General features: G+C 42.1%; 1 protein-coding gene across 3 annotated transcripts; it reads right to left on the bottom strand.

Moving 5' to 3' along the window:
• Positions 1 to 3,318: 3,318 nt before the first annotated feature.
• On the bottom strand, positions 3,319 to 54,646 carry AlaRS (alanine--tRNA ligase, cytoplasmic). 3 transcript variants are annotated; one of them, XM_067765729.1, is made up of 3 exons: positions 54,502 to 54,646; positions 53,370 to 54,383; positions 3,319 to 5,378 (listed from the first exon to the last, which is right to left on the bottom strand). In XM_067765729.1, the coding sequence occupies exons 2-3, from the start codon at positions 54,362 to 54,364 to the stop codon at positions 3,470 to 3,472; spliced, it is 2,904 nt and encodes a 967-aa protein (XP_067621830.1). In that variant the 5' UTR covers positions 54,365 to 54,383; positions 54,502 to 54,646; the 3' UTR covers positions 3,319 to 3,469. The 3 variants fall into 3 exon arrangements, with proteins under 3 accessions (XP_067621830.1, XP_067621832.1, XP_067621831.1); XM_067765731.1 differs by having other exon boundaries at positions 54,529 to 54,629; XM_067765730.1 differs by having other exon boundaries at positions 54,475 to 54,614.
• Positions 54,647 to 58,981: the final 4,335 nt, after the last annotated feature.

Raw genomic sequence — 58,981 nt, 5'->3', positions numbered from 1 at the left:
CTGACTATCATATGACTATCATCTGATTGTCAGCAATGTCAACCTAACGATTAGCGCCTCATACAAACTTTCTATCACAAACTTAAGGGGACTTGCGCAAATGTGATGTAAACAACTGTGTACGTGTGAGTTTTTGTCTCCTTCTTATACACCAAAATGGCCTACTGATTAAGTATATAGCCATACTGCTCACTCTCATTCCTTTTCCTGAATCAGTGCTGACACTCTAACTATCAAAAAGTGTCATAAATGATAGTTTACTGTAGATATCAGGTTTGACTGTTATACTATCATAAATGACCATTGTTATATTCCGCCAAAAATGAAACAATTCTTTTTGCTTTTAATTTACTTTATTTCATTACGTTTTTAATTTTGTACATGATAAAAGCATACGTGTTTCTTATTTGTTTAAAATAAATAGTTTTATAAGAATTCGAGTTCAAAATGTTCAATTTAAATTCAGAAAATAACAAAGCAACAGAAGTGTGCTTTCCTCATGCGGCAATACATTTAAAAATTAATCACCACTAACCACTATTATTTTTCGCGTATCAATTTTTTGAGTGCGCCCCATACATTCCGACAGCTTTTGGTGTTTTTTAATATTATTTTCGATTTTTTTTTTCTTTTAGCATGGAGCTTTGAAATGCTCTCTTTTTCATTTTTTAAACTTATTTTTTATATGGTTTTCGTCGGTTGAAAATGGCGGAATTTTAAAAATAACAAAAGAACCGTGATAATCATTTGATTGTCATATGACAGTCAGTAGTGACAACATGATTAAATCGGATAAACTTTTCTCGCATACATAAAATTCCGTTGAGAATTATGTATCTGTCTCACATGCATAATGGTATCTGCTGTATGTTCTTTAGTTCTGTACTAGGTGTCCGAAGCTTTCCCAGTTTGAGTACTTTTTCATGATTATAGGCTGTTGTTGGGAACATGCGGACATGCGTGAGCGAACAAAGGAACATACATAAATTTGAGTATCAGTGTTTACGTCATCGCAGGATCAGCATTGTCAATTACAAGTGTGAGTGTATTAGTAAAACTATCAGCGTTTCTTGTAGGGTAGTCGACACACTTGTATAGGTACACTATGGCGTGGCTGTGTATGTGCGTGCTGCTACATATCCTACTTGTAGCCCTGTACTATGGTACTCCATATACATATCCTACTTGTAGCCCTGTACTATGGTATATGGAGTACCATAGTACAGGGCTACAAGTAGGATATGTAGCAGCACGCACATACACAGCCACGCTCACTTGATAAAATGCTTGTTCTTGTTCGTTTTTTTGTGGATGCTATTTGGCACTGTTGTACTTCTTAGGTCCAAGAAAAGTGTAGTAGCTGCTAACGAAAACTGCGTAAAATTTTTATTGTAAAATTACAAAGAAATGTCCTTTTTACTTTCAAACGAGCACTTAATTACATCCCTCTTCAAAATCCATATGTTTTGGACAATTTTAATTAAAAAATTGTGGTACTTTATTACCGGGGACGATTGCAAAAATTCGACCAAACCCGTCAGGGGAGCTATTAATAGACGCGTTTTTGCCTCGCTTCCAATAATTCGAATACTTTTTCGACTTTGGACTATTGATAACTCGTCGTTTCAATTCTCTTTCCACATTTTTGTACGGGTTACTGCCGTCGACCTCGTTTTCAAACTGTTTTTCGCGGAGAACTTTTAAACGGGTAGACAAACTTAGCACCCGTGTTTGTATTCTTAATACTGGAATAACTGCGCGTTCTCAGATACCCCAATTCAAACATTTGTATAATTTTCTGTAGGACCCATATAGGTGGACCTCATTTTCATACTAAATTCGTCCAAAAAAATTTACCATCACAGCAACCCATATCTGATATTCCGCTCCTTTTTTTGTTTTGTCGCTTTCCACGACAGCAACCCCGGTAATTTTGACACTTCGTTCAGTGTGAAACGAATGTTCGCCGCAGGTTCCACTGAGTTCCACAATAGTTTGACACTGGCCGAAGTGTCAAACGGCAGTGTGTTAGAAAGAGAAAGGAATTGTTGCCCTCTCATACATATCATACTTGTAAACCTGTACTGAGATTTTATTGTCCTTCCAAACTGAGGGGAGAATACTTGTAATCATAGATGAATGGATTTGCAACTCTTTGTTTCGAGAGAGCGCTGTCAAAATGCACATTTTTTATAACATTTATCAATGATGCCACTCCAAACAAAAATGAATAGATCTGAAAATGGTGATTTTTGACATACATTTCGGCGATTATAGTTTCAATCATTTAATAAAATGATAGTCGTAAAATATTTATTTCCTTAAAGTTATTTTACAATAATACGACCAGTTAGAGTTAAATATAAACAAATCTAAGTAAAATTTACATATCCATTAAATTAATTAGTCAAATATTGTAACGCATTTAACTCGCAGTGAAAACAATATATTCTTTTGAAATTTCAGAAAATCGGACGTATGATATAATAGTTAACATTATTTAATGGATAGGGCTTATCCTACATGTCTGGCGTTCCAGGTTCTGTGATCAAAATGGACTGGTTGCATCGGGATTTCATATTTACAAAACCTATTTTTAGTGATAACTTTTGAATGGGAAATAATATTTACCCTCCGCCTTCGAACTAATAATAAAACACTAAAACAAGTATTTTTATCCTTTTTCCCATAATTTTTGAACGCTATTCTACAGTTGTAGGTCAAACTAAAGTTTACCAAAATTTTTGGCACGTTTTTCGTTTTGGCTGGCACATTTTTTGTTCTGGCACCCGCTTCAGCTGGCGCGAGGGATTTATCTGTGATTGTTGCCAGCAACAACTATAAGATAAATCCCTCGTGAGAGCGAAAATATGAGAGCGTAAGCAAAAGATTCGTATCAATCTAATCTATGCTTGTAATTTTTGTATTCCGAATACCACCACCAAGATGGATTGCACCTGAATGTGATACCTCCGGAGTGTACGGGAATCATATCCGCTATAGCAACGTTACTTCAGCAGCAAAACTCTCCAAAATAACGCTAGCGGCAGCGCAATACAAAGTAGGAGCCGTATTACAATGGGTGATTAAAAACCATTTTCACTCAAGCGATAACTATGCAACTGTTAGACTATAAAAATTATCATAACATATGGTTCTTACAATTACTATTTGTCGCTAGTTCACATGTCATTGATCCGATCCACTATTTCAAAGGTAATCGGATTTAAAAAATGCGTTTCGATCACGGATCGTAAAATGTAATATGGGCCCAGCTTACCTTTGTTAGAAAACTCAGTGATTGATTTTTAAAAGATCTTCAGAGTACATATATACTTTTAATTTTTATATTTTATATATGTATACAAAAATTAAAAAACAAAGTTGTAATGTTAATATAAATAGGGAGAAGATAATATAAATTTTTAATTTAAAATAAAAATAAATTTCAGCTCATTTATTTATATGATTAAGCGTGAAGCTTTGCTTTTGCAAATTCTGTTGCTAACCTTATAATATCGTCGACTTTTTCATAGTTTGGCCCAGAAGCTTGCGCAGACTCTGCCTTGCCTCCACCTTTTCCACCAATAACTTCAGATAACTGTTGTACCCATTCGTTGGCTTTAAGGCCCTTATCCACTGCGCTCTTTGGAACAGAAGCTAAACAGAATATCTTTTCAGAATCTGCATCAACTGACAGAAATAAGGCAGGAGCATCAGGGCATAAAGAACGCACCTGTTTCAGAGCACAATCAAGTGCTTTAGTGTTATTAAAAGCTTCAAGTTGTTTAACTAACAAATCGGCGTTCGGATTTTCTTGACATATCTCTCTGGCTTTTTCTACTACATTGACAGATACAGCAGCTTTCAAAGAACGTTCCTTATCGTCGAGCACTTTCTTCAATTGTTTAAGCAAATTTCGCATTTCATCTTTTTTTACATATGGAATGATGGTTTGGGATACCTCTTCCGTTAATTCAACTATTTGCTTTACATGAATTTTTGAGTTCTTGCCCTCTTTATCATTTTCAATTGTAGATTTCAGTATTTCTATTTGTTTCTGAAGCTCGTCAGCCTTCGCTAATGCCTTTACCGCTTCAGGACCTGTAAGAGCCACAATCCGTCTAATGCCTTTGGCGATGGCTTCTTCACTAGTAATTACAAATTCCATCACATGGCCCGATTGTTGTAAATGAGTACCGCCACAAAATTCTACAGATGTTTTTTCACCAGCGCCACTGTCGGGATTACTTTCCAAGTCCTCTACTGGAACACCAAAGGAAATAACGCGTACCGGATCAGGATATACTTCATCGAAAACAGACCTAAGTCCGCATATTTTTTTCGCATTACTCAATTTTGTTTCTTTTGCATATATTGGGACATTTTTATAAACAACATCTCGTGTCAATTGCTCTGCCTTAGCTACCTGCTCAATTGTCATTGCAGACTTAGCGCTGAAGTCAAAACGTAGTTTATCTGGAACAACCAATGATCCTCTTTGATCAGTCTCTTTACCAAGAACCTGAAGTAAGCTATGATTTAATGCATGAGTAGCGGAATGATTTTTCATGGTTAACCAACGACGTTCAACGTCGATGTTAAGCTCGATTTCATCGCCTACAGTAAATTCTCCATCTGCAACGCCAATATGTAAAATATAGCCTCCGCGATTATAAACGCTTTCGATGAAAAACTTGTCGCCGACACTATTGCACTTATTTAAAAAACCCTTATCAAAAATTTGCCCACCACTTTCAGCATAAAAATTGGTTTGATCCAAAATTATGCCTGCCTTTGTGCCAGGTTCGATTTTATTTACAAACTCGTTTCCAAAACGTATTGCAAGAATTTTTGCATTGCCTGAGCTGAAAATGTAAGCAGCATCAAATTTTGCAGATTCAGCCTGATATTTGTACTTGAGTGAATCATTTGTGACTGGAATAGACCTGAATTGTAATTCTGAAATGGAATGTACATCTAAGTCAATTTCATTCGTTTTGCTGTTACTCTTTCCCTGTGACATTATATAAGCAGCCTGTTTAGCTTGTTCATATTCATCCATATTTATTTTTAAGTTCTTTTCTTCAGCCATAAGCTGAGTCAAGTCAACTGGGAAGCCATACGTATCATAAAGTTTCCAAGCTAAGTCTCCAGAAATAACAGTTTGGTTGCCTAGTTTTGCAATTGTACGATTGAAAAGATCCCGTCCGCGCGATAGAGTTTTCAAAAATTGCGTCTCCTCCTCGTTTATTATTTCAATTATCTGCTGAGGATTCTTGTTGACCTCGGGAAATGCATCTCCCAGCAAACTTACAACAGTGAGAACGAGTGATCCAAAGAAACCTGGTTTTGCGTTTAGTTTTTCAGTTGCATATCTGAATTAAAAAAAACGTCAAATATTAAATTTAAACAAAATTTAATGTAGATAAAATGTACTGTTATAAATAAAAAAAAAATGTAAGGCGCGATAACCTCCGATGGCGTGGGAACCTCCGAGGTTTTAGGCCGAGATTCTATTCCAATTTCCTTAGTGCTCCTTTCAACTTCTCCTACAAATTGGTGGGACAGGACCTACTTGTTTTATGCCGACTCTGAACGGCATCTGCAAAGCAAATTAGTTTTCACAGAGAACTTTTCATGGCATAAGTGCACTCGGAGTGCTTGCCAAACACTGCCGAGGGACGACCCCACTTACCAAAATTTTCTTCTAATTGAAAAAATCTGTTTCTAAAATGTTGATGTTGTTTTGCCCGGGGCGTGAACCCAGGACCTTCGGTGTGGTAGGCGGAGCACGCTACCATCACACCACAGCGAGTCAGGGGGTTAGAATATACCCGCGGTAGGTATGCCTGTCGTAAGAGGCGAATAAAATACCAGATTCACGGGGTTGTGTAGCGCAACCTTTTCAGGTTGCCAGCGCAATATATAGCTTCTCCAAACCCAATTACGAACCTCACCTATCCGTGGCGAATCTTGTTTCATTAACAGCCGAGGCTCTGGCGACTTGGCGGTGGGGAGGGAGGGATGGCCTGAAGGTTTGATGTGGCCATATAAATCGTTCCAGAGATGGTCGGGATAGTTGTTGTTGTTGTTGTAGCAATGCTTCGCCCCACCTAATAGCTGCGACCGATCACAAACTGCCATCAATATCCTCTAACGGGAGTCCAAGGAAACTTGCTGTTTCAACAGGGGTTGACCATAATGAAAGGGGTGTTAGAGGCGTTGGTTCCGCATTACAATTAAAGAGATGGTTGGTGTCATGTGGGGACACATTGCAAGCGGGGCATACATTTTGTATGTCGGGGTTGATTCTGGATATGTAAGAGTTTAACCTGTTACAGTATCCAGAACAAAGTTGAGCCAGAGTGACTCGCGTTTCCCTGGGGAGTATACCTGCTTGTGTTTTTTTGCTTCATACGGCTGAGTTCTCAGGTGCCGTCTTTCCTCAAAATTCTTACGGAGATGACTCCTTAAGTCCCTAGGCAGTGTTGGCTCATCAATCAGATGTCTGTTGCGATGCTCAGCTTTCTGGGTATTCAACAGGAACTGTTTGGTTGGCATCTCATTTCTCTCCCTGATGGGGAGTATTCTCGCCTCATTATGTAGATGGTGTTCTGGGGACATAAGAACGCAGCCCGTGGCGGTTGTGAGAGCAATATTTTGGCAGGCCTGTAGCTTATTCCAGTGGGTAATTTTTAGGCTTGGCGACCATATAGGGGACGCGTAGCATGCAATCGGCTGGCCAATTGCTTTGTATGTGGTAATGAGCGTTTCTTTGTCTTTTCCCCAAGTACTGCCAGCAAGGGATTTGAGGATTTTATTACGGCTCTGGATTTTCGGTACAATTGCGGATGCGTGCTCACCAAAATGAAGACACTGATCAAATGTCACACCCAAGATTTTGGAGTGTAGGACAGTCGGTAGCGTATTGCCATTGACGTGGATGTTCAAAATGGTAGCGCGGTGGTGGTGCTGATGGCAGGCTAGCTGGAAATTTGCTTTGAAGTAGGGGGGCAAAATGGCTTCAAGCGTCTTGGCTACTGGCGATAGGAGAGATATCGGGCGATATGACTCTCCTATGTTAGCTGGTTTCCCAGGCTTTAGTAGCGGGACCACCTTGGCCATTTTCCATTTTTCGGGTATGACAAAGGTAGAAAGAGACAGGTTGAAGAGATGTGCTAAATATTCGAAACCCTCTTTCCCTAGGCTTTTAAGCATCGGCATGGCTATGCCATCTGGGCCCACTGCTTTGGATGGTTTCGCATGACCGATGGCATCCTCAACCTTTTTGGCGGTGATGGTAATTGGCGACGCGCTGAATTTATGTTTATGTGCGTGCCTGTTGGCCCTCCGTCTATCTTTGTCGACCGTAGAATGCATTATATATTGTCGGCAGAAAGCGCTCGCGCATTTTCTCGCATCCGACAGCACTTTATCGCCAAAGGCGGTGGAAACTTTTTCATTGTGCCTAGACGGATTCGATAGGGACTTTACGGTGGACCAAAGTTTGCCTACACCTGCAGAGAGGTTACAACCGCTTAGGTGCTCCTCCCATTTCGTCCGCTTCTGTTCATCCACGAGCAATCTTATGCGTTGGTTTATATCCCGTTATTTGGGGGTCGCCGGGATCGAGCTGTCTTATAAGGTCACGTTCTCTCGCTAAACTTGCGGCCTCCGCCGGGAAGTGGGCCGAATTTCGGGAATTCTACTGGCGGGAATGAAACGAGCCGAGGCGGATTCAATGACCTTGTGGAAAGCATGATCCCCTTGGCGGGCATCAGTCGGGATAGGGAGGGCAGCAAACCGGTTGTCTGTAAAGGATTTGTATTCGTCCCACTTTCCTTTTTTAAAGTTAATGAAAGTGCGTTTTTCTGTGACGATGAAGTCGGCGGAACGCTCGAACGAAATAAGTATAGGTAGGTGGTCGGATGCCAATGTTACCATCGGCTGCAAGTTGACGCAGTTTACGAGTTCTGCGCTCACGATTGAAATATCCGGCGAACTGTGAAAGCTTCCTACCATACGTGTGGGGGCGTCTCAGTTTATTGTGCAGAACGTCGTTTCTTCTATTTGATCCGCCAACATCTCACCCCTACTGTCCACCCGCAAGTTTGAATGCCATAGATCGTGATGGGCATTGAAATCGCCTACGATAATGCGTTTGTTGCCAGTGAGTAAGGCGCTGATATTGGGGCGGTATCCACTGGGGCAACAGGTGGCAGGAGGAATGTAGATGTTGATGATTTCTAGGTTTGCATCGCCTGACCGGACAGATAAGCCTTGACGTTCTATCACTGTCCCTGCGGTCGATGTCGGGATCAAATATATGATATTGCACAAAGTGGTGTATGATAAACGCGAGGCCGCCTCCATTTCCGCTCTCGCGATCTTTTCTATGGACATTATACCCAGAGCAGGTGCGCAATGCAGATCTTGCTGTGAGTTTAGTCTCTTGAATCGCAGCAATGCGGATGTTGTGCCGCTTCATGAAATCGACTACCTCCGTGATCTTCCCAGTTAATCCATTACAGTTTAACTGCAGAATTCTGAAGTGCATAGAGAGACGACGTCACTCTGGGAATAAGTGACGGGTGACTACGCCTGGGTTGTGGAAGGCCAGGACGCGACTGCTGTTGTGGCCCTGGGACTGGACGTCCTTGGGTAAGCAATGGGGTACCCGGTGTATTTGGGTATGCTGCCTGGCAACATGGCGCAATGAAACCCGTCGGGGGGTTGCCGTCGCGGAGACCAGAACATCTAGGAAAGTGGCACCGTCCTTAGCAGGAGCTGCATTGGGCGGATGTCGCTAACATATATATTCTGTGCTGGCAGACGGTGCAAAGGGAGGTAGGGACTAGGAGTCTATTTCCCTGACCTACACAATTCATACCGGAAAATAGGGGAGGGGGGGGGGGGGGGGGGGGGAGAAGACGGGGCAGGGGTTGATGCTCGGTATGAGTGGGAGCAGCCGTGTGAGTTGGTGGCGCCGCGGGGCGCGAGCAGCAGCGGGTACTTGTTGTGGCTTGCTGAGCAGCGGGGCTGCTGGAAGGTAGCCAGGGGGGGCGCTAAGGCGCAGACTACGGGACGTCCTAGGGCGTGAACAGCAAGGAGCCACAAAAGATTTATAGAAGTTACGGGGACGTCTGGTTTTGGGATCTAGCCCAGAACAACCTGTCCGATGCAACCATCCCTTACACGAGACACACTGCCAAGATAATTTTCCGGCAGATGCAGCAAAACCATTTCTCATGACCGGGGTCAGGAGACGGACCCGGACTGGGTTCGATACCTTCCCGGAACAAGAGAATATGGAACAGTCCCGCTGCAAGGAGCGGCTGGGAGGATGACAATTTGTGGGAGGGACGCAACAATCTAAATGGGCTTACACCTAAATGGCAGTCCTTGGTCGGGAAAAATCCCGAGTCACTCCGGTACATAGAACCGACGGCCTTGGGAAGCGCTAGATGTATAGTCCTAGTTATAGGTTCATTCATAGTATAATTCGTTTTATGACTTATTTCGATAAATAATATATTATGCCGAAGATCACGCAGTGGAATATATGGAGGGGACAAATTAGATAAATCAGAGCAATTCGTGCTAAAGCTTATTACATTATAGGCAAGCATGAGTGAGATAAAAGTTCTTCTGTCATGTAGATCCTGAAGACCAAGCCCAGGCCCAAAGATCGATGAGCTATGCAATAAAATAAACGGCTACCTCCATGATCTCTCCAGTTTTTTCGCCTCGCAAAACCTGGCATTATCACCGACTAAATCTTCCGCGACCTTATTTACAATATGGACGTCCCAAATGTCGACCATTTTGAACATCCACGTCGATGGCACTACGCTACCGACTGTCCTACACTCCAAAATCTTGGGTGTGACTTTTGATCAGGATCTACATTTTGGTGAGCACGCAGCCGCAATTGTTCCGAGAATTCAAAGCCGTAACAAAATCCTCAAATCCCTCGCTGGAAGTACCTGGGAAAAAGATAAAGAAACGCTCATTTATTTACCATTAATTTATTTATTAAGTCTATGAACACATGTTCTTACAGACTACCAATGAAAAACTATACAGCATATTATTAACAAAATTCTTACAGACTACTAACAATTTTCATACAATTAAAAAACTGACTACAATTAAGAAATACAAAAAGTTAACGTAAAAACGTTCTTCGACAAAGAGAAATCAAGTTCGACAAAATATGAGATCTTATTAAATTCATTCATAGCACGGGTAACTGGGGCATTTCTCGCATAATTAGTTCTACTATTAATGCCATAAAAAGGGTAAAAGCTTCTAAGTTCTCTTCTTGGAACATTAAAATTAATTTTCTCAAGAAGAGCAGCACAATCTGTATCCCCATGGATGATGCAATATAAAAAGGTCAAAGAAATAATAGACCTTCTCGCTTCTAAAGTTTTAAGATTTAAAAGAAGTAAACGTGCATTATATGAGGGAAGAGGGCTAGTAAATCTAAGTGACCGCAGACAGTATTTAAGAAAAACTTTTTGAACTCTCTCAATCCTATTAATTGCAAACTGTTGGAACGGTCGCCAAATGATAGTGGCATACTCGAGATGAGATCGTACAAATGAATTGTAGAGCAATTTGAGTGTATACGGGTCAGAGAACTCTGCACTATTACGCCGAATAAAACCAAGCATTGCATACGATTTGGCCATGATAAAGTTTACATGGCTGTTGAAAGAAAATTTGGTATCATAAACCACACCAAGGTCCTTGATTTTATCAACAGTCTGCAGTGGTTTGTTATCAATGGTATATGAACTATTAAACTTAAAGTGCAATTTAGAGTAGGTTACGTGAAAGCATTTATTAATATTTAAAGAAAGGTGCGATCTAACGCACCAGGAATAGAGATTATTAATTTCACACTGAAGTTCGAACATATCACGCGAAGACTTTATAATGCAGAAAACTTTAAGATCATCAGCGTACAAGAGAAACCTAGCATACGAAAAGCAAGTGCTGATGTCGTTGATGAACAGGACAAAGAGCAAGGGTCCAAGAATACTGCCCTGCGGAAGGCGGGAAGTTGCAAGGTATGGGTCGGATGATACACCATCAATGCAGACAATACACCATCTGTTAATTAAATAAGATTTTAGCCACTGCAGAAAATTTGAGTGAAAACCAAGACAGGAAAATTTATGAATAAGGATCTCATGTGATACCTTATCGAAGGCTTTAGAGAAGTCAGTATAAATACAATCCACCTGGTATCCAGATGCAAAAGCAGATATACAATACTCACTAAACTCCACTAGATTGGTGACCGTCGAACGTCCCGCAACAAAACCATGCTGTTTGGCACAAATTAGGCTCTTCACTGAAAAGTATAATTTGTCTTTTACAACATATTCAAATAACTTCGAAAAAGTAGTGAGCTTTGATATAGGTCTGTAGTTACAGACATCATTCTTATTTCCAGATTTGTAGATAGGAGTTATCGATGCAAGTTTCCAAGCATCAATAAACTCCCCGCACTGAAGTGACATATTAAACAGGATCTCAAGAGGCAAAACTAAGGACGGACAACCTTTAAACAGGGCACTTGAGAGACCATCAGAATCTGTCTTGACCGACTGCTTTAAATTAGTAATACCACTTGAGATATCGTCACATGAAATCGACATTGAACCGAAATCCAGAGCAGAATTTAAATCAGATGCAAAGTCGAAAGAAGGGGCATCATCATAGGATGCAAAATTGGCACTAAAATAGTCCGCAAACAGGTTCACTACCGCATTAGGATTTGTAGCTACATTATCTTGGTAAAAGGAACCGAGGAGCAGGTCCTTTTAGATTTAATAAAACTCCAAAATGTTTTTGGATTGGACTTAATATTTGTCTCAAAGCTAAGAATATAGTTTTTGTAAAGAAACTTATCCAAGCAGTTAAACTCCTTTAGGTACTGCTGATACTTCTCGTAAAAGAACAGATTCTTGGTCTGACTAAACTTTTTGTAGTATTTGTTTCGCAAATTCTTCAATTTTTTTAAACCCTTAGTATACCAAGGTAATTTATACGGTGTTTTCTTAAAGACTGGAACATGCCTTAAACATAGGTCAAAAAGCGTTGATCTAAATATCTCATAGCAAATGCTACCATCTGAGGAGGAAAAAAGATCAACCCAGTTAATTTCCGAGAAAACATGGTTAAGTATAGACATGTCGCACCGTGCAAAATTAAAAGCGGTATCATCATTTACAGAGGGTACACAAAACACATAAAACTCAAGTTTAAGAACAATAGTAGTGTGATGCATATCCGACGGAGCAAATGGTGCATGGCATTCGGAAATGTTAAAATTAATATTATCACTGAGGAATATAAGATCTAATATTCTGTCAAGCCTGTTAGTGAAGTTATTGATTTGCAGCAAGTTTAAGCTTAGCATGTTATCTATAAAATAAGTCTCATAGGACTTCAATATATTATTTGGCATGAGGCCCGAACCACAGAAACCCTGAGACCAAGTGACATCACTTAGATTAAAGTCACCTAAAATACATATATGATTATCACCAAGCTTATTAAGAACTACAGATGAAATATTGTCAGCATGAGCTTTATAAAGATCTTCAGAACTATTCGGCGGAATATAAGATGCCATCAAGAATAGAGAGCCGGAGTACGTAGAGCCACTAACTTTAACACAGAGTTGGTCAAGTAACGAATCGTTATTATCCAGCTGAATTAGGGAAGCATTATACTTGCGTTGAGCTGCAATAAGTACACCTCCACCTCGAGAACGCCCAGTTTTTTCGGCATCCCTATCTTTACGGAAAACGACAAACAAATTGGGATCGAAGAATTCGCCATCAAAAAAATCTGGAGTCAGCCAAGTTTCAACAATGACAAAAATATCATACTCTAACTACGAGCTCAGCGACTTAACATCATGCGCTTTTGTTCTGATGCCAGAAGCATTTTGAAAATAGATATTTAGTTGCTTGTTGACAGGATTAGTATTGCCACTGGCAACTAAGGGCAATTCGATTGCCTTACCTCTTTGGGAAAAAAACGAAATGACCGAACGTTCACCCCAGCAGGCCACAAATCTGGTGATAAAACGGCATCATATAGTGTTTCTGTAACACCAAGCTTAAAGTTGACTTTTGTTAATGAGTCAAGCGGAGTGTCATTTTTTATAAGCCTTTTGCAGGCAAAGTTAGATTTATCAGCCTTCAGATGTCTTACCAGATAACTAATGATATCGTTAGAGGAAACTGATGGCTGAAATGATAAGTGCAGCCAACTCATACTAACTACACCCAATTCTGTACTTATATTTGATCCAACAAAATTTGGCTTACGGCGGTTAAAATTTTCGTTGCGTTTACTTTGTACAGAAGGAGTTGTAGTTACAGACTTTACAGTAGTAGAAGATGCAGATACTATAGTTGATGCCAAACTCGAAGACGAATTTGAAATTGAAGTCGAACACGAAGCAGCAGTATTTAACTGCTTGTGACGCTTAGTTACAGCATTACGCATTTTATTATTATTTCCATCACTTTCACAAGTATCATTGGAAAATGCAGGATCAGATCTGAGTACCGAAGAAAATAAGCTAATGTTATTAGCAGAGGCATTAACAGTATTTGACTGTAAGTTCGGATTAGAAGATGGAGCATTTATGTTGTCAGCACCTTCTGTTGCTAACGTATTAATGCTTACAACAAAGAGTATATATTGTCAAGAGGCGTCACTCGATACTTTTGTTGTTGCCAAAGCAAATTACTCGATGTTTTCTCAAGGTAGTCGTTGTTTTTTTTTATCAGATGTATTTATAAAAACGCCTTCTATACATTTTCGTGGGGTATTTGTGTTTATTTTACTGATTGTATTAAATTAATTAATTAATTCTCTTTCCAAAAATCGTAATTATGCAAAGTCACTTTACCGCATAACTATATAGGATTCAATTAAAAAAAATTAAACAAAACTTCCTTGAGAATCACATTCGACATGACAGGGTTGCTTTGGCAACAACAAAGTATAGAGTGACGCCTCTTAACAAATATATACTCTTTGCTTACAATATCAACAGTAGAAGCATTCATGTTGACAACAGTACCAGCAACATTAGATGTTACTTCATTCATGTTAGCAGCAGCGTTTATATTTTCAACAGCACCAGCCCTGTAGTCAGGAATGCCGTCAACAGTATGAGCACACTCCGCAACAGTTTTTTTAGAAACAGAGCCAAAAGCAGAATTCGAGAAAGCGTAGGTATTCAACGGCAATTCTGCATTAAATTTAGCAATATCAGCTTTTAAGTGCCTGAGCTCATTAGAAACGACTGTGTTATTGTCAGACAGTGACTGGTACATAGAACGAAGCTCAATTTGCAAGTCACTAACTTGAGTACGTAGGTGGGTACCTTCAGCTACCGATGATTCAAGCAAACACAAGAGCTTTGCATTATTAGACTTTAGCGAAGTAATTTCTCTCATTAAGCATTTAAGTGTTGATTCGACACTGAACATATTATTAGTATTATTGCTTTTGATTACAGCATCACCATCCGATTCGTTCGAAAAAGTATTGTTTAGAGAGAGAGGCGGTGAGCGAATAGAACTGCGACGCTCACACGCACAAGCATTACAATAAAAAGCACTATTGGATTCGTTTAAAAATTCGAGATCGGTTTGCAACACACCCACACAAGGCAGATGAAAAAAATTGCAGCACTTAGCACATTGAACCTTTGGTTGAGTGCGATCAACCCTAAGACCACAACTACACGGCATTTTAGGAGTATATATGTAAATACTTAGAAAATTAAAACAAAAAAGCGCAAGCAAGCAATTAAAAAACACGTCCGTATTGCTGCGAGTATGGAACTGGAATGACTACATACAAAGCAATTAGCCAGCCGATTACGTGCTACGCGTCACCCATATGGTCGCCAAGCCTAAAAATTACCCACTGGAAGAAGCTACAGGCCTGCCAAAATAGTGCTCTCAGAATTGGCACGGGCTGTCTTCTTATGTCTCCAGAACACCATCTGCATAGGCGAGAATACTCCCCATCAGGGAGAGAAATGAGATGCTGACCAAACAGTTCCTGTTGAATACCCAGAAACCTGAATATCCCAACAGAAATCTGATTGATGAACCAGCACCGCCTAGAGGCTTAAGGAGTCATCTCCGTAAGCATTTTGAGGAAATACGGCACCTGAGAACCCAACCGTATGAAGCGAAAAAACACAAGCAGGTCCTTGGCGAACTCCATAAACAGGCGTCGGACCTTTATGCCGGGAATTGCCCGGTGAATCCAGTACTCAAAGAAAAGTATCCAAAACTCGCGGAAGAACGCATACTCCCCAGGGAAACGCGTGTCACTCTTGCTCAACTTCGTTCTGGATACTGTAACAGGTTAAACTCTTACCTATCCAGAATCAACCCCGACATACAAAATGTATGCCCCGCTTGCAATGTGTCGCCACATGACACCAACCATCTCTTTAATTGTAATGTGGAACCAACGCCTCTAACACCCCTTTCCTTATGGTCCACCCCTGTTGAAACAGCAAGTTTCCTTGGACTCCCGTTAGAGGATATTGATGACAATTTTTGATTGGTCGCGGCTGTTAGGTAGGGCGAAGCATTGCTACAACAACAACAACAGCCAAGCAATTTGTGCCTGCTCGTATATGATGGAATGAATTAAAAATAAATAAAATGCGCGCAAAAAAAAAATTGCTAGTAATTTCTTTGTTCGCGCATTTTATTTATTTATTTAATTATTTCAGTCTAAAAGTCAAGAAATTACTAGTAATTCAGTGATGACACCAACCATCTCTTCAATTATAATGTGGAACCAACGCCTCTAAAACCCCTCTCATTATGGTGCACCCCTGTTGAAACAGCAAGTTTCCTTGGACTCCCGTTAGAGGATATTGATGACAATTAGTGATCGGTCACACCTATTGGATGGGGCGAAGCACTGCTACAACAACAACAACAACAATAACTAGTAATTCAGATTGATATTGTAACGAATTTACTGAAATTCCGCTTAATCCAAATTCCCTGCTAACGTTCGAATCGCTAAACTGTTGAATATTTTATTTATTTATTAGAAGAAAAGAAGCGCAACATGCCTTCTTTACTGGAAAAGGAGCACTAGTAATAACACCTTCAGCTCGCTTGTTTTTTAAGTTACAGTTTTTGCTTAGATTAACTAAAGGCTTATAGATAATTAATTCTAGATTAATTTCTTAAGATCTGTTAACCTAAGGAATTCATTTATTTTGCCTATAGATACAGCGTTATGATTTCTTAATAAACTAGAAGGGTTTGTATTTCCAAATAGGCTTGCTCTGGTTATTGCGAAATGGTGACATCTGTCGAGGAGATGAATCACAGAGTTGGTTTCTGCATTACAGTAGGGGCACTGTGACACGCTCGATCCTTTAAGAACCGCCTCGTGTGTAATAATCGTGTCCTATTCGTAGTCGGATAAACGCTTTCAAATTGTTGCAGGTGACTTTAATCGGGAATATAGGACTCTTTCCACTGGGTTTTATATTCGAGTAGTGGTGGATATAATTCTTCCAATCTTCGAGTTTTGCTTTAAGTATGTGTATTTGAGCCAGTTTGGAGATATCCTTTTTAGAGATAAAGTTTTGAACTATAAGTGGTTCTTGGGCTGCTAACTTAGCTCTTTCATCAGCAGCTTCATTTCCAGCTATTGAAACATGGCTTGGGACCCACATGATTTTTATTCGACTGTTGCTTTTTTTAAAGTGTTTTGCGTATTTCTACTGTCAGGCTATCTGTACTGGACATATTTGTGATGGATTGTATGGTCGATAAGCTATCTGAACATACTATGTATTTTTCTTTGGTGCCGAGAGCAAATTGAGTTGCGCGTAGTACCGCGCTAGCTTCTGCAGTGTATACAGAACAGAATGGTAGTAGGTGGCCGACCGTGATTGTATTGTTTTGGAATCTACCACCGCGAAAGCTGTTGTGGAATGAATTTTTGTACCGTCCGTGTATGCGAATTTCCAATCTTGCTGTTCAAATTTTGTTGTGATATCTTTAAACATTTGTCTATAAACTGTTGCCGGTGTGGTACTCTTGTTGCTTCTGCTCATGTCGGTTATAACAAACGATTGCAGTCCAGGGTGGAGGAGTGTTACAGTTCTTTTTTACTGGCTTAATAGGAATGCCTGCTTCCTTCGCTGTGTTGATGCACCTTGTAATGGCTGAAATACGGCGTAATACTTTGCTATTTCTTGCAACTGAATTCACTGCCTCACATAGAATCGCGTTTTTGCAGTGTAGGAGCTTATGGGTCAACTTCAAGCTGTTTTGATTAGTTCTTTCTTCCACAGTCGGAAGCCCTGCTTCTGTCAGTATGCACCGTGTTGGAGATGTCGGGAATGCTCTCGCAAGCTTCTTCTAGCTGCAGCGTGGTATGGTGGTGATAAGCGTTTCATGATGCTGCGCGCACAGTGCCCGTATATCGTTAAGCCGTAGTCGATTTTTGACAAAATCAAGGCTTTTGTTATGCGTATTAAAGTTGTTTGATGCAGCAGACAATGTTTCGATGATAAATATTATTTATTACATTTAATCGTTTATCTAAGCTTGTTCTTAAATGTTCGACATGGAGTTTATATGTAAGCTTTTTGTCAAATACAATACCCAGAACTTAAGACTACTGCTATTGACAAAGTCGACATTATTAACATTTAGACTTATTGATGGACATAGCTTTTTATTACAAATGTGGAAAGTTGTACATTTGTGGTATGATAGCTTAGCTCCCGAGATGTTTGACCAGCTGGTTATTTTTGAAATTATTTGAGAAAAATCGCATTTGGAAAACAACAACAAATCGTCTGCATACATAATCCTATGGACTCTTTTGTATTGAGACAGGATTTTATTAATTTCATCGAAAGCTACTATAAATAATACTACCGACAACGGTGAACCCTGAGGTATACCATTAAATAGTTTATAATTTTTAGAATACTTATTACATGTTTTGACACTAAAAGAGGATTGGATAGAAAATCTTTTACGTAGTTATATATGTTATTTCCTATCTTCCATTCGGTTAGTTGCCGAAGAACGATATGAGCACCGATTCTATCGTAAGCCTTCTCAAAATCAAGGCTTTTGATGGAAACATGGTTTTTTGAAGCTAGAGCTGTTGTGGCAAAGTGTTCAAATATCAGGAGTGCGTCTATTGTCCCTTGACCTTCTCTAAAGGCAACCTGGGGTGGATCGATGAGACCGTTTGACGAGGCAAACCACATGATGCGCTTTGCTATGATTTTTTCCATAATTTTACTTGAACAAGGAATTAGGGATATTGGTCTATAGCCGGAAGCACGTGATGTGCATTGTTTCGACTTTGGAAGCGGAAGGACGGTGGAGTTTTTCCAAGTGTGTGGTAATGAACCTTGTTCTAAAATATTGTTGTAGAGCGCAATTAATCTTTGTTTTACTTTCTGCGGTAGATTTTTAAGCATCGGGTACGAAATGCGATCTCTGCCTGGAGTTTTTCCAGACATGTTTTTTACCGTCAAATCGTATTCGAATTCTGTTATGGGCAAGTCAATTAGTTTCGCTTGCGTTGAAGGAGTATCGTTATGGTAACCGCTTTCTAAAGTCATATTTTTATGTGAAACAAAAGCTTCATCAAAATTAGAGTCTTTAGAGTAGTTAGACCAAAACTCGCCCAGATGGTTTGCTATTTCTGTCGCGGAGCATATTGTTCCTTCATCTGTGACTAAAGCTTTGATTGAGTTAGGGGTATATGTGCCCGTCAGCATTTTAATATTTGCCCAAATTTTCTTTGGATCTGAGGAAGGTGTTATCCCCTCCGTTAGCTTTTCTAAACTCTCTCTTTTAGCTACATTTACCTCCCTTTTAAAAATTGCGTTCGCTTTCTTGTATTCAACAAGATTTTCAGGAAATTTATGTTTCTTATATATATGGCAAAACTTCTGTTTCTTTTCTCTTAACGCTTGAAGGATTGATGACCAATATGGTACTACAGTCTTGCGTTTTCTCTGGTGGGTCTGGGGTACCGATAAATGTGCTGCTGTAAGTACTATTTTTTTCAATGCATTGGCTTCTTTGTTTACATTAGAGGACAACGGGTATTTGCTCATGGTTTCATTGGCCGAGAGTTGAAAGTTCTCCCAATTTGCCTTTTCTATAATGAATTTTGGTTTTGGTGTCCCCGGGTTTGACCGAACTAACAGAATTTTGGTGAGCAAGGGGAAATGATCACTTCCATGCAGTTGAGAGAGAGTATAACAAGATACTTTTGGGGCCAAACTATCGGAGCATAGGCACACATCAATATGTGTGAAAGTCTGGTGTGTTGTGAAATGCGTTGGTGCCATGTCATTTAGCACCATCAAGTTATTTGAGAGCAAGTAATCCTCGATTATTTTTCCCCTTTGATTGGTGGATTCTGAGCCCCACACGGGACTCCATACGTTGAGGTATCCTACTAATAAAAGATCTGTGTTAACCCCAGATGACAAGTCGAAGAGGTCTTTTACGCTAAACGATTGCTGGGGGGAATATACGTAGATATGATGGTACATTTAATATTCATGTTAACCTCTATTAGTCGCTAATCGAGATTGGACGTCTAATCGTTTGTGGGTTATGTCATTTCTAACCATAACGGATATCCCTTGCTTTCTAGCCAGATTTTCTGGCAAGTTGTAAAAGTATGTTGTGTACGAATTAGAAATTGGCGCTGTTCTATTGAATGGTAGGTGTGTTTCTTGAAGCGATATAATGGAAGGTGAGTGCTTGTTGAATATTCCTTTTATGTTTCATTGAAGAACATTAAAGGCCATAATTTTCAGCAAAACTGACGTTCAGGATGTCTCCTGAATCTGCGTTGGAAAATTGTATGTTAGAATTTGGCAATAAGTAATAATTGCTGTTTTGAATCAATTGCTGACTCAGTCGAGTTATAGGCGAATCGATTGTTGTTTGTTTATTTGCGGTAGTAATTGTGGTTTCTTGGTTTGTTGGTAACATTTCTGAGGTTATCATTGCTACACTTGCGGCTTCGTCGAAATCACAAGTGTTTTTATCTGCTTCTTTGTCAAAAGAAGTTTTATTTTTTTATTTTCACGTAATTCATTAGTTACTTTGTTTTTAGTAATGTGTTGTTTTGATGTAGTGGTATCATTGTTGCTGGGGTTGGTTACTCCAGCGAAAGAGAATGGAGCTGAAGCTCTAGGAAATTGTGCCTGGTAGGCATCTTTTGCTTCTTTCATGGTGCATCTACGCTGAGTTTTAATTTTTAAAATTTCTTTCTGTTAAAGGAATTTTGCACATTTGTTAAAATTCGATGGGTGTTTTTCTTTGCAGTTGGCGCACTGAACACGCGCGCAATTGTCATCGTGGGGTGGGAAGCTGCATGTTTGGCAGAGAGCAGGTTTATGGCAGTGCTTTTTGGTGTGACCTAGCTCTTGACATTGTTTGCAACGCATAGGATTCGGGAAATATTCCCTTACTTGCGCTTTGTGCCATGAAATGTCGATTTTTTCTGATAGCTTGTATAGGTCGAAAGTGAGCAGTATTGCTCCAGTATGTACAGCTTTGTTGTTTTCCATTTTTGTAAACTTGAAGACATTTACCACACCTTCGGAGGCTAGCTCCTTTGTGATTTCTTCATCGGAAAGGATAGTAAGGTAGGTTGCAAAAATCGTGCCTTTGACGAAATTAAGGTTTTCATGAAATTTGCATTTAATTTCACAAATTCCTGGTAGTAGTTTAGCAGAATGAATTTATCAGCGGATTGTTTGTCTTTCACTAGCACCAATAGGCTGCCGTCCATAAGTTCTGTGATCTTTTCAATGTTTTTGCTTATGAGCTCTAGAGATCTTTTCACAGCAAAGCACGAGTAAACAGATAGAGGTTTTTTTACATCAGTAGCAGAGACTACAACGTACTTGGGATTAGGAAGGCTGGTAGGGGGTGTTAGGTCAGGGAAACTATCAATTGGTTTGGATATTCTTTTTTTTTAGCTTTGGGGCTGTTTTCTAAAATAGAAAACCTATTTCCCCCATGGCTTGTTGCCCCGGGGGCATAGTTAAAGATAACCAAGATTACACTATATTTAAAGGACGTGGGCACTCTAAAACACAAAATTTGCTAAAGGAATTTTAGTTAGCGGTATTTGTTGTTTACAAGAAACTGCACTAAGTGCGAAGGTAATGTCAAAGAGAGAACGCAACTGAAATACAACCGTACGCGGCGAATGCTAGTCGATGACTGAACTGTTGAATAAATAACTCCAATATTGAATAATGCAAAAATGGCCTTTATTAAAGTACTTCACAATAACACTTATACTTTGCCAATAGCTTGCTTATACTGTTTTGACACAGACACTTAATGATCTCATTTCACCTTCTAATGAAATCGTAAATTTTTTGCTTTCACACAGAAGTAACTGCTCGATTAGTATGAAGGATGAAATGGCGGAACGATACAAGGTGGCAGCATGGTGACATACCTACAAACAAAAAAAATTCCATGTACTTGTAAATTCGATGGACAAATGTCAAAATCGTACTGCGCCGGTAGTTGATGTATCAAATCAAATAAAAAAGGTTATAATCAGCTGTTCGGTGCGGCCACCTTGTATCGTTCCGCCATGCAGACAATGACATTTACTTTGACAAATGACATTTTTAAGCACTGAACACACCAAAAACTAAGAAGGGGAACGCTGCCAACAGAGTTGCATTGTGCTTTTGACTTCATTAGGCATTCGATTAGCTACTAATGAAATAATTATAGATTCGAATTATGTAGGGAAGATTGAGCTCAATAAGCGTCTTAATGTAGTAAACTGCCTTTATTATTCAATAAGCCGTCTGTGTGAAAATAGTATTAAACCAAACTGATTGTCGTGCCTCCTGTTGCTGCTTTTATAGTGTTTTGTTTCCTCGTTGACATATTTCCAGGCGGTTCTATTCTAGAATTTACTAGTTAGTTAGCAGCTATAAAATTACCAACTATAACTACGTTTGTAGCTTATCATATGCGCGTGTATGTGTGAGTGTTACTTGCGCATCTCGATAAGATATATGCATGTGTTTGTGCGTTTTATCTCCGCTGCGTGTACGTACATATGTGTAGACATAATGATTGATTCGTTTATGTAGATACAAGTGACTGCCTGCTTTATTATTGGTTAGGCTTCATTTACTTAGCATCAGATTAGTGATGTGAGTGTCACTTAAAAAAAAAAATATATGTAAGGCGCGATAACCTCCGAAGAGATCTAAGGCCGAGCTTCTCTTCCAATTTGCGTCGTGCTCCTCTTGATTTTTCCCTACAAATTGGCCGGCGGGACCTACATGTTTTATGCCGACTCCGAACGGCATCTGCAAGGCAGATGAGTTTTCACTGAGAGCTTTTCATGGCAGAAATACAATCGGAGCGCTTGCCAGACACTGCCGAGGGGCGACCCCGCTTAGAAAAATTTTCTTCTAATTGAAAAACCTTATTTCTAAAATTTTGATGTTGCTTTGCCCGGGAGTTGAACCCAGGGCATACGGTGTGATAGGCGGAGCACGCTACCATCACACCACGGTGGCCGCCACAGAGTGTCACTTAGTGTCACTAATATTCATCACACTGCCCTCCACCTAAGTCTGATCGTCCCGATCAGACAAATTTCTCGATCTAAACGCTGCCAGCCTTTCCAAATGAACCACTTTCAGTTTGGTTTTTGGTTTGCCGATGGTTTGTATGAGGTACACTACATCGTTGATCCGTTTTGCAACTTTGTAACAGCACCAAATCTCCTTCCTGAAAACCTTCCGAATTAATTGCTTTATCGTATCTGGCTTTCATCTTGTCACTCATAATCTTTGTTCGTTGCCTTATCAGAGCGTGTATTTCTCTCAGCTCTTCATCCAAATCACCAGTGGATTTCTTGACATTTCTCTCAGCATCGGCATCTATCCCAAACTTCAAGTCAGCTGGCAGTCTAAGGTCATTGCCAAAAATTACTTTTGCAGGGGTTTGGTCCGTTGTCTCATACACTGCCAATCGGTAAGCCATCAAGAATAATGGTATGTGGGTATCCCACTCTTTATGGAACTTGTCCACTACTTTCCTTAAGTGCTCCTCCAATGTTCTATTGAATCGTTCCACCATACCATCGGACTGAGGATGCAATGCAGTTGTCCGTGTTTTTCGAATGCCCAATGATTTACACATTTCCTGGAACACAGCTGATTCGAAATTCCTGCCTTGGTCAGAATGTAACTACATTGGTACAACATACCTTGCAATCTAATTGTTTATTAACACTTCTGCTACTGTTTCCGCTTCTTGATTTGGGATTGGGTATACGTGTGGCCATTTGCTGAAATAATCCATAACTACCAGTACATATTTGTTTCCGCAACTGCTAGTAGGAAATTGACCTGCGACATCCATAGCGGTCCTTTCAAATGACGCACCTGAGTTATATTGGTTCATCTGGCCATGACTTCGGGTTTTGGGCCCTTTCGCTCTACTGCAAACCTCGCAGGTCACAATCCACTCAGTGACAGACTGACGGCAACCAACCCAATAGAATATCTGTTTAATCTTCTCGAGCGTCTTCGTGATTCCAAGATGACCTCCGCTTGGACCATTGTGCAGCTCGCTGAGACGTCAGGAATCCTCTTTCTGGGAACAACTATCAGTTACGTCTTGCATTAACCATCCTCACTCTCCCATACTCGATGCAAGCAACCGGATATCAATTCTAAACTGTTCCACTGTGCCCAATATGACTTCGCAATGGGACTCTCTGCTGACATCTCCTCTCTATTTGGTCTTTCGTTTCGTTCGAGCCCTTGCATAACATGTGACAGATCTGTATCTTCTAGCTGACACTTCCTTAGTTGTTCCTTATCCCATTCATCCGCACACGTTATATTCATTAGCCGGACATCTATAATGTCTTCTTTAGCCTCGGCCTTTGAACAGTGCTTGCATTCCAAACTACATGCTCTTCGTGACATTGCATCGGCATTCCCGTGGTTACTACCTTTCCGATGCTCAATGGAAAAGTCATAGCATTGTAGCCGCTCGATGCACCGTGCCAATTGTCCTTCTGGATTACGGAACTGCAGAAGCCATTTCAACGCTGCGTGTTCTGTCCTGACGCGGAATCGCTGGCCGTAGAGGTATTTGTGAAAATGTTTAATGCACTCTACCAATGCCATCAGCTCTCTCCGTGTAACGCAGTAGTTCCTTTCTGGTTTTCCAATTGAACGGCTGTAATATGCAACTACCTTCTCCTGTCCATCGACCAGTTGTGACAAAACGCCTCCTATAGCATATCCGCTCGTATCTGTATCTAGAATAAACGTTGCCCCTGGAATCGGATATGCCAACATTGGGGCAGTGCACAAACGCTCTTTCAATGTTTGGAAAGCTACTTCTTGCTCCTTCTTCCATTCAATAGCTTTATTTTTTATTGTTAGCTCGTGGAGGCTATGGGCTACGCTGGCAAAATTTTGTACAAATCGCCGGTAATGTGTGCACAGCCCAAGGAAACTTCTCAATTCATGCAGATTCTGTGGTCTTGGCCAATCCTTCACCGCCTCCGTCGTTACTTTATGACCCAAGTAACTAACTTGCTTCTTGAACAGAGAACAATTTTGGGGACTAAGTTTCAGACCAGCACCAGCTATTCTCTGGAAAACCTCCTCCAAGTTCTTCAGATGTTCTTCGAAGTTCTTCCCCAATACGATGATGTCGTCTAGGTACACTAACTAAGCATGTTTTCCAATGTAGTCCTTTCAGTACCTGATCCATGAGTCTTTCAAAAGTAGGTGGTGCATTACATAATCCAAAAGGCATCACTGTAAATTGCCAAAGACCATCACCGACACTGAAGGCTCTTTTCTCTTTGTCTTCCTCCTTCACTTCCACTTGCCAGTAGCCGATTTTCAAGTCCAGTGTGGAAAACCATTTCGTACCAGATAGAGAGTCCAGAGTATAGTCGATTCTTGGCAATGGGTAGCTATCCTTTTTCGTAACGTCATTCAACTTCCGGTAATCCACGCAAAACCTCATTTTTTCATCCTTCTTCTTTACAAGTACTACCGGTGAGTTCCATGGACTAGCTAATGGTTCGATGACGCCGCTGTCGCTCATTTCTTGTATGATTTGACTCACAACTTCCCGCTTCGCCAGTGGAACACTAAGTGGAGCTTGGCGGATCGGCCTCGCATCTCCAGTGTCAATTCGGTGTTTCACAACGTTGGTGCGGCCTGGTTTGGAACCATCCTGGTCAAATATGTTCGCATACTTTAGGAGCAGTTATTTTGCCTTACTCTGATAGTCTTCTTCTAGCCCCTCCGTCCATGCCATGATGTTTCAGACCAGCACCAGCTATTCTCTGGAAAACCTCCTCCAAGTTCTTCAGATGTTCTTCGAAGTTCTTCCCCAATACGATGATGTCGTCTAGGTACACTAACTAAGCATGTTTTCCAATGTAGTCCTTTCAGTACCTGATCCATGAGTCTTTCAAAAGTAGCTGGTGCATTACATAATCCAAAAGGCATCACTGTAAATTGCCAAAGACCATCACCGACACTGAAGGCTCTTTTCTCTTTGTCTTCCTCATTCACTTCCACTTGCCAGTAGCCGCTTTTCAAGTCCAGTGTGGAAAACCATTTCGTACCAGATAGCGAGTCCAGAGTATAGTCGATTCTTGGCAATGGGTAGCTATCCTTTTTCGTAACGTCATTCAACTTCCGGTAATCCACGCAAAACCTTATTTTTCCATCCTTCTTCTTTACAAGTACTACCGGTGAGTTCCATGGACTAGCTAATGGTTCGATGACGCCGCTGTCGCTCATTTCTTGTATGATTTGACTCACAACTTCCCGCTTCGCCAGTGGAACACTAAGTGGAGCTTGACGGATCGGCCTCGCATCTCCAGTGTCAATTCGGTGTTTCACAACGTTGGTGCGGCCTGGTTTGGAACCATCCTCGTCAAATATGTTCGCATACTTTAGGAGCAGTTGTTTTGCCTTTCTCTGATAGTCTTCTTCCAGCCCCTCCGTCCATGCCATGATGTCATTTGAAATATCAATATTGCTAGTTGAAACGTCTTCCTGGAGCTGTTCACAATTGATTACTACTTCAGCCTCTTGGCATCTTCCCAAAATAGCTCCTCTGGTCAGTTTGAGTGGTGACTTGAACTAATTGAGTACTCTTAGCGGGATACGTCCATCTTGTTTTGTTATAGCCAGGGTTTTCCCTACAAGTACATTCAGTGTTGATTTGTTTGCTGCTTCGACAACCCACAATCTCCATCAACCTTTGCCCAGATGACTGCTTCTGATTTTGGTGGTATTTGCTGACTCTCTTCCACCAGCACTCGCTTACTGCTGTAGTCTCTCTCGTAGCCGAAATTAAGTGGCACATCCATGTTCTTATATCGCATCGTCTTGCTTTGCATGTGGATCTTGATGCCTTGGTCGATTAAGAAGTCTACTTCAATTATGATTTCATCAACAATCTCTGCCACTATAAAATTGTGTACTACCGTGACGTGCCCAATTGCAACTTCACATGATACTTACCCTAGAACCGTAGTGCCTTCTCCAGTGGCTGTGCGCAATCTTGCTCCATGCAATGGTGTTATTTTTTTGTTGACTAAATCCGCTCGAATGATGGAATGAGATGCACTCGTATCTACAGTCAGTAACAGTTCCTTTCCATCCACATGTCCTCCGACAGTAAGATTGTTTGATCTTCTTCCAATTTGCGAGATAGAGATTATGGAGCATTCAATTGCGGGAGCCAGCTGTCGCCTCTTGCGGCTGACTCGCTTTAGTTTAACGATTGGGTGGACTTGGAGATTTGCTCATCTCCTTCAGCTCTGCGTTTACAGCCACCCACATTGTTGGAACTATTAGAGTTGGTACTGCAAAAACGTGCAATGTGCCCTGGCTTACCACACTTAAAGCATTTGACTGCATCATTATTCTTCTGTTGCGTTCCCTTTAAAGCTTCCAAAATTGCGTCTACCCCCTCTGGTCTTTCTACTTCCACACGATGAGCTTTGTATGCTGGTTTACTCAATAGTGACGCCGTTTCCTGAATCAATGCATGTTATACCGTTTTGCAAATGTTGGCTTTGGGTTTGCGTATGTAGCTCGCTTTGTTTCGACGTCCCGTATGCCGTTTATAAAGCTTCGAATCTTTACCCTTTCAGTGTATTCCACGGGTGCGTCCGCATTTGCCAAATGAGCCGAAGCAAACTCCTGCAATGGCTCATTTGCTTTTTGGTAACGGTTTTGCAACTCAATTTGGTATATCTGTTTTCTATGCTCGCTTCCATAACGTCTCTCGACAGCGGCCATCAATGCTTCATAGTTGTTCGGCTCTCCTTCGGGAATAGTCTGTAGGATTGCGGCTGCTGGCCCTTCAATGCTACGAATAGAGCTGCAACTTTATCTTCAGCATTCCAGTTGTTCACTGCTGCGGTCTTCTCAAACTATAGCTTGAAGACATGGAAAGGAACAGAACCGTCAAAGGATGGTGTTTTTACCTTTGGATTACTCGGTGAAACTGCTGGGCGATTTAGTTGCAACTCCTGTATACGATCTTTCAAATCATTCATCTCGGCCTCCATTTTATCTTGTCGTTCACTAAAAGCCTCCAGCTGCGATGATACTTTTGTTTCCTGTGCCTCTAGCTTCGTTGAGATACGCTCTTCCTATGCTTCGAGTTATAATGTTATGCGTGTCTCTTGCTCTTTTAATTGATCTGCAATTTGTGACGCCATGTGTGTTTTCTGTTCATCCAATTGTGTTTCAATCTTCGCTGTTATACGTTTCTCCTGCGATTCCAGCTGAGATGATATTTGCGACGACATTTCGGATATACGTGTCTCCTGTGCTTCTATCTTGGATGTTATACGGTTCTCCTGGGATTCCAGATGGGATACCATATACGTCTTCTGTTCTTCCAGTTGTGATGCCATATATGTCTTCTGTTTATATTTATTTATTTATTTATTTATTTGAACATATTTGTACAAGTAAGACTATGTCTTTTAGATAGTACATCAATCCGATCTTACAACTACAAATTACATATAAAGAGGAGTTTTCTTGAAGAATAAAAGGTAAAGTAGATAATAACATTTAAAAAAGAAAATCTATTAATTTTTATAAGTACATTGTGTGAAAGGAGCATCCTTGGCCCATTAGTTGAATAATCAATGATAGAATTATATAATTTAAAGTAAGTTGATAGAATTATATAATTAAGATAAGTTATGGATTAAGGAAGGATATTACTGCTAGTTTGAAACATCTGGCTTTTCTGATTGCTTTCGTCTTGGAGGGTAGTGAGTTCCAAAGACGGATTGTACTGACAAAGAACATTCTGGAGGATGTCACGTACTTAAAGTTAGGGATCAATAGATTCAGAGTCCGAGTAGACTGACACAAAGTTAGTTTATTAAATAAGTAAGGCGGATATTGAAAATGTAGTAGTTTGTGTAAGAAACATAAATTTCTAATTTTTAGGAAAGTACAAACGTCGCTTCCGAGAATTTGGGCAGCGTACGAAGATATATGGTCAAATTTCCTCTTAGAAAATACGAAACGAGCAGTATTGTTTATGGCTAGCTGCAATTTTTTAAGCGACAGCGAACCAAGGCTACCATAAATAAGTTCTCCATAAGAAATGTGAGGTATTATAAGAGCTTTGACTAGCTTCATTTTAGCGTCTCGCGGCAATAAATAGGCAGTTCTGTATAAGTTACGAAGGATATTATAGATTTTACCAACCACAAAGTTGATATGGTCAGTGCCGATCAGATTTGAATTGATTTTGAATCCTAAATTGGTGACAGCATCGTGAAAAAATATTTTATCGCCATTAAGCATAATTTCAGGAAGGCTGCTTAAATCATATGTTATGTTCGATATTGCCATCGCCTTAGATTTTGTAGAATTCAGAGACAAGTTATTTAAAAGAGACCAGTTCCCGATGCGTCTTAAATCATCGTTCAGCCTAATAAATAAATCTTCCGAAAGCCCGATCGGACGATATGTAAATTTGGGTATCGTCAGCATAAAGATGAATAGACACATTATGGCAGCAAGTGACTATATCGTTAATAAACAGAGTAAACAATATTGGGCCTAGGATAGATCCTTGCGGAACACCAGACATTATGGGCTTCAAATCAGATAACTTATCATCACACTGAACTTGCTGAAAGCGGCCAGTGAGATAGCTTTGCATTAACTTAATTGCGAAAGGGCTGAAGTTATATGCTGTCAAAAGCTCTTGAGAAATCTAGAAGAACTAGAACTGTGAGTTCATTATGGTCGTAGGCTGGACGTATGTCCTCAAGAATTTTTAACATAGATGTAGCACAACTATGCCCTCTTCTAAATCCAGATTGAGCCTCAGATAGTAAACGGTTATTATAAACATAGTTAGTTATCTGCTTTGATAGTAATTTCTCGTATACTTTGGATAGCGCAGGTAGCAAGCTTATTGGTCTAAAGTCTCTGCATGAAACCGGAGTCTTTGATTTAGGAACCGGAATGACATTAGCCCTTTTCCACTGAGTAGGAAACCAACAGGATGTGATGGAAAAATTAAATATATGCGTTATCGAGGAGATTACATAAGGAAGAAGAAGCTTGATAAAACGTACGCTAATGCCATCGATTCCTACTGCATTGGACCTAATAGCCAAGATAGCATCCACCACATCACCCTCTGTTACTACTGTGAAATCAAAAATATTGGTATTCGGTCTATTCTTTACCGCAATCATATCTTCGTTATCCTTATTGACATTAGCATTAGGTGTACTATGATTTGTATGATCACGTAAGAAATGTGCATTCAAAACATTGGGGTCTACGTTGCATTGCAGATGATTATTTTTAGATATGCCGAAACAGCGAAGATTTTTCCAGAGAATTTTGGAACGAAGTTTGGAATCAAATCTAATGCTGAAGTAAGCTACCTTAGCATTTCGGATGCAGAGGTTGGTTTGGTTCCGTAAGAGACGGTAGGCTTCCCAGTGGTAATCATTCTGGCATCGCTTCCACACCCTGTAAGCTCTCTCTCGTTTTTTTATTAATTTCAAGATCTCTGATGTAAACCACGGTTTTTTATGGCTCTGGATTTTTACGGTCTTTAGCGGGACGTATGTATTAAACAGGTAATTAACGTGGTTATTAAAATATTGCAATTTTTCGTCTAACTTAGAAAATGACAAACATCCACTCCAGTCAAGACGAGAAGCCTCTTCACTAAGGGCTCCTAAGTTTACATCATTGTAATTCCTATACGTTATTTCAAAGCCGGGTTCTTTTACATTGAATTGCAAATCATATGATAAGAACAGCATTTCATGGTCAGATATACCTTCCATAGGAAGTTGGTCAAAATGATTTACGTAATTGGCATTGTTAACACAACTTAGGTCAAGCAAGGTAGGTTTACTGTTATTAGCAAAGTGAGTTGCTAATGGATTTATAATATTTAAATCACACGCTATAAAGTTATTTATAAGGGACTTACTACGGGAGTAATTATTAAGAATATCTATATTAAAATCCCCGCATATAATCACATGCTCATAATATATAGAAAATTCCGACAATTTCTGAAATAGGACTGTTAGGTCATTTGACCTATTAGGGTTGTAGACACAAGCAACAAAACATTTTACCCGGGCGTCACCTATCTCAATAAAGATGCTCTCAACTTCACTTTCATGCTCTGACCGATACAATATTTTTGGATGTAAGGAAGCTTTACAGTATATAGCAACACCTCCACCTCGAACGTTGTGTTTCCTGTCGTTTCTCAATAACACATAATTACCCATTTTGTATGCGTGATCATCAACATTGGATCTAAACCAAGTCTCCGTAATACAAATCAAGTCAATGTTGTGGCCATCAAATAAATACGAAAGGTAGTCCAATTTATGTGCCGTAAGACTACGAGTATTCAAATGGCACATATTAAATGTTTTATGACTTTTGCAAATTTGACCCAAAATACACCTCACATGACCACTGTCAGCACAATCATTATTCAAATTACCTATAAACATGACAAATAAGCGAGATGTTGTCAACAAAGCAGTATGAGATAATAAAGAGTTTTGGAGAGAGGAAAAATACGGTAAGAGGAATAAATAAAGAAAAATTACCAATAACATAAATTGAAAATAATCTATTTACTACAGAGAAAACCATTATATTACAATGCATGTACAAGTGAAAATATTGCATCAAATATCATCGTTGATGTTACTGCAATTCGGTCAGCGCTCTCCTGTCACTAATTTTTATTGCTTCGCCTTGCTGTTGACTACGCACATACACATCTCCGCGCAAAGAGAAGACAGAAAAAAGCCGCTTCTGTTTTTTTAGTTGCAGTGCATGCTGTAATATCTCGCGGTTGTGCTTGGTAAGGCATTCATGCACAAAGATTTTACCACTATCAGCGTGCCCAATATCATTAAGAGCAATTTGTCTCTTGCTTGATTTACAAAACCTTGCAATTGATCTTAAAAGCAAAGAGCGGTCAGTGGGAGAATTTAATTTTATTATTATGGGCGAGCTACCAGTTTTGCTCTTACGAATGCGAAAGGCAGAGCGTATTGGCGGTGTATTTATTTGGACAGTGCGACATATTCTATCAAACACTTCACTTAAATTTTCATTAGGGATTTGGGGAACTCCACTTATTAATACGTCTGAAAGCAAAGCATTATTTTGGCATTCATTTATTTGAATTTTTAGAGTGTTTATCTCCGCTCTAAGCTGCCTGCACTCGCTTTCCGCTGACTCAACCCTAGTTTCCATACATGAGTAATTATTTTTTAAATTCGCGATCTCTGCCGCTAACTCACCAACTCTCTGAAGAACTCGCTGCTCTGATTCTCTTAAGTTTTCCTTTATACGCTCCGTCAATTCATCTAATATGCTCTCCTTCCATATAATAATTTTTGCTTCAAGGCGGGAAATTTCACTTGAGACTGGCGGTGGGCTCTCAAGTTTAGAAGGTTTTGCGAATGTTGGAGTGCGATGAGGGGAAGAGGAAGCCGTTTGCCGTGTAACTTTTGGTTTTGCTGGAGCCATATTCATTAAAATTTTTAAATATGATTACTAATTTGTGATAAATATTACAGCGAAACTTCACAGAAGAATTCCACGCACTAGTTGCAAACCACTTTACAAAAGAATTGTCCGCGTATTTACAAAATTAAAGTGACGGATTATTTAAATAAATGCTATTTTATTGCAGCGAAACGAATCACACGTCTACTCTCTTTGCATATTATCGTTCGAATCTTCCAGTTGAGATGACATTTGCTACGACATTGATGTTACTGTCGATGTTTGTGCAGATATTGCAGCCAATATCACGTTCAAGTCTGTGTTCGTAACTGTCTGCGATGTTTCATTTTTTTTTTTTTCAATTTTTGTTGTCTCCTCGCCATCCAGAGGAAAGACATACTCTTCCACGTTAATTCCCTCTAATTCCATTGCCTCTCGTAGTCGTGCTTGAAGTTCGATTTTAATGCCGCTTGTATTCAATCCACAGCTCTCCAACTCCTTCTTCAGCTGCTGGATCTTCAATTCACTCCACTTTGCCATGTCCAAGTTGTATTCGAAGTCTTCGGAATTTATTCAACAATTCCTCTTCTGACACCAATTTTAACGAATTTACTGAAATTCCGCTTATTCCCAATTCTCTGCTAACGTTCGAATCGCTAAACTGTTGAATAAATAACTCTAATACTGAATAATGCAAGAATGACCTTTATTAAAGTACTTCACAATAACACTTATACTTTGCAGCCAATAGCTTGCTTAAACCAAACTGATTGTCGTGCCTCCTGTTGCTGCTTTTATAGTGTTTTGTTTCCGCGTTGACATATTTCTAGGCGGTTCTATTCTAGAATTTACTAGTTAGTTAGCAGCTATAAAATTACCAACTATAACTACGTTTATAGCTTCTCATATGCGCGTGCATGTGTGAGTGTTACTTGCGCATCTCAGATAAGATATATGCATGTGTTTGTGCGTTTTCTCTCCGCTGCGTGTACGTACATATGTGTAGACATAATGATTGATTCGTTTATGTAGATACAAGTGACTGCCTGCTTTATTGTTGTTGTGGCTTCATTACTTAGCATCAGACTAATGATGTGAGTATCACTTAGTGTCACTAATATTCGTCACAATATTATTGACAGGTTTACTTAGCACATTTTTTAACAGCCTGAGGACTTAGCATATTTACACATCATTGCCCACATGACGTAAAAATGGAAAATAAAATATTTTTTTTTGTGATCGATGTATTTTGAATTCAGTTTTAAAACTGCATTAAAATACAATTTTTCAAAAAAAGTGACTTAGCACATTTTCACATTAAGCTGACGATATATGTCCTTTATACGTCCTGCCACACGTAGCAAACTAAATACATTCAGCCCAATTCTAAATATTCCCTCTGAATTTTTTTCTCACGGATTTTTTTATTCCAATAATAGGGGAATAGGATTTTCGAATTTTCGAATTTTCGAAGTTAGCTGTTTTGTGAATTGAAATTTGGCTGCGCATTTCTTATTTTGTTTAAAAAATTTAAAAGTTTAATTATTGTTGCAAATTTGTTTGAAATTAAGAAATAAAATGTAAACAATACACAGTATTGCATTTCATATGGTATTTACTGAAATGAGTAATGAATTGGTGCCACAGTAACATCAACAGAGGAGCATATGAAGAAGACGGCTGAATAACACAAATCCGCCGGAGTTGCCTTCTTCCATTCAGCAAAGAAATTTTCTGGCGGCCAAGTCGAGTTGAATTCGTCTTTCGTCATATGTTTAAATCTATTTAAGCCTTCTTAAAAAATCCTTGCTCGATTTCTGGATGGCTGCATCAAATATACCAAGAGCTCTCCCGTTGCTTATGATATACTTTTCGACTTAAAATAAAGAATATTGTGGTAGAATATACATATTTTAGCACAAATTTGTACGAATAAGTGTTCTTTCTTAAAAGAACGAATTTCCTTTAACTATTTTGATGCATTCCCTTTAATTTAACAAGTGAAAAAACTCCTAAGTAATGGCAGAGAAATCTGCCTCTCACTCACATTCATATACCTACTTTTCTCCCATAACCGGTTTCCGCTTTTTCGAACATTGTTCAGAATAAGAGGAAAGGGAGAAGTGAAATAACTCACAAGGAATTTTCATTGAGAATACGAGGAATGGGAGAAGGGAAATAAATCGCATGGAATTTTTATTTAGAATTGGGCTGATTGAGAAATGTTACACCTTTGCCCTTACAACGACCGCGTCGTGCCAAATACTGCAGACTTTTGGGGCACTTTTTCTCAACATACCCAGCATTGTAAACTAAATGCCTTCAGAAATATCCAGCTCCTGCCTTGGGTGGTGCCACTTCCCTAGATGCTCTGGTCTCCGCGACGGCAACCCCCCGACGGGTTTCAACGCGCCATGTTGCCAGGTCGCAAACCCAAATTATCCGGGTACCTCAATGCTTGCCCAAGGACGCCCAGTCCCAGGGGACAACAGCAATTGCGTCCTGGCCTTCCTCAACCCAGGCGTAGTCACCCGTCACTTACCCCCAGAGTGGCGACGTCTCCCCTTATGCACTTCAGAATTCTGCAGTTAAACTGTAATGGACTAACTGGGAAGATTACGGAGATATTCGATTTCATGAAGCGGCATAACATCCGCATTGCTGCGATTCAAGAGACTAAACTCACAGCAAGATCTGCATTGCAGACCTGCTCTGGGTATAACGTCCACAGGAAAGACCGCGAGAGCGGAAATGGAGGCGGTCTCGCGTTTATCATACACCACTCTGTGCAATATTGTATATTTGATCCTGGCATCGACCGCAGGGACAATGTCTTAGAACGTCAAGGCCTAACTGTCCGGTCAGGCGATGCAAACCTAGAAATCATCAACATCTACATCCCTCCTGCCACCTGTTGCCCCAGTGGATACCGCCCTAATATCAGGGCCTTACTCACTGGCAACAATCGCATTATCTTAGGCGATTTCAATGCCCATCATGATCTATGGCATTCAAACTTGCGGGCGGACAGTAGGGGTGAGATGTTGGCGGATCAAATAGAAGAAACGACGTTCTGCACAATAAACGGAGACGCCCCCACACGTATGGTAGGAAGCTGTCACAGCTCGCCAGATATCTCAATCGTGAGCGCAGAACTCGTAAACTGCGTCAACTGGCAGCCGATGGTAACATTGGTATCCGACCACCTGCCCATACTTATTTCGCTTGAGCGTAACGCCGACTTCATCGTCACTGAAAAACGCACTTTCATTAACTTTAAAAAAGTAAAGTGGGAAGATCACAAATCCTTTACAGACCGCTTTGCTGCTCTCCCTATCCCAACTGATGCCCGCCAAGGGGAGCGTGCCTTCCGTAAGGTCATTAAATCCGCCTCGGGTCGTTTCATTCCCGCCGGGAGAATTCCCGAAATCCGGCCCACTTCCCGGTGGAGGCCGCAAACTTAGCGAGAGAACGCGACCTTATAAGACAGCTTGACCCAGGCGACCCCCAAATAAGGGATATAAACTAACGCATCAGATTGCTTGTAGACGAACACAAGCGGGCGAAATGGGAGGAGCACCTAAGAGGATGTAACCTCTCTACCGGTGTGGGTAAACTTTGGTCCACCGTAAAGTCCCTATCGAATCCGACTAAGCACAAAGACAAAGTTTCCATCGCATTTGGCGACAAAGTGCTGTCGGACGCGAAAAAATGCGCGAGCGCTTTCTGCCGACAATATATAATGCATCCTACGGTCGACAAAGATAGACGGAGAGCCAATAGACGCGCACATAAACACAAATTCAGCGCGTCACCAATCACCATCACCGCTAAAGAGGTTGAGGACGCCATTGGTCGTGCTAAACCATCCAAAGCAGTGGGCCCAGACGACATAGCCATGCCGATGCTTAAAAACCTAGGGAAAGAGGGTTTCAAATATTTAGCGCATGTCTTCAACCTGTCTCTTTCCACCTTTGTCATACCCGAGAAATGGAAAATGGCTAAGCTGGTCCCGCTACTAAAGCCTGGTAAACCAGCTAACATAGGAGAGTCGTATCGTCCGATATCTCTCCTATCGCCAGTGGCAAAGACGCTTGAAGCCATTTTGCTCCCTTATTTCCAAGCAAATTTGCAGCTAGCCCCTCATCAGCATGGCTTCAGAAAACTCCATAGCACTACCACCGCGCTGAATGCCATTAGCACCCAGATAAATTGCGGTTTAAATCAATACCCCCACCATAGAACAGTACTCGTAGCGCTAGACCTATCAAAAGCTTTTGATACTGTCAACCATGGCTCGTTACTGCAGGACCTGGAAAGGTCTACCCTTCCCCCATGTCTTAAAAGGTGGACCGCAAATTATCTGGGTGGTCGGCAGGCATCGGTGCAATTTAGAAACGAAACATCAAAACCAAAGAGAATTAAACAGGGGGTGCCACAGGGTGGTGTCCTATCCCAACTTTTGTTTAATTTCTACATATCTAAGCTACCTTCACCACCGGAAGGAGTCACAATCGTTTCCTACGCCGATGACTGCACAATAATGGCCACAGGCCCAGGCCCAAAGATCGATGCGCTATGCAATAAATAAACAGCTACCTCCCTGATCTCTCGTTTTTTCGCCTCGCGAAACCTGGCATTATCACCGACTAAACCTTCCGCGACCTTATTTACAACATGGACGCCCCAAATGTCGACCATTTTGAACATCCACATCGATGGCACTACGCTACCGACTGTCCGACACCCCAAAATCTTGGGTGTGACGTTTGATCAGGATCTACATTTTGGTGAGCACGCAGCCGCTATTGTTCCGAGAATTCAGAGCCGTAACAAAATCCTCAAATCCCTCGCTGGCAGTACTTGGGGAAAAGATAAAGAAACGCTCATGACTACATACAAAGCAATTAGCCAGCCGATTACGTGCTACGCGTCACCCATATGGTCGCCAAGCCTAAAAATCACCCACTGGAAGAAACTACAGGCCTGCCAAAATACTGCTCTCAGAATCGCCACGGGCTGTCTTCTTATGTCCCCAGAACACCATCTGCATAATGAGGCGAGAATACTCCCCATCAGGGAGAGAAATGAGATGCTGACCAAACAGTTCCTGTTGAATACCCAGAAACCTGGGCATCCCAACAGACATCTGATTGATGAACCAGCACCGCCTAGGGGCTTAAGGAGTCATCTACGTAAGCATTTTGAGGAAATACGGCACCTGAGAACCCAGCCGTATGAAGTGAAAAAACACAAGCAGGTCCTTGGTGAACTCCATAAACAGGCGTCGGACCTTTATGCCGGGAATTGCCCGGTGAATCCAGTACTTAACGAAAATTATCCAAAACTTGCGGAAGAGGAACGCATACTCCCCAGGGAAACGCGTGTCACTCTTGCTCAACTTCGTTTTGGATACTGTAACAGGTTAAACTCTTACCTATCCAGAATCAACCCCGACATACAAAATGTATGCCCCGCTTGCAATGTGTCCCCACATGACACCAACCATCTCTTCAATTGTAATGTGGAACCAACGCCTCTAACACCCCTTTCCTTATGGTCCACCCCTGTTGAAACGGCAAGTTTCCTTGGACTCCCGTTAGGGGATATTGATGACAATTTGTGATCGGTCGCGGCTATTAGGTGGGGCGAGCATTGCTACAACAACAACAACAACAACAGAAATATCCACCGAGGATACGGATTATGAGCAACTATTTCGACTTTAAATTTCTCCTTTTCACATTTTGTTTTGTATTGACAGTTGCTGATTAAAATGTTGAAAAAGTATACTATGGATTTGGAGTGGCTCATTTGCAATAATGTAGGAAATGCATCGTCATTATAATTTGGCGCTCAACCTCCTAGGCGTTACTCTTTCCCTGTCCCGAGTGTCACAGACAGTTGATAGAACAGTTGATATTTAGCAGCGACGGCGAGCACACGCATTTGTCCATCATCGCGTAATACCAATCGGGCACAAATATTCATAGATACATTTTAAAATAATTCAACTTTGTCAATACATATATTCACTTTAATAAATTCTAAATACATAATTTACATGTCAAAAAAAATCGACGTTTACAGTCCAGAAGAAGGATTCACTCCGCCTACAAACGAAAAAACGCATAGCGACAGCGCAAAGTAAATAGCGCATCAAAATTTCAACCCTCATTCGAAGCATTGGTTTGTGCGTGTACGTATATAATACACACGGCATACATACGGGCACATATGTACAGCGGCCGCTAGCAGAGTAGCATAGCAACGGCAGTGAGACGAGTGCAAGTTTTCGACTGCAGCAACGAACGGAGTTACAAACATACAAAATATATACGTACAGTGCAAGCGACCGCTACAGCGTTTGATTTAGCAAAGAAAAGAAGTAAATAAGAAACGGGAACGGCATTCTTGCGGAAGATTTTTTTTGCAAGAAAAATTCAGCGCGTTGAGACACGAAAAATAAAGTACAGACATTTAAGAAATTTAAAAAGTTGAAGTTTGATATTCAAAGAGTACACACGTGTGCAAAGTATGTGTGACAATAAAGCAACGAAAATAAATAAATTATGGGAGATTTATGGAACGGACGAAATATATTCCAAAGAGCTGGAGGAATCGACGGATGAAGATTCAACGCAACAGCAAATGGATGAGCTACGCCAAATGCTCATGGAATTAACGAAAACGGTAGGTGAACTCGCCACTACACGTAATGCAGTCGGGCAAGCCGCCACGGTAAATGCACAGGAACAACGGACAACGAATACTCCCCATCAGGGAGAGAAATGAGATGCTGACCAAACAGTTTCTGTTGAATACCCAGAAACCTGGGCATCCCAACAGACATCTGATTGACGAACCAGCACCGCCTAGGGGCCTAAGGAGTCATCTCCGTAAGCATTTTGAGGAAATACGGCACTTGAGAATCCAGCCGTATGAAGCGAAAAAACACAAGCAGGTCCTTGGTGAACTCCATAGACAGGCGTGGGACCTTTATGTCGGGAATTGCCCGGTGAATCCAGTACTTGAAGAAAAATATCCAGAACTCGCGGAAGAGGAGCGCATACTCGCCAGGGAAACGCGTGTCACTCTTGCTCAACTTCGTTCTGGATACTGTAACAGGTTAAACTCTTACCTATCCAGAATCAACCCCGACATACAAAATGTATGCCCCGCTTGCAATGTGTCCCCACATGACACCAACCATCTCTTTAATTGTAATGTGGAACCAACGCCTCTAACACCCCTTTCCTTATGGTCCACCCCTGTTGAAACGGCAAGTTTCCTTGGACTCCCGTTAGAGGATATTGATGACAATTTGTGATCGGTCGCGGCTATTGGGTGGGGCGAGCATTGCTACAACAACAACAACAACATCTGCGCTGGAGCAGGAAGTAACTGCAACGACACGTCAGTCAACGGCAGCACTACAACGACCAGCCAGTGTACACGAAATTAGTGAAATTCTACCAACGTTTGATCCACTAAAAGGCAGCATTAGTTCCGAGGTATTTGTAGATAAAGTGGTGCAGCTGCAGGGTATCTATGGATGGTCAGAAAAAGAGATCCTAGTGGCAGCGCAGTTGAATCTAAAAGGTGTAGCGAAAACTTGGTTATATTCACAAAAGGTGTTTCAATCTTGGTCGGCATTCGTACACATTTTTATGAAAGATTTTCCGAAAACTATAATGTCAGCGCAAGTGCATCGTGAAATGGCACAACGTAAGCGGCAACCACGAGAAACATTGGAGGAGTTCTACTATGCAATGCTGAGCATGGGTAGACGAGGCAAGATCGACGAGGAATCGATAAATTCGTACATTATAGCTGGGCTTAATGATGCTAGCTTGTCGCGCACGTTACTCCCGATGAAGTTTCCAACATGCAACGACTTTTTACATTCACTAGAAGCGATGGCCATTATGCCGACACAAAACTATACAAGATCGAGTGCTTCATTCGACCAAGGACTGTCATTTCAGTGTAACCCCATTTAATTTGTTGCGTCCCTCCCACAAATTGTCATCCTCCCATCAGGTCCTTGCAGCAGGACTGCTCCATATTCTCTTGCTCCGGGAAGGTATCGAATCCATTCCGGGTCCGTCTCCTGACCCCGGTCCTGAGAAATGGTTTTGCTGCATCTGCCGGAAAAGAATCTTTTTAGGACGGTCATACTCTGTTCAGTGTGTCTCGTGTAAGGGATAGTTGCATCGGACAGGTTGTTCTGGCCCAAAACCCGACGTCCACGTAACTTTTATAAATCTTTTCCTTGCTCTTCACGCACAAGGGCGTCCCGTAGTCTACGTTTAAGCGCCCCCCCCCCCCCACTACCTTCCAGCAGCCCCGCTGCTCAGCAAGCCACAACAAGTACCCGCTGCTGCTCGCGCCCCACGGCGCCAACAACTCAAACGGCTACTACCACTCATAAGTACTATCTCGGTAGTGGTAACAATGCTGAGCATGAGCCCCTTCCCCGTCTTCTCCCCCCCCCCCCTCTTTTCCTAGAGCAATCGTGTAGGTCAGGGAAACAGACTCTTAGTCCCTACCTCCATTTGCACCGTTTGCCAGCACAGAATATATATGTTTGCGACATCCGCCCAATGCAGCTCCTGCCTTGGGTGTTGCCACTTTCCTAGATGTTCTGGTCTCCGCGACGGCAACCACCCGACGGGTTTCATCGTGCCAGGTCGCAAACCCAAATCATCCGGGTACCCCAATGCTTGCCCAAGGACGCCCAGTCCCAGGTCCACAACAGCAATTGCGTCCTGGCCTTCCCCAACCCAGGCGTAGTCATCCGTCACTTACCCCCAGAGTGGCGACGTCTCCCCCTATGCACTTCAGAATTCTGCAGTTAAACTGTAATGGACTAACTGGGAAGATTACGGAGATAGTCGATTTCATGAAGCGGCACAACATCCGCATTGCTGCGATTCAAGAGACTAAACTCATTATCTGTCCAGACGGGCGATGCAAATCTAGAAATCATCAATATATACATCCCTCCTGTCACCTGCTGCCCCAGTGGATACCGCCCTAATATCAGCGCCGTACTCACTGGCAACAATCACATTATCTTAGGCGATTTCAATGCCCATCACGATCTATGGCATTCAAACTTGCGGGTGGACAGTAGGGGTGAGATATTGGCGGATCAAATAGAAGAAACGACTTTCTGCACAATAAACGGAGACGCCCCCATACGTATGGTAGGAAGCTGTCACAGTTCGCCGGATATTTCAATCGTGAACGCAGAACTCGTAAACTGCATCAACTGGCAGCCGATGGTAACATTGGCATCCGACCACCTGCCTATACTTATTTCGCTCGAGCCTTACGCCGACTTCATCGTCGCAGAAAAACACACTTTCATTAACTTTAAAAAAGGAAAGTGGGAAGATCACAAATCCTTTACAGACATCCGCTTTGCTGCTCTCCCTATCCCAACTGATGCCCGCCAAGAGGAGCTTGCTTTCCGCAAGGTCATTGAATCCGCCTCGGGTCGTTTCATTCCCGCCGGGAGAATTCCCCGGCCCACTTCCCGGCGGAGGCCGCAAGCTTAGCGAGAGAACGTGACTTTATAAGACAGCTTGATCCAGGCGACCCCCAAATAAGGGATATAAACGAACGCATCAGATTCCTTGTGGATGAAGACAAGCGGGCGAAATGGGAGGAGCACCTAAGAGGTTGTAACCTCTCTACCAGTGTGGGTAAACTTTGGTCCACCGTAAAGTTCCTATCGAATCCGACTAAGCACAAAGACAAAGTTTCCATGGCCTTTGGCGACAAAGTGCTATCGGATGCGAAAAAATGCGCGAGCGCTTTCTGCCGACAATATATAATGACAAAGATAGACGGAGGGCCAACAGACACGTACATAAACACAAATTCAGCGCGTCACCACTCACCATCACCGCTAAAGAGGGTGAGGACGCCATTGGTCGCGCTAAATCATCCAAAGCAGTGGGCCCAGACGGCATAGCCATGCCGATGCTTTAAAGCCTAGGGAAAGAGGGTTTCAAATTCTTAGCGCATGTCTTCAACCTGTCTCTTTCCACCTTTGTCATACCCGAGAAATGGAAAATGGCTAAGGTGGTCCCGCTACTAAAGCCTGGTAAACCAGCTAACATAGGAGAGTCGTATCGTCCGATATCTCTCCTATCGCCAGTAGCAAAGACGCTTGAAGCCATTTTGTTCCCTTATTTCCAAGCAAATTTGCAGCTATCCTCTCATCAGCATGGCTTCAGAAAACTCCATAGCACTACCACCGCGCTAAATGCCATTAGCACCCATGCGCTTCCCAAGGCAGTCGGTTCTATGTACCGGAGCGACTCGGGATTTTTCCCGACCAAGGACTGTCATTTCAGTGTGACCCCATTTAATTTGTTTCGTCCCTCCCACAAATTGTCATCCTCCCAGCAGCTCCTTGCAGCAGGACTGCTACATATTCTCTTACTCCGGGAAGGTATCGAACCCAATCCGGGTCCGTCTCCTCACCCCGGTCCTGAGAAATGGTTTTGCTGCATTTGCCAGAAAAGAATCTTTTTAGGACGGTCATACTCTGTTCAGTGTCTCGTGCAAGGGATGGTTGCATCGGACAGGTTGTTCTGGGCTTGATCCCAAAACCCGACGTCCACGTAACTTTTATAAATCTTTTGTGGCTCCTTGCTGCTCACGCCCAAGGGCGTCCCGTAGTCTACGCCTAAGCGTATCCCCACTACCTTCCAGCAGCTTCGCTGCTCAGCAAGCCACAACAAGTACCCGCTGCTGCTCGCGCCCCACGGCGCCAACAACTCAAACAGCTGATACCACTCATAACTACTACCTTCGTAGTAGAGCTGGTAGCAATGCTGAGCATCAGCCCCTGCCCCCGTCTTCTTCTCCTCCCCTCTTTTCTGGCAGCAATCGTGCAGGTCAGGGAAACAGACTCTTAGTCCCTGCCTCCGTTTGCACCGTCTGCCAGCACAGAATATATAGGTTTGCGACATCCGCTCAATGCAGCTCCTGCCTTGGGTGGTGCCACTTTCCTAGATGTTCTGGTCTCCGCGACGGCAACCCCTCGACGGGTTTCATCGCGCCATGTTGCCAGGTCGCAAACCCAAATCATCCGGGTACCCCAATGCTTGCCCAAGGGCGCCCAGTCCCAAGGCCACAACAGCAATTGCGTCCTGGCCTTCCACAACCTAGGCGTAGTCACCCCTCACTTACCCCTAGAGTGGCGGCGTCACCCCTCATGCACTTCAGAATTCTGCAGTTCAACTGTAATGGACTAACTGGGAAGATTACGGAGATAGTCGATTTCATGAAGCGGCACAACATCCGCATTGCTGCGATTCAAGAGACTAAACTCACAGCAAGATCTGCATTGCAGACCTGCTCTGGTTATAATGTCCACAGGAAAGACCGCGAGAGCGGAAATGGAGGCGGCCTCGCGTTTATTATACACCACTCTGTGCAATATCATATATTTGATCCTGGCATCGACCGCAGTGACAATGTCTTAGAACGTCAAGGCCTATCTGTCCGGTCAGGCGATGCAAATCTAGAAATCATCAACATCTACATCCCTCCTGGCACCTGTTGCCCCAGTGGATACCGCCCTAATATCGAGGCCTTACTCACTGGCAACAATCGCATTATCTTAGGCGATTTCAATGCCCATCACGACCTATGGCATTCAAACTTGCGGGCGGACAGTAGGGGTGAGATGTTGGCGGATCAAATAGACGAAACGACGTTCTGCACAATTAACGGAGACGCCCCCACACGTATGGTAGGAAGCTGTCATAGCTCGCCAGATATCTCAATCGTGAGCGCAGAACTCGTAAACTGCGTCAACTGGCAGCCGATGGTAACATTGGCATCCGACCACCTGCCCATACTTATTTCGTTCGAGCGTACCGCCGACTTCATCGTCACCGAAAAACGCACTTTCATAAACTTCAAAAAAGGAAAGTGGGAAGAATATAAATCTGCAACAGACAGCAGCTTTGCTGCCCTCCCTATCCCGACTGATGCCCGCCAAGGGGAGCGTGCCTTCCGTAAGGTCATTGTATCCGCCTCGGCACATTTCATTCCCGCCGGGAAAATTCCCGAAATCCGGCCCCACTTCCCGGCGGAGGCCGCGAGCTTAGCGAGGGAACGCGACCTTATAAGACAGCTTGATCCAGGCGACCCCCAAATAAGGGATATAAACCAACGCATCAGATTGCTTGTGGACGAACACAAGCGGGCGAAATGGGAAGAGCACCTAAGAGGTTGTAACCTCTCTACCGGTGTAGGTAAACTTTGGTCCACCGTAAAGTCCCTATCGAATCCGACTAAGCACAAAGACAAAGTTTCCATCGCCTTTGGCGATAAGGTGCTGTCGGATGCGAAAAAATGCGCGAGCGCTTTCTGCCGACAATATATAATGCATCCTACGGTCGACAAAGATAGACGGAGAGCCAATAGACGTGCACATAAACACAAACTCAGCGCGTCACCAATTACCATCACCGCTAGAGAGGTTGAGGACGCCATTGGTCGCGCTAAACCATCCAAAGCAGTGGGCCCAGACGGCATAGCCATGCCGATGCTTAAAAACCTAGGGAAAGAGGGTTTCAAATATTTAGCGCATGTCTTCAACCTGTCTCTTTCCACCTTTGTCATACCCGAGAAATGGAAAATGGCCAAGGTGGTCTCGCTACTAAAGCCTGGGAAACCAGCTAACGTAGGTGAGTCATATCGTCCGATATCTCTCCTATCGCCAGTGGCAAAGACGCTTGAAGCCATTTTGCTCCCTCATTTCCAAGCACATTTGCAGCTAGCCCCTCATCAGCATGGCTTCAGAAAACTCCATAGCACTACCTCCGCGCTAAATGTCATTGGCACCCAGATAAATTGCGGTTTGAATCAATATCCCCACCATAGAACAGTACTCGTAGCGTTAGACCTATCAAAAGCTTTTGATACGGTCAACCATGGCTCGTTACTGGAAGACCTGGAAGGGTCTACCCTTCCCCATGTCTTAAAAGGTGGACCGCAAATTATCTGGGTGGTCGGCAGGCATCGGTGCAATTCAGAAACGAAACATCAAAACAAAGGAGAATTAAACAAGGGGTGCCACAGGGTGGTGTCCTATCCCCGCTTTTGTTTAATTTCTACATATCTAAGCTACCTTCACCACCGGAAGGAGTCACAATCGTTTCCTACGCCGATGACTGCACAATAATGGCCACAGGCCCAGGCCCAAAGATCGATGAGCTATGCAATAAAATAAACGGCTATCTCCCTGATCTCTCCAGTTTTTTCGCCTCGCGAAACCTGTCATTGTCACCGACTAAATCTTCCGCGACCTTATTTACAACATGGACGCCCCAAATGTCGACCATATTGAACATCCACGTCGATGGCACTACGCTACCGACTGTCCTACACCCCAAAATCTTGGGTGTGACGTTTGATCAGTATCTACATTTTGGTGCGCACGCAACCGCAATTGTTCCAAGAATTCAGAGCCGTAATAAAATCCTCAAATCCCTTGCTGGCGGTACCTGGGGAAAAGATAAAGAAACGCTCTTGACCACATACAAAGCAATTAGCCAGCCGATTACGTGCTACGCGTCACCCATATGGTCGCCAAGCCTAAAAACCATCCACTGGAAGAAACTACAGGCCTGCCAAAATACTGCTCTCAGAATCGCCACGGGCTGTCTTCTTATGTCCCCAGAACACCATCTGCATAATGAGGCGAGAATACTCCCCATCAGGGAGAGAAATGAGATGCTGACCAAACAGTTTCTGTTATATACCCAGAAACCTGGGCATCCCAACAGACATCTGATTGACGAACCAGCACCGCCTAGGGGCCTAAGGAGTCATCTCCGTAAGCATTTTGAGGAAAGACGGCACCTGAGAACCCAGCCGTATGAAGCGGAAAAACACAAGCAGGTCCTTGGTGAACTCCATAGACAGGCGTCGGATCTTTATGTCGGGAATTGCCCGGTGAATCCAGTACTTGAAGAAAAATATCCAGAACTCGCAGAAGAGGAACGCATACTCCCCAGGGAAACGCGTGTCACTCTTGCTCAACTTCGTTCTGGATACTGTAACAGGTTAAACTCTTACCTATCCAGAATCAACCCCGACATACAAAATGTATGCCCTGCTTGCAATGTGTCCCCACATGACACCAACCATCTCTTTAATTGTAATGTGGAACCAACGCCTCTAACACCCCTTTCCTTATGGTCCACCCCTGTTGAAACGGCAAGTTTCCTTGGACTCCCGTTAGAGGATATTGATGACAATTTGTGATCGGTCGCGGCTATTAGGTGGGGCGATCATTGCTACAACAACAACAACAGCACCCAGATAAATTGCGGTTTAAATCAAAACCCCAACCATAGAACAGTACTCGTAGCGCTAGACCTATCAAAAACTTTTGATACGGTCAACCATGGCTCGTTACTGCAAGACCTGGAAGGGTCTACCCTTCCCCCATGTCTTAAAAGGTGGACCGCAAATTATCTGGGTGGTCGGCAGGCATCGGTGCAATTTGGAAACGAAACATCAAAACCAAGGAGAATTAAACAAGGGGTGCCACAGGGTGGTGTCCTCTCCCCACTTGTGTTTAATTTCTACATTTCTAAGCTACCTTCACCACCGGAAGGAGTCACAATCGTTTTCTACGCCGATGAATGCACAATAATGGCCACAGGCTCAGGCCCACAGATCGATGAGCTATGCAATAAAATAAACGGCTACCTCCCTGGTCTCTCCAGTTTTTTCGCCTCGCGAAACCTGGCATTATCACCGACTAAATCTTCCGCGACCTTATTTACAACATGGACGTCCCAAATGTCGACCATTTTGAACATCCACGTCGATGGCACTACGCTACCGACTGTCCTATACCCCAAAATCTTGGGTGTGACGTTTGATCAGGATCTACATTTTGGTGAGCACGCAGCCGCAATTGTTCCGAGTATTCAGAGCCTTAACAAAATCCTCATATCCCTCGCTCATGACTACATACAAAGCAATTAGCCAGCCGATTACGTGCTACGCGTTGTTGTTGTTGTTGTAGCAATGCTCGCCCCACCTAATAGCCGCGACCGATCATCAATATCCTCTAACGGGAGTCCAAGGAAACTTGCCGTTTCAACAGGGGTGGACCATAAGGAAAGGGGTGTTAGAGGCGTTGGTTCCACATTACAATTGAAGAGATGGTTGGTGTCATGTGGGGACACATTGCATGTCGGGGTTGATTCTGGATAGGTAAGAGTTTAACCTGTTACAGTATCCAGAACGAAGTTGAGCAAGAGTGACACGCGTTTCCCTGGGGAGTATGCGTTCCTCTTCCGCAAGTATTGGATAATTTTCGTTAAGTACTGGATTCACCGGGCAATTCCCGGCATAAAGGTCCGACGCCTGTTTATGGAGTTCACCAAGGACCTGCTTGTGTTTTTTCACTTCATACGGCTGGGTTCTCAGGTGCCGTATTTCCTCAAAATGCTTACGGAGATGACTCCTTAAGCCCCTAGGAGGTGCTGGTTCATCAATCAGATGTCTGTTGGGATGCCCAGGTTTCTAGGTATTCAACAGGAACTGTTTGGTCAGCATCTCATTTCTCTCCCTGATGGGGAGTATTCTCGCCTCATTATGCAGATGGTGTTCTGGGGACATAAGAAGACAGCCCGTGGCGATTCTGAGAGCAGTATTTTGGCAGGCCTGTAGTTTCTTCCAGTGGGTGATTTTTAGGCTTGGCGACCATATGGGTGGCGCGTAGCACGTAATCGGCTGACTAATTGCTTTGTACGTAGTCATGAGCGTTTCTTTATCTTTTCCCCAAGTACTGCCAGCGAGGGATTTGAGGATTTTGTTACGGCTCTGAATTCTCGGAACAATTGCGGCTGCGTGCTCACCAAAATGTAGATCCTGATCAAACGTCACACCCAAGATTTTGGGGTGTCGGACAGTCGGTAGCGTAGTGCCATCGACGTGGATGTTCAAAATGGTCGAAACAAATTAGATGGGGTCACACTGAAATGACAGTCCTTGGTCGGGAAAAATCCCGAGTCGCTCCGGTACATAGAACCGACTGCCTTGGGAAGCGACGTGCTACGCGTCTCCCATATGGTCGCCGAGCATAAAAATTACCCACTGGAAGAAGCTACAGGCCTGCCAAAATACTGCTCTCAGAATTGCCACGGGCTGCCTTCTTATGTCCACAGAACACCATCTGCATAATGAGGCGAGAATACTACCCATCAGGGAGAGAAATGAGATGCTGACCAAAAAGTTCCTGTTGAATACCCAGAAACCTGAGCATCCCAACAGTCATCTGATTGATGAACCAGCACCGCCTAGGGGCTTAAGGAGTCAACTCCGTAAGCACTTTGAGGAAATACGGCACCTGAGAACCCAGCCACATGAAGCGAAAAAACACAAGCAGGTCCTTGGTGAACTCCACAAACAGGCGTCGGACTTTTATGCCGGGAATAGCCCGGTGAATTCAGTACTCAAAGAAAAGTATCCACAACTCGCGGAAGAGGAACGCATACTCCCCAGGGAAACGCGTGTCACTCTTGCTCAACTTCGTTCTGGATACTGTAACAGGTTAAACTCTTACCTTTCCAGAATCGACCCCGACATAAAAAATGTATGCCCCGCTGGCAATGTGTCCCCACATGATACCAACCATCTCTTTAATTGTAATGTAGAACCAACGCCTCTAACACCCCTTTCCTTATGGTCCACCCCTGTTGAAACAGCAAGTTTCCTTGGACTCCCGTTAGAGGATATTGATGACAATTTGTGATCGGTCGCCGCTGTTAGGTGGGGCGAAGCACTGCTACAACAACAACAACAACAACAACAGGTTGGTCACGAGACAAAGGATTGTAAAGCAGTAAAACCAAACGTAGCAGAAGTGCAAAGTGAAGTCAGTGGTGTACCAAACCCTGTCATCAAAGCGTTCGAATGGAATGGCAAACGTTACGAAGCATTCATCGACACTGGTAGTGATGTGTCGCTAATTGCGGCGTCCAAGGTTCCAGCAGAAACACAGCGCATATCATCAGTGAAACGGCTTACAGGTTTTGGAGGTGCAGTCATAAGCAGCACAGAGGCTATCAAAGCAGAGATTATCGTCGATGGAATTACGATCTTGTACACCTGTCAGATCGTTCCAGATAAGTTCATGACATTTGGTATTCTTTTTGGGTAGAGATGTACTTTGCCATAACGATTACAAGTTATATTTCGATGCTGGTGTGATGCGAGTTTCGAATAAGGCTGGAAATTCATTCAACGTAAATAACAAATTATCAGAGGAAGTGGTCGTCAAAGTGGGTGAACTGCTTAACGAATACGAAGGTTGCTTTGCTAATATTTGGCAAAGTTAGGCTGATGTAAAACAACGGAGATGGACATTGTTATCTCAACCGATCAACCTGTGGTGGGTAAGCGCTACCAAGTACCCTTATCACAGCGTTCTACGTTAACGAAAATAGTGAACAACTTACTACAACACGGCATCATACGCTATAGTACATCGCCACACGCGGCACCAGTAATTCTTGTGCAAAAGTCTAATGGCGAAGACAGAATGTGCGTCGATTACAGGGCGCTCAATGCGTTTACATTGAAGAAACATTTTCCGATGCCAGTGGTGGAAGAGCAGCTATCAAAGCTAGCAGGTAACACATTTTTTACGTCGCTCGACATGACATCCGGGTATTATCAAATACCACTAAAAGAAGAAAGCAAGCCGTACACAGCTTTCCTTACCCCTGATGGGTTATTTGAGCACAACGCCTTGCCATTGGGACTACGCAACGCTCCAATGGTGTTTCAGGAGATGATTATACGACTAGTTCGTAATTTGAAGTATCGCGACCATATCATTAGCTACGTGGATGAGGTAGTCATCGCTACAAAATCCGTCGAAGCATCGAAGTAATCACGGAATTTTTGCAAGCGGTCAAGGAAGCAGGGCTTACGTTGAGGCCGTCAAAGTGTTCATTTTTAGAAACAACAATAAAGTTTTTGGGTCACGTTGTTGATGCTTAGGGTATACGTCCAGGCGAAGAAAAGGTAAAGTGTAGTACTGAGTTCCCTCAACCACGCACATCGACGGAAGTTCGACAGTTTTTGGGACTCACGGGATTTTTCTGCACATTCGTTAACGGCTATGGGGTAATTGCGAAACCACTAGCCACACTGAAGGGCATCAAGTATGAGTGGACTACGGATCACGAACACGTATTTCGTAAACTAAAAGAATCACTTATAACGCAACCAGTATTGGTCATGTTTGATATAACGAAACAACACGAAGTGCATACGGATGCCAGCGCAATTGGTTTGTCAGGTGTTATGTTACAGCTGGAAGGTAACGAGTTGAAACCAGTGCAGTACTACAGCCGTCAGTGTAGTTCCGTTGAGACGCAATATTCGAGCCATGAGTTAGAGGTGCTCGCTATTGTCGAGTCTCTTGAGAGGTTTCGTATATTCCTATTGGGTACGCACTTTGTGGTTCGAACGGACTGTAACGCGGTATCTACAACGAAGAATATTACATCACTACGTGCACGCATAGCCAGGTGGTGGCTACGATTGCAGGAGTTCGATTTCGATTGCGTTCATCGTGCAGGAGCCAAGATGCAACATGTGGATTCTCTGAGTAGGGCACCGGTTGAACCTCCATCGAAACCCGATACGGTAGCTGCACGAGTTTTACAAGTAAACCAGGTGATGAAATCCGACGATTGGGTATGTCATGCAAACGCAAGATCCGAAATTACGTCAAATATGTGCAGTCCTTAAAGGTAATGGAAACATGGACGAGTCAATAGCCAAACAAATAAAAGGAGACTATGAAATACGCAATGATCGACTTTTCCGGAAGGTAGGTTACGAATATAAGTTGGTGGTACCTCGATCGGTTCGGTGGCGCATTACCAAAGCGAGACACGACGATGCGGGACATTTCGCGCTCGAAAAGACACTCAACTGCATATCAAAGCACTTTTGGTTTGAAAGAATGAGACGAACGTGAAGTCGTATATAGCTTCATGTGAAGAATGTTGTCTTGACAAGGTCAAGGGAGGTCGGAAAGAGAGTCAACTACACATTGCGGATGTATTGCCTATCCCATTTAGGCACATCTACGTCGATCACTTGGGACCATTTCCCAAGAGCAGGTCTGGATTCGTATACGTCCTAGTAATCGTGTGCGGATTTAGTAAATACGTCGTTCCCAAGCCAACACGCAATACGAAAACCGAACCAGCCATCAAGGCCTTAGATGAGATGATATGCATCTTTGGTCAACCCAAAAAACTTACATCCGACCGTGGAACTGCCTTCACATCTGCAAAATTCCAAACGTTCATTGAGAAATGAGGCATTCAGCATGTCATAACTGCAGTGAGAACACCAAAAGCCAATGGTCAACAAGACTAATACAAGCGCTTATATGTACATTCGTTGATAATAAGCACTGGGAAGCATCTCTTACACGGGTGCAATGGAGTTTGAATTCACAAAAGAACGAGGTAACTGGTTATACTCCTAACGAATTGGTATTTTATTTCAACCCTAGAGATGTCACGTACAACCGCTTAGTACAAGCAATACACGACGAAGTCACTGATATGTCAGACATTGAAATAAAACGCGATAAGGCAGCAGCTAAAATCTTGACAGAGAGAAATAAGTGGAAAGAAAGGTACGACAAAAGGCACAACGCACCAACCAAGTACGAGGCAGGCTATCTAGTAGTGGTCGATTACATCCCAACCGCAACAGGCGAATCGCGTAAGCTAGATTCGGCATACTAAGGTCCATAAATTATAACGAAGGTGCTAAATTACGATCGGTATATACTGGAAGATTTGCGAGATGTCACAATTACACAGCGACGTTACTCCAACGTTATGTCAGCAGACCATCTGAAACCATGGTGTATATCGCCGCGCGAAACCTGGCATTATCACCTACTAAATCTTCCGCGACCTTATTTACAACATGGACGTCCCTAATATCGACCATTTAGAACATGCACGTCGAGGGCACTACGCTACCGACTGTCCTACACCCCAAAATCTTGGGTGTGACGTTTGATCAGGATCTACATTTTGGTGAGCACGCAGCCGCAATTGTACCTGGGGAAAAGATAAAGAAACGCTCATTACTACCTACAAAGCAATTGGCCCGCCGTTTACGTGCTACGCGTCACCTATATGGTTGCCAAGCCTAAAAATTACCCACTGGAAGAAGCTACAGGCCTGCCAAAATACTGCTCTCAGAATCGCCACGGGCTGTCTTCTTATGTCCCCAGAACACCATCCACATAATGAGGCGAGAATACTCCCCATCAGGGAGAGAAATGAGATGCTAACCAAACAGTTCCTGTTGAATACCCAGAAACCTGGGCATCCAAACAGACATCTAATTGATGAGCCAACATCGCCTAGGGGCTTAAGGAGTCATCTCCGTAAGCATTTTGAGGAAATACGGCACCTGAGAACCCATCCGTATGAAGCAAAAAAACACAAGTAGGTCCATGGTGAACTCCACAAACAGGCGTCGGACCTTTATGTTAGGAATTGCCCGGTGAATCCAGTACTCAAAGATAAGTACCCAAAATTTGTGGAAGAGGAACGCATACTCCCCAGGGAAACGCGTGTCACTCTTGCTCAACTTCGTTCTGGATACTGTAACAGGTTAAACTCTTACCTATCCAGAATCAACCCCGACATACAAAATTTATGCCCCGCTTGCAATGTGTCCCCACATGACACTAACCATCTCTTTAATTGTAATGTGGAACCAACGCCTCTAAAACCCCTTTCATTATGGTCCACCCCTGTTGAAACAGCAAGTTTCTTTGGACTCCCGTTAGAGGATATTGATGACAATTTGTGATCGGTCGCGGCTGTTAGGTGGGGCTAAGCACTGCTGCGTGCGATATCTCTAGTTTAATGGTGAAAAATATGAAATAAACTGCAGAACATAACCACGCTAACACAATACTTTAAAATAGATTACAATTACTGGCGTGTGCTGGCGAGCTCCAAACTGGAGAAATGAGCGGAAAATGGTGAATGATAGCAAAACGACGTACCTTGTGTCATTAAGCATTAACCTTACCAAACTAACATTATCATGATTATTGTTAAAAGCATACCTCACAGCTCGCCTAAGTATTCGCCTAAGCACATAGCCTCGCCCTGTGTTATTAGGGATACCTCCATCTGCGAGCGCAATCGTTATAGTTCTAGCATGATCTGCCAATACCCGATATGCCATATCTATACCATCTGTATCATCAGCACCAACTCTACCGAAATATTCTGGTGCACCTGTACCTTCTTGTATGGCCTTAAATAATGGTGTGAACAAATCAGTATCGTAATTTGACCTCTTGTTTTGTATAACAGACACAAGTCGCTCGAAACCCATACCGCAGTCAATATGTTTTTTCGGTAATGGCTTCAGACTACCATCGCATTCACGATTATATTGTATAAACACTAAGTTCCAGATTTCCAATACGTCGGGATCATCCTTATTAACTAATTCGGGCACACTACGTCCACCAATACGATCAAAATGTAATTCAGAGCAGGGGCCGCACGGGCCAGTTTCTCCCATTTCCCAAAAATTATCTTTCATGCTGCCTGGCAAAATATGCTCTGGACGAAGTCCAAGATCCAACCACATTCGTTTGCATTCAAGATCGGGCTCTAGACCAGAAGACTCATCGCCGCCAAAATAAGTAACATATAAGCGATCTTTTGGCAATTTCATACGATCTGTTAAAAATTCCCAAGCCCAGGAGCATATTTCTTTTTTAAAGTAATCCCCAAATGACCAATTTCCGAGCATTTCAAAAAATGTGTGATGGTAAACATCTTTACCGACATCATCCAAATCATTGTGTTTACCACCAGCACGAATACATTTCTGGGTATTCGTGGCACGAACCCATTTCGCCATTTCACTATTAGGATCTACTGTGCCCAAAAATATTGGCTTAAATTGATTCATTCCAGCATTAGCGAAAAGCAGAGTAGGGTCATCCAAAGGAATTGTGCTTGATGAGTGCACATACAGATGATTCCTCTCCTTGAAAAAATCCAAAAAGGCATCTCGCACTTCTTTAGCCGATAGGAATTTCATTTTTCGTATTCACCAGTGTCTGAAATTAAAAAACATAAATATATTAGGACCTCTATGCCACGTGCTAACTTCGTTTTAAAAACTGAAATCGTGCTATAAGCCGATTTTACATGCTTATAACTGCAAACAATTTTTACTTTTTTGTTTTTAAATTCAGACTTAACAATAAATAAATCACGATTTTATATATATAATTTCGCAATGGATCCAAATGGAAGCTACAACGGCCTAATTTCTCAATGCAACATTAACGCCCCGATTCTGAGCGTTACCGGCAAAATAGTACCCAGAACATTATGTAACCGAATATCGTTACCAGTTCTTTCATCCGCGATTCTGGCCAAAGTGGTAACGCTGTCATCACTGAAAAACTCACCAGTGTCTGTGGAGAAATTTGAAAGGTAGTTTTCTTCGCTTTCACGGTTGCCACTTTGGTCCATTTAGACCAAAAAAGGTCCCTTCCAATCCCATTTGGTCCGCTGGTCCCTTTTCTTCAATTTTGGTCCTTTTTAGGCAGTAGCCACGATTGGTACTTTTCTTTCTTTTTACTCAGGTAGAAATTCACAATATTGTCCTAAAATTCGCCACACTTTCGTTAGCCCCCATATAATTTTGAATTTACTTCAATGGAACTCTCACCATAAAAAATTGCTCAGTCAATAAAATGTACCAGAACAATAATATTTCACCTAGGATATAGTAATTTATGCCAGGCATTAAAAAGAAAAGTGTTGGCAAACACATTGTCGTTAATTGTTGATGAAATAACCGACTAATCAAAAAAAAACTCTATTTTATAATAACACTAGCTTTACCAGGCGCACGTTGTAACGCCCGAGATCGAATGGATGTTGCGTTATTTTTTCTGTTTTGTTTGTTGATAATTTAATTTATTGTTCTGTAAATTGAATTGAATTTTGTACGCATATTTGGTGAAATTTTCTGTTAAAACATTTTATTCTTGTATCTTATTGTATGTTGTTGTTGTTGTTGTTGTTGTAGCGATTAGTTACTCCCCGAAGGCTTTGGGGAGTGTTATCGATGTGATGGTCCTTTGTCGGATACAGATCCGATACGCTCCGGTAACACAGCACCATTAAGGTGCTGGCCCGACCATCTCGGGAACGATTTATATGGCCACATTAAACCTTCAGGCCATCCCTCCCTCCCCACCCCCAAGTTCCATGAGGAGCTTGGGGTCGCCAGAGCCTCGTCTGTTAGTGAAACGGGATTCGCCGCTCGAAGGTGAGGTTGACAATTGGGTTGGAGAAGCTATATATTGCTCTACACAACCCCTTGAATCCCTCTTATTGTATCTTATTTTATATTATTGTATTGCTTTTACCGCTGATGATTGTTGCTTTGATTACATTCCGAAGAAGCATGACTGGTGAGCCAATTTTAAAAGTTGATATATGCGCAGGCATTCCTTTTGTTTCTAAGGAGTATAGAAATTCATTTGGATAATTCACAATTTTATCTTCATCTGTAACTGTGTCGATCGATTTATATTTCGTCACTTCACCAGGAAATTGATTTTGAAAGCGATCATTGATTTTGTTTACATGATTATTTTTAGGAGCTAAGATAGTTCTTTCGCATAGCCAAAAAACAAAAACATTTAAATTTAAAATTCCTAATTCTGAAATATGAAAAACTTTCGTCTTGATCGAAGGAACCTCGAGCCAAAATTTGGTGATGATCCAAGTATAGCAAACACGTTTTCATAGGGAACACACACACAGAATTTGATTTTTATAGAAGATGTAGATAGACTGAAGCTAAACAATTTTTTTAACAGCGGCAGATTACTTCCAAAAGGCATAACAGCTAAAATCAACAATGCAGTCAAACCTTAGGTGTTAAAATAACTTAAGTTTGTACGGCAGCCATAGTTTTTCCCCATTCCACATTTTACTGGAGGTTTTAGGACTTAGCGTCACATAGCTCCTTACCAATTTTAATTATCCTACCATTACGACATCCAGATATATACAGTATAATATATTCCATTTGTATGGGACGTGCCACGCCCCCTTTTTCCGAATTCCATATTTTCTTGGTGGTGTTAAGGATTGACCTCAAATAACTCCTTACTGAATTTCAATGTTCTGGCATGTATACCTTCAAAGTTATGCAGTACCAAAGATTCCATTTGAATGGGAGGTTCCTCGCCCCCTTTTTCCCGATTCCACATTTTCTTGGTGGTGTTAGGGATTGACCTCATATAACTCCTTACTGAATTTCAATGTTCTAGCATGTATACCTTCAAAGTTATGCAGTACCAAAGATTCCATTTGAATGGGAGGTTCCACGCCCCCTTTTTCCCAATTCCGCATTTTCTTGGTGGTGTTAGGGATTGACCTCATATAACTCCTTACTGAATTTCAATGTTCTGGCATGTATACCTTCAAAGTTATGCAGTACCAAAGATTTCATTTGAATGGGAGGCTCCACGCCCCCTTTTTCCCAATTCCGCCTTTTCTTGGTGGTGTTAGGGATTGATCTCATATAACTCCTTACTGAATTTCAATGTTCTGGCATGTATACCTTCAAAGTTATGCATTACTAAAGATTCCATTTGTATGGGAGGTGCCACGCCCCCTTTCTCCAAATTCCGCATTTTCTTGGTGGTGTTAGGGATTAACCTCATATAACTCCTTACTGAATTTCAATGTTCTAGCATGTATACCTTCAAAGTTATGCAGTACCAAAGATTCCATTTGAATGGGAGGTTCCACACCCCCTTTTTCCCAATTCCGCCTTTTCTTGGTGGTGTTAGGGATTGACCTCATATAACTCCTTACTGAATTTCAATATTCTGGCATGTATACCTTCAAAGTTATGCATTACTAAAGATTCCATTTGTATGGGAGGTGCCACGCCCCCTTTCTCCAAATTCCGCATTTTCTTGGTGGTGTTAGGGATTGACCTCATATAACTCCTCATTGAATTTCAACGTTCTGGCATGTATACCTTCAAAGGTATGCAGTACCAAAGATTCCATTTGTATGGGAGGTGCCACGCCCTTTTTATATATCGAAATTATTTTTAGCCTAAAACCTTCCCGTTGATCGAGGGAATCCATAACCAAAATTTGGTGATGATTGATGTGTGGGAAATACGTTTCCATAGCGAACACACACACACACACAGAATTAGATTTTTTATATATATGGCTAAACCTTCCTGTATCTTTCCTAAAAATTTCATGGCAATCTGTCGAGCCGTTCTCGAGTTATGGAGTGACAATCAAAATTTACACTTCTTTATATATATATAGATTAATAACGGCTAGACATTTCAATCGGTTATACAACACTATGTAAAATATATGAAAATAAAAATTGCTTCTCTCCTAGCATATCTTATAGGGAGCACTCTGCCGTGAGCCTAACACTTTCAAAACTTATACAAAGAAATTCTATGGATTACTTCTCGTTTGGCAAGTTGATACTTAAATCTTTCTCACCCAGCTCAATGAGTTCAAGGAATTCCAGGACTATTGTGGTGTTAAGCCACGCAAGGTAATTGAAAACTAAGTATCTTGGCACAAGAAATATTTTAACTCGAAGACAGAAGGAAGAGAGTGCTAGCAGAACCCCTGAGGCCTGGGATAACTCACACTTACTGAATCTAGGCTCTGATATGAAGTTTAAAGGTCAAGGGAAAAAGTAAGCATCTATAAAAATAGCACTAACAAAATTGCCTAGTTTCATTTATGATTTACCGAGTTTTCAACATACATGGTTCGAACACCAGAACGCAAATTTTGAACCGTTTCTTACTAAAACCTAACTACACTATACATTTTATTTCATTGCAATCAACAACATAATGCTGGAACCAAGAGCTTTGTGACCAAAACTAGGTTAACAACGTTTGGTTGGTGAAAGACATAGACTTATCCTATGTCAAAATATAGTACCATTTTTGGTTGCATGCACATATATTTGTTTGTTCAGCTTGAATTACAGGAAAGTAATTTAGTAAAATTTTATATGAAAACATCCTAAAATTTTGTATTTTATACTAATGAAATAAAAAAAAATTGTTCCCTTTTTTCGATGAATTTTGGTCCCAAATGAAAACATGGTGTGGCAACCGTGTTCACTTTACCGAAAATGTCTCACTTGTAGGTACGAAGTTAACGAATACACGGTTGTGTATATGCATATTATGCATGATGAGTTTCTACATAGGTATATTGTAATTTATTCTGTGAAAGTACATAATGTAAACAAATATGTATAGCAAGAGGCAACACTTTTTTACTATTATCTTTACTTATTTGCGCTTACAATTCTTTATTTTTCAGTTTTGCCTTTTTCTAAACAACAGCTGTTGTGTGGTTATTTCGATGTAACCACCTACTTTTGTGGGTAAAAAATTTTCCGGCTACTTTCGCGGGTAGAATACCAAAATTGTGTAAAAGTTGCCACATGATTTCGTTACCGTGGTGAAGAATGTTGTTACCACACTAGAATTAGGGCGTAAGGAGAACAAATAAAACAGCTGGCTATTCATGGTTGTTTTAACGGCGGCAATTTACTATGTACTTCCAACTACCACCACTAATAACAGTGGGGCGTACACGATCAGTGGCTGACTGATGAT

This window comes from Eurosta solidaginis, chromosome 2, assembly GCF_040869045.1.
Source record: "Eurosta solidaginis isolate ZX-2024a chromosome 2, ASM4086904v1, whole genome shotgun sequence".
Classification (NCBI taxonomy): domain Eukaryota; kingdom Metazoa; phylum Arthropoda; class Insecta; order Diptera; family Tephritidae; genus Eurosta; species Eurosta solidaginis.
Note: the sequence above shows the minus strand (reverse complement) of the source record. Positions and strands in the feature narration are given on the sequence as shown.

Excerpts from the sequence above, each read along its gene's own strand:
- AlaRS (XM_067765729.1), bottom strand. The coding sequence starts at position 54,364 with ATGAAATTCCTATCGGCTAAAGAAGTGCGAGATGCCTTTTTGGATTTT. Across the intron at positions 5,379-53,369 it reads ATACTTAGGCGAGCTGTGAG|ATATGCAACTGAAAAACTAA; the intron begins GTATGCTTTTAA and ends TTTTTAATTCAG.